General features: G+C 43.1%; 1 protein-coding gene across 1 annotated transcript; it reads left to right on the top strand.

The window, feature by feature from the left end:
- The first annotated feature begins 56,026 nt into the window (after positions 1-56,026).
- On the top strand, positions 56,027-68,773 carry LOC120046973 (complexin-1-like). Its single transcript, XM_038992524.1, has 2 exons — positions 56,027-56,245; positions 68,437-68,773. Exons 1-2 carry the CDS (start codon positions 56,027-56,029, stop codon positions 68,632-68,634), a joined length of 417 nt encoding a protein of 138 aa, XP_038848452.1. The 3' UTR covers positions 68,635-68,773.
- The last annotated feature ends 3,316 nt before the right edge of the window (positions 68,774-72,089 follow it).

The raw sequence follows: 72,089 nt of genomic DNA, 5'->3' as shown, positions 1-72,089 counted from the left end.
GAGTAAGCCTAATTACCTGGTTTTGGCAAGCCTGTTCAATCCCAACCTCATTGTTTTGCTCCTCAAAATGAAACGAGATAGAAAGCTGAAAAGGGGAGGATGAAAAATTCTCGACATGCGCCCTAATTTCAGTAAACGTGTCAATCTATTACAGTGGAATACTGGAGGACGCTCTGTTTACATTTACATATGAAAATGCGGGAGATTCAGGTCGTTAAACGTTAATGGAGGCCTCATATTCTGTAGATCCATAGAGGTCCCTAATGATGTTTAGCTTGTGAACTGCAGTACAAACGAGGTATGATGTTACAGCTTATTGTGATAGACTTGCATGGTTAGTAATTCCAACCACACAGCTTTTGACCATGATTGGGTTTGTTTGATCTTTGTAAGCCAAAGTGCTTCAATGGGCGAATGTCATGTAATGCACTGAAATTACATTTACAGTACAGTACAGTATATCCAAGGCACCCTGATCCTAATAATTACAACAACAATAGTAACAATGATCATGATGGAGCACTAACAAAGCCCATCAATTAGTTTGTTTGTTTTGTACATTACTCAGTGTGTGGGCCCATGTTGTTCATGTGGGCTCACTAAAAGCAACGGATGACTCCGTGGTGCTTGTTTTGCACTCGGTGGGTGGAGAAATATCTCCAAATTTCAGGTTTGAATTCCATAGGAATCTGTGACACCCACGTCAATCTGTAATCCTGGCTATTAGAGGGCTTTAGTTTCGATACGTGCATCATCATCACTTGGGTTGCCATGCACACACAAACGGCTGGCTTTGAAACAAGGCTTGGGAGAGTATTGCAGTACCAGGGCACTTTATAGTCATGGCACAGTGTTGATTTGTCTGTAAACAACCTGCAGGCATGCTACTGCGTTTTCTCCTATAAATGATGTACTTTAAAAGACATACAGATTGTCTACTGTGTGCATATGTGTCTGCATAGAGGTCACCAGCCAACTCAAGACGGGTACATATCTATGCCTTTTGCTAATTAAACTGTTAAACTGTGAGAGCTTTACATTAAATTGGGGATGATTTAACCCTACCCATCTCTAATCTAATTGGAGGAAAGGTTAAATCAATGTGAATCTAATAAGGCCAAGAAAACATTGCAAGCCTCCAAATGACTGCACATAGAATTCCATTCAATAATCAGTCAAAGGTTAACAGGCAAAGATGATCAGCTGAATCTGCTACTAATTCCTCCATCTTACTGGCTAAAGGTGGCCAATATTCTGCTATTAATTTTAAATTGCACTAAATGACATCATTGTCCTGTTGAAAATATGGACACATGCTGACATGATGTTGCTACAGTATATCTGCAAGGCCAATACAATGTTGGAGGACAAAGAGTTTGGGCCTAACAAAGGTTTGAACTAGGCCAGGTACCAATGATGAGCATGGGTCTGATTGTCAGATAAAAAAAATCCAGGTACGGGACCTCCTGTGTGCACCAACATTTTTTGATGGGCCTAATAGTTTAATTACATATAGAATCCCTATTAATTCAATAGGATCTCCGTGGGCCTAGTCTCTGTTGGCCTAGTCATCATTTAACTTGTAAAATGTATTACCTTTTATTGTGGCATAAAGACAACCAGTCATGACGTTTTCATCTGATTGTCAAATGATCACTTCAAAGGGTTCCTTTACTATGCTACCCGCGCACGTTCATTCACACGGTAAATATTTCCAGCTTCCAAACAGTGGCGAATGGAATACACAAAAAAACAAATCTCATATACAAAAAAACAAAATTGTTATTATATTTGGCAATTGTAATTAGGTCAGAATGTACGCGTCGACTGTTGTCCGCGCGTGTCTCGGTGTTGGCCACTCATTTCTGACTTGGCAAAATGTCAGTGTTCTCGTCGAACCACATCGCATTTTGGAGCGTAGGTTACACCACCGGTTTTCATGTCCATTCGCAAATTTTTTCATGCCTTTGACATGCGGTAATGATAAATAATGGTATATTACCCTACCGTTTTCTTGACATTTTGTTTTAATTATTGTGATAGGCTCATGTTTAACGTACCCCCACTATTTATTTTGCCAGGCCACATACCAGACGGCACCACCTTAGTTTCACCCCTGTTTAAATGGAATGTGAAACCTTTGCAATCTGATTAAGTCTGTGTCAATGATGTGATAAACCCAAAAATACCGAGGTGCTCAAAAACCCAAAAAACCGAGGTGCTCAAGAAACACCTGACAATGGATAAGTAGGCCTACACATGTTGTCCTTTGCTTTCATAACCAGCCTTGAAGCAAAATGCAATGTGTGTGTATATATATATATATATGTGTGTGTGTAGCCTAATGGAAGGCTACCCTAGATGGATGGCACCTTATTAAAAAGGATACATTCAACCACATAGATACACTAAAGCAGACGCCTGGGACAATATAATGCAGGTCAGACATGGTTAAAAGGCAACAAGGCAGGTATATAGCTGGTCATAAAAGCCGTTCACTTGGTATTCTTGTTTGTCGGCTACATACCGATAAACTACTCGAAAAGACACTATTGGACCGAAAGTGGTGGGACGCGCAAAGACTGGACCGCGTCAATAATTGATCGCTCTCTTTCGGTCAGAACGTGGGACGTTTCAGAAGGGAGCTCTACATGTGATTCAGTGAGTTGCTTCATCAGCAGCAGGCAAGGCAGCTGCAGTTCCCCTCGTAAACACACTCATATAGCCAGTGTGCAAGAAGGAGCAAGGACATACCTTTTTGCCAGGAAACAGGAGATGCTAGGCGTGTGCACTTAATATCATCGTCTGCCATTGAAAAAAAAACTTCATTTTTGAGAGTCTTATTGTCGTTTTTGATAGATTCCAATCGCCGGACAGGTAATTATTATGAGCGCTGAAGAAAACCTGGCTGTCGGGTTTAACTATGTTGAAGGTTGAGGAAGGAGCTTTCCACCAGCAATGGTGCTGAAACCTGCCTTTGATCGAAAGGAAGTGTTTCTGTATCACCGCAATCATTTCCATGTTGCTTTCACAAATGCAACGCTTTTTATTAATCAGTTTTATGTTCAAATTGACTGATCATCTAAATACATACGCTATTTTTGCAATAGGCTACATACAATAAAAAAGGCATGGTTATTGTTCATGTAACAACATCGCAGGTTATAGGAATTAGGAACATTGATCGTTTCTAGATGGGTTGACAAACATTTGGAATCGTAAAAATATAAATTTTCTGGTTTGGAAGTTTTCAATATGAGGAGTATTATTGTGTATTTTGGTCATCACCCTTCACCTCTGCTACTCCCGGGAAATGTGGAGACCTCTAAGAAATAGTTAAGTGTCGGTGACATATTTTAGACTTTGAGTAGCCTACCAATAAGAACACAAGTTTCGATATAATTCTCAATAACAAACCAGACATAATCAAATGTGATGTTTTAGGCTAAAGATTAACATACTGATAAGTGTGTAGGAAAAGTGTACAGCACCATATTGTTATTTGTGCTCGTGAAAAACGGTACATGCATGATTGTGCATGCGTCTGCGTTTAGGTTATGAGGTCTGATATATTGACGGTTGGTGTCCTTCCTATGGGCCCTAAACAGTCAGTCTACCTATGAGCTATTACCTGCTTATTTTTATTGGTGCTAAGAGGCATATTCAGTTACTTACATCAATGGATTCCTATGGAAATATGGCTGAGTAGTGTTTTAAAAGTTTCTTCCGAGTAAAGGGTTTTGGTCAGGACAAGTTACACGTTTCAGTGGGAACTCAACACCGACTGTTTTTCTTTTGACTTTAGATCTGCCAATAAAGGACTATTTCTCCTGCTGGACCTGAATGTAAGATCGCGAGGATAAAGAAGTCAGGAATCAAAAGCCATCATCATGGATTTTGTTATGAAGCAAGCGTTGGGAGGTAAGTTGCTAACCTTATCCTACCACTGCCTGATGAGATCATGCAGTCTTAGGCTGTTGTCTCTATGGGGAGATACGGGAGCGTCTGAGTGTCTTCCAGTCTTCCAGACTATAGGTCATGACGAGGTCCGTTAAGGCGACTAAAACCACTTTGTTTATATTGGTTAATGGGTTTTAGGAGATACACAACTATCATGTTATTCTGTTACATTTATAGTTATGTATATATTCTGGGAAAGTAAACTTGGAATATTAGCTATGTCAGTTCATAATTGTAGGCTATATTTTTCTTGGTGAAATTTGAACACGCATAATTTATATATTTAGAATGTTTGGATGTTTATTGATCGATTATGTCGAAAATATCATAGTATTTTGAATATCCACTGTTTTGGTTATGCGCAATTGCGCACTGCATCTCCAGCAGTTAGTCAGTCCCTTTGTTGAGAACTATTGGCAATTTTGCGCATTTCAGTATATGCACAGATGCATTGCACATGTTTTAAAGCCAGAATCCTTAAAGAGCTATTTACTCTTCCATGATGTTCATCTGGAACGTAGGGGTTGAACAATTGTCCATCCCAAAAAACGAATACAGTGTAAGCCTACCTGTAGCCTTCTAATGAGCACCATTACAAACAGTATTACTGTGCAGTAGCACATCTTGACTCTGTGTTACTGCTCCTTATCTTCCAGCTGCAAAAGCCTATCAACACTAATTTCATCTTCAACAATTTTATTAGTGCACATTAAATACGCATGATTTTATTTTCATAATTACTTGAGCTGAGATGTCCCTATGTGGGATTAGCATATAAAGTAATGCATTCTTTAATGAATGTAACAAATTGATCCTATCATCAATATGCAAATCAATCTCGTGGATGGTGAAATAAGTGTCTTATATGGAGAGGTGCTAAACCTAGAGATAGACTGTAATACAGTAAACCTTCTCAAATCCTTACACAGCCTCCTCCCTCCACACACACACACAACCTTGTCCCTTGCCATAAAACACGTGACTTGCCATGCATCCCTGTCATTGCTGGCTTTAGACAGCTGTGTGTTCTGAGACCCGATGATGGATACGCGGGAGAAGCCAACACTGACTGATTAGGGAGAGCAAGGGCTCAAAGAGGAAGAGATGGGATTCATTTCATTAAACAGCTGCTAGATAAGGCAGTTTGTCAGGGCCTGTGGTCAGCTGTACACAGCTACATCGATAAAGAAGACGAGTAGAATCCACTGAATTGTGTGCAAAGGGATTTCACACATGAGGAAATTGAGCTGTGGTGCCAAGGTCCTAACCTTCAGCAGTTTGGAGACATGTTCTTGTTTATTTCTGTCCTATTGATGTGGGAAATGTGTGTGTGGAAGAAGATTGCCTTTTGGTTAATGAAGTTTGGCTTGCTTCCCCATTGTAGCGCGTTACACTGGCGGATTTGGACACTGATACACGCCTAAATTGGAACGCAGTGGCTGTACAGTAACATGTTATACATTACGTCAGAGCTCTGACTCTGCGCTTCACAGCGATGTATGGGTTTTGACTGACAGTCGCGACAAGAAGTTGCCTCCCTCCCGCTAATTAGGCAACTTCAGAATTTTTTGTTGTTGTCTCAGTGAGGGAAATGCTGTAAAGTAAGAGGACACTATGTATTTTGAAAGATGAGAAGTTGAGGAATATAATAAATACTGCCTTGATGTCATACAAGCAAGCCAAACACCCATGAGACCAAATGTGCGCTTAACTTTTCCATTTCATAAAACGCATGTCAAATAAAATAAAATAAAATTGTATTTGTCACATGCGCCAATACAACAGGTGTAGACCTTAGAGTGAAATGCTTACTTACAAGCCCTAACCAACAATGCAGTTTAAAAAAATAAGAATAAGAAATTAAATTAACAACAAATTGAAGAGCAGCAGTAAAATAACAATAGGGAGGCTATATACAGGGGGTACCGGTACAGAGTCAATGTGCTGGGGCACCAGTTAGTCGAGGTAATTGAGGTAATATGTACATGTAGGTCGAGTTATTAAAGTGACTATTCATAGATAATAACAGAGAGTAGCAGCAGTCTAAAAGGGGGGGATGCAAATAGTCTAGGTAGCCATTTGATTAGATGTTCAGGAGTCTTATGGCTTGGGGGTAGAAGCTGTTTAGAAACCTCTTGTACCTAGACTTGGCGCCCCGGTACCGCTTGCCTGCGGTAGCAGAGAGAACAGTCCATGACTGGGGTGGCTGGAGTCTTTGACATTTTTGGGCCTTGCTCTAACACCGCCTGGTATAGAGGTCCTGGATGGCAGGCAGCTTGGCCCCAGTGATGTACTGGGCTGTACGCATTACCCTCTGTATTGCCTTGCGGTCAGAGGCCGAGCAGTGGCCATAACAGGCAGTGATGCAATCAGTCAGGATGCTCTCAATGGTGTAGCTGTTGAACCTTTTGAGGATCTGAGGACCCATGCCAAATAATTTCTCCTGAGGGGGAATAGGTTTTGTCGTGCCCTCTTCATGACTGCCTTGGTGTGCTTGGACCATGTTATTTTGTTGGTGATGTGGACACCAGTTCTTAACCTGCTCCACTACAGCCCGTCTATGACAGTTCCCGCTCAGCCCAGTCAAAACTGTTCGCTGCTCTGGCACCCCAATGGTGGAACAAACTCCCTCACGACGCCAGGTCAGCGGAGTCAATCACCACCTTCCGGAGACACCTGAAACCCCACCTCTTTAAGGAATACCTAGGATAGGATAAAGTAATCCTTCTAACCCCCCCCCCCCCCCCCCCCTTAAAAGATTTAGATGCACTATTGTAAAGTGGTTGTTCCACTGGATATCATAAGGTGAATGCACCAATTTGTAGGTCGCTCTGGATAAGAGCGTCTGCTAAATGACTTAAATGTAAATGTAAATGTATGAGAATGGGGGCGTGTTCGATCCTCCTTTTCCTGTAGTCCACAATCATCTCCTATGTCTTGATCACGTTGAGGGAGAGGTTGTTGTCCTGGCACCCCATGGCCAGGTCTCTAACTTCCTCACTATAGGCTGTCTCGTCGTTGTCTGTGATCAGGCCTACCACTGTTGTGTCATCAGCAAACTTAATGATGGTGTTGGAGTTGTGCCTGCCCGTGCAGTCATGAGTGAACAGGGAGTACAGGAGGGGACTGAGCATGCAACCCTGAAGGGCCCCCGTGTTGAGGATCAACATGGCGGATGTGCTGTTACTTACCCTTAACACCTGGGGGCGGCCAGTCAGGAAGTCCAGTATCCAGTTGCAGAGGGAGGTGTTTAGTCCCAGGGTCCTTAGGTTATTGATGAGCTTTGAGGGCACTATGGTGTTGAACACTGAGCTGTAGTCAATGAATAGCATTCTCACATAGGGGTTTCTTTTATCCCGATGGGAAGGGCTGTGTGGAGTGCAATAGAGATTGCATCATCTGTGGATCTATTAGGGCGGTATGCAAATTGAAGTGGGTCTCAGGTTTCTGGGATAATGGTGTTGAAGTGAGCCATGACCAGCCTTTCAAAGCACTTCATGGCTACAGATGTGAGTGCTATGGATCGGTAGTCTTTTAGGCAGGGCACAGGGACTATGGTGGTCTGATTGAAACATGTTGGTATTACAGAGTCAGTCAGGGAGAGGTTGAAAATGTCAGTGAAGACACTTGCCAGTTGGTCACCAATGGCATTGTGGTGTACTCCTCAATGCCATCGGAAGAATCCCAGAACGTATTCCAGTCTGTGCTAGCAAAACAGTCCTGTAGCTTAGTCATATACAGTGTCAACGTTTAGGATCACTATGTTTGATGTACAGTTACAAGATGACATGGCGTCATACCCTGGGTTGTTCTGAACAGAATGAGCCTATGTTTGTCGATTGTGAATAAAATTTGCCATGTCACATGCACAGTGGTGAAGCACAGTTTCGCGGCCCCTGCAAGGTCCGAGCAAGGCCCCCCCTCCAACCCATGTTTAATATGATACATATTTCTTGCCATGGCGCCGAGAGAAACATTTGCAGTTTTATAGCTAATCTCATGCTACTTTACATATCTTGCCATGAGGCTGTGAGAAAATGTTGCTCTTTTAGAGCCCAGCGATTCTTAAAAGACAGGACAATCTTCAATTTTTTTCTCACAAATATTTGTCTTAATATTTTGATAGATCAAAGTATCACCATGTAAAGAAACAACCTCCTATTTTTATCCATAAAATCCCACTAACTGAATTTATGTAAACTCCATTAGACACCATAAAAGGCCGTTCATTTTAAAAATTATTGTCCAACAAGTGTTAAAAGCCTTGATTGTTTAATTCTAACACTCAAATATGTTATACAAATCTCCAAATTTCTTCTTATTTTGTTTTATAGCACTGTTAAATGCTTCAGGGCTAATTCCGTTAGCATTTTGACTTGTTTTTCTAGATTTACAACATAAAACAAATTTCTAGAGCAAACATTATCCCTTAGGTGTAGCACAGCAAATACTTCAAATGTTTAAGCATATGCTGCAGAACAGTGATTCCAATATCCTAAGGGGGTTAGCCATCAGTGATGGTGTTGACAAGTCACTGACGGAGTTGACAACAGATACTCATAACAGACATATTATTGCCTCTAAAAAGTTCAATGCAAAAAACCCCCCAATAAAAACATCAGATCTTTTAGCATTCTGACGGAGTGCAAGTTGGACACAAACCTGACATTGCTGTTTTACAGAGTTGACAAAAATGATTTTAATCTGTCAGGCAGATTGAATTGTCAGTTTATGGTTGTGACCACGGTGATTCTAATATTGTTTGTTTAAATCTATCAAAAGTAGAGAACCTTACAGGCCAAGAGTGAGCTTGTTACACTACATGTAATGAGGACATGAATAAGGGGTCCTTATGGTATAGCTGACCATGCTCATTCCTGATTCATTGAGAGTTTTATACAAATCAGACGGAGTTGACCATATCTCCAGACACATATTTTAGGAATCAATGTTTTGATAGAAATATTCTTTCACAGAGGGCCATTGCAAGAAACTACATACGATCGGTTTTCTTTAATATCCATTATTGCCAGTTGTTAGAATTTTTAAAACTTTTTAGGATATTTTGAAATTGGGATCCTTTGCTCCGGACAAGGGAATTTTCAGGCATAGAGCCGACATGGAAATGAATAATATTTAAACTATTTTGAAAATTAAAAAACATATATTTCCCTTTATAAAATTCCCCTAAATGTAAACTTTAACCTAAAAAATGCAACAAAATGCTTTTCTTTTTTTCCTTGCAGGACAAGGATTATCTCGACTTTCATGAATCCCTGAGCTAATTTCCTGCTATTCTATGTATTTTGCCAAGAGGCTGAGAGAAGATGATGCAGTTGTAAAGCTAATTTCCTGTAATTCAAAAATATTTGTTCATGGTTTATGACATGTTCATATGCTATTTGGGGGCCCGACATGGGGGGGGGGGGGGGGGTCGAGCTTTTGCGAGCCCCCAAAGCGCGTGCCCCTTCCCCCATGGGGATGTGTGCTACGCCAGTGCACACGCACCTGAATGAACTCATGACATTTTTCTATGCGTGTCACGTATACTCCCTCTCCGGCGCTCGAGGTCGTCAGGCTGCTCGTTATTATGCACACCTGTCACCATCGTTACGCTCATCAGCGCCTCATCAGACTCACCTGGACTCAATCACCTGCCTGATTACCTTCCCTATAACTGTCACTCCCTTTGGTTCTGTCCCTAGGCTTTATTCACTCTCTTCGTGTTTCATGTCTGTACGCTACTCGTGTTTCTGTGTTGTTTCATATTCGTTTATTTATTAAATATTCACTCCTTGTACTTGCTTCCCGACTGCTAGCGTACATGTTACAATGCAGATCAAATTATGATCTGTTTCCCTGAATTGCATTGTGAAACACTGTAATATAACATAACTTTGCTAGTCATTTTGGCAATTAAACAGGCTTTCAAATGATGCCCACTGCGTTTTATAATGGACCGTTTTTGGATTGCGTAAGCAACAACAGTAATTGTGTGAGGGCGGGGATGCAGGGTTGTGTTCGAAAAGAAAAACAACTACAAGTGTGCTTGCTCTAGCTCCTGAACGGCACAGCTAGGAGAGATCAAAAAAGCCCCTTATAGTTGAAGACTCTTCTTTGAGTCAAAAGAAAGTGCATTGATATTACTTAGTAACTGTGCACACTTTGGAGAGGTGTACTGTATGGCCACTTGGAGACACCAGTTAGTACTCTCACTCAAACCCTTGTAATTTGTTTGTCTTATGTTGCACTTACCCCACATTTCCAGGAATATTCTTATCATGTTACTGAATGTATCCAGAGTATTTTCAGATTTCGTTATCAACAAATGCAGCGAAAAGTACAATAAATGTCAAATGCACATACAATCAACACTGTTCTGTTTGGATTCAGTCTTGTGTCAGGTGAACTGTTGTGTCCTCACCTTTGGTCAAATAATTTCCCCATGATCTCCAAACTGTTCCCTTTCAATTGTTACCATGGTTATGCATATGCTTTTCATATTTCTTCTGTAAGAAACATTTCAATTTAGGGCAGCAGGTAGCCTAATAGTGTTTAATTAGGATTAAATGCCTGAATCCCCTAGCCGACTACGTGAAAAATCTGTCAATGTGCCTTTGAGCAAGGCACTGAACCTTAAATGATCCTGTAAGTCGCTTTGGATAAGAGTGTCTGCTACATGACAGCATTTAAAAAAAATCCATATATCCATATACAGTGCCTTCGGGAAGTATTCAGACATCTTCCAATTTACCACATTGTTACGTTACAGCCTTATTCTAAAATAGATTAAATAATATTTAAATATTTTTCCTCATCAATCTACACACAATATCCCATCATGAAAAAGCAAACTTATTATTATTTTTTTTTAAATGTTTGCACATTTATCCCAAAAAATAACAGAAATACCTTATTGACATAAGTATTCAGACCCTTTGCTATGAGAATAGAAATTGAGTTCAGGTGCATCCTGTTTCCATTGATCATCCATGAGATGTTTTTACAACTTCATTGGAGTCCACCTGTGGTACATTCAAGTGATTGGACATTATTTGGAAAGGTACACACCTGTCTATATAATGTCCCTCACTTGAAAGTGCATGTCAGCACAAGAACCAAGCCATGAGGTCAAAGGAATTGTCCTTAGAGCTCCAAGACAGGATTGGATAGTGTCGAAGCACAGATCTGGGGAAGGGTACCAAAACATTTCTGCAGCATTGAAGGTCCCCAAGAACACAGTGGCTTCCATCATTCTTAAATGGAAAAAGTTTGGAACCACTGAGACTCTTCTTGGAGCTGGCCGCCCGGCCAAACTAGCAATCGGGGGAGAAGGGCCTTGGTCAGGGAGGTGACCAAGAACCTGATGGTCACTCTCACAGAGCTCCAGAGTTCCTCTGTGGAGATGGGAGAACCTTCCAGAAGGACAAACATCTCTGCAGCACTACACCAATCAGGCCTTTATGGTATAGTGGCCAGACGGAAGCCAATCCACAGTAAAAGGCACATGACAGCCCGCTTGGAGTTTGCCAAAAGGCCCCTAAAGGACTCTCAGACTATGAGAAACAAGATTGAACTCTTTTGTCTTTGAACTCTTTGGCCTAAATAAAGAACTCTCCGGGAAGAAGAAAGACGGGGGTGTATTTTTCATGATGAAAAACTCATGGTGTGATTGTGATAACAAACAGAAACTCAAGTCCTTTTGTTCACCTGACCTAGAATACCTCACAATCAAATGCCGACCGTATTCCTTTCCAAGAGAATTCTCTTCAGTATAGTCACATCCGTGTATATTCCCCCTCAAGACGATACCATGATGGCCCTCAAAGAACTTCACTGGACTACTGAATCTGGAAAAACATTGGACCACTGCTACTCAACTTTTAGAAATCCCTACAAGGCCCTCCCCCACCCACCCTTTGGCAAATCTGACCACGACTCCATTTTGCTCCTATCCTTCCTATAGGCAGAAACTCAAAAAGGAAGTGCCCGTGCTAAGGTCTAATCAACGCGGGTCTGACCAATCGGAATCCATGCTTCAAGATTGTTTTGATCACGCGGACTGGGATATGTTCCGAGTAGCCTCTGACAATAACATCGACGGATGCACAAATACGGTGACTGAGTTCATCAGGAAGTGTCTAGGAGATGTTGTACCTACTGTAACTATTAAAACCAACCCTTCTTCCAGGAGAGTTCTTTATTCCTGTCTGCGCAATGTACTGAGAACCCAGATGGCTGTATGGACAAAGACAGTATATCCTGAGAGGGCCATGTTTCAGTGAAACAGAATAGGTTACAATCCCTGATGTCTCTCTGGAAGGAGATTCTCGACCTGAGCTCGTCTACTATATTATCCAGAGACTGAACATTAGCAAGTAATATAGTCGGAAGAAGTGGATGGTGTGTGCGCCTCCTGAGTTGGACTAGAAGTCCACTCCAAATACCTCTTCTCAGCCGGCTGTGTTTTGGATCAGCCTCTGGAATCAGTTCAATTGCCCTGGGGGGTATATTCCCGGAAAATGCTGGTGAGTTACCTCCCCTCTGATATCCAAAAGTTATTTCCGGCTGTATGTAATAACACAAACAATTATTATCAAAATGATTACAAAAGGATTCCCTACTAATTATTTGCCTCCTTTTGAAAATGTCAATGTACACTACATGACCAAGAGTATGTGGACACCTTCTCGTCGAACATCTCCTTCCATGGGCATTAATATGGAGTTGGTCCCCCCTTTGCTGCTATAACAGCCTCCACTCTTCTGGGAAGGCTTTCCACTAGATGTTGGAACATTGCTGCGGGGACTTGCTTCTGTTCAGCCACAAGTACATTAGTGAGGTCGGACACTGATGTTGGGCGATTAGCCTTGGCTCGCAGTCGGCGTTCCAATTCATGACAAAGGTGTTTGATGTGGGTTGAGGTCAGGGCTCTGTGCAGGCCAGTCAAGTTCTTCCACACCGATGTTGACAAACCATTTCTGTATGGACCTCGCTTTGTGCAAGGGGGCATTGTCATGCTGAAACAGGAAAGGGCCTTCCCCAAACTGTTGCCACAAAGTTAGAAACACAGAATCGTCTAGAATGTCAATGTATGCTGTAGCATTAAGATTTCCCTTCACTGGAACAAACACCATACCCAAACCGGGTGCACGCATGCGTCCACGTGCGCCATCGTGCTCAAATTGATTTTGTCCCCCCACACGAAACGCGATCACGACACACAGGTTGAAAGATAAAAACAAACTGTGAACCAATTATATTAATTTGGGGACAGGTCGAAATGCATTAATTTGTCCTATTTAGCTAGCTTGCTGTTGCTAGCGAATTTGTCCTGGGATTGAGGCCTACCACTTCACGGCTGTTGCTCCTAGACGTTTTCACCTCACAGTAATAGCACTTACAGTTTACCGGGGCAGCTCTAGCAGGGCAGAAATTTGACAAACTGACTTGTTGGAAAGGTGGCATCCTATGACGGTGCCACGTTGAAAGTCACTGAGCTCTTCAGTAAGGCCATTCTACTGCCAATGTTTGTCTATGGAGATTGCATGGAGGTGTGCTTGATTTTTATACACCTGTCAGCAACGGGTGTAGCTGAAATAGCCGAATCCACTCATTTGAAAGGGTGTCCACATACTTTTGTATATATAGTGTAATAACAAGCCACTGTAATGCACATTTGATCAAATTTAGAACGCTCAGTCGGGCATCAGTCCTAAAACGAATATTAAAAAATATTGTGACAAAACATGCAACCCATGAATAAGAGATTGGGCGATGCATAGTCCTTAAACCCCGCCACTACAAAGGTATATCCATTACAGGAGTAATGGATTGGGTGGAAGAGAAACACTGCAATCTCTAAATGATTGATGTATTGGCATCTGCCCTCATCAATCCTGTGAGGTCTGTCTTTGGCATGTCCCCTTAAGGTCACTATGTGTTGTCCGTGCTCATGTTATAATGATGATAGATTCCTTCCACTGTAGTGGGAGAGAGGTTAGATTGACCAATGACCACTGGAGGTATAATCCCAAGAGGGGTGCGCTGCGGACTGCTGTCAATCAAAGCTCGTAATCTGGATTCCTGGTGTTAAAATCTGTTTGTTTGGTTAGTGAATATCTGAACCTCGGATTGTGCATCTATGTATAAATAAATACAATTAGGAAGTAATGTACTAAATAGATATGCAGAAACACAATAGCAGTGGCATTATTATAATTGCTGTAACCACAATCATTACCATCATCATTATTACAATAATCCCACTTCTCCGAACCCACGCTCAGCAGACCGTGGAGTCAAATAAGATTTTCTTATCCTAACTACTGTACAATAACAAAACCGCTTCCTGAGCTTCCGTGCGGCTAATTATGTTTCCAAATGGCTCTTTTCTTTTAGCGTGGAGTTGGAATCAAAACAGTCTACCTGTGACTCCGGGGAGTCGAGTGTGTGTGTGCCGCATGAGCGCTGACGCTTACTAATTTAGAAACAGCTAATAGTGTGTACTATTCAATGAGTGTGTGTTTGTGTGTGTGTTTGTGTGCGTGTATGACCAGGAAGTTAGCGGCAGTATCACAGGGGGGTGACAGAATCAATACAGCATCCATGACGAGGTAGCCAGGAGGGGATCCACATGCACTGCTGTGGGTTCAATGGAGAGATGAAATGGAGAGGTTGGGTTACTGGGAGATAATGGTGACATCCTCCTTTAATAATGAATGTTTATTCTCTTCTCTCAACAGGAGGGTTACTGATGTAGCACGTCTACTCTCTATGAGGAGTTATACAGCACCATCAGGAGGAAATAGCTGCTGAAATGAAAGGGAGATAGCCGCTAAAATGAAAAGGAGATAGCTGCTGAGATGAAAGGGAGATGGCCTCTGAAATGAAAGGGAGATGGCCGCTGAAATGAATGGGAGATAGCTGTTGTAATGGAAGGGAGATAGCGTGTGAAATGGATAAATGGTTTAATTTGCTCTGAATTTATCGTACCTTCTCGTACACTCACTCACTCCCCCCCTCTAACACACAGACCTGCAGCATATTACAGCATATTGTCTGTTTTACCATGATGCTTCCCAAGCCCTCTGTGCAGTCTGTGCAGGCAGGCGGGCCGAGGCGGATGTGTTGGGTTGAAGTTCAGACAGGCTGTGTCCAGCATGGAGAGTTCTTTAGGGGTCAGCAGCTGTACATTCTACTCCTGGCCAGCCCACTTGGCAGTGCTGGCCCTTGTTGGCTGTAGGCAGTAGGGATTACGACTGTGCTGTAGACCCGTCATGCCATCATGCCTCATACGAACATGCACGCGCGCACACACACACACACACACACACACACACACACACACACACACACACACACACACACACACACACACACACACACACACACACACACACACACACACACACACACACACACACACACACACACACACACAAACTGACAAAGCCATTATTCATAGAAATACAAAGGGAAAGTTGAACATACACAATTAAAACTAATAGCTTGACACACACACATTACTCTTGCACATATGCACGTCACAGATGGGCTAACTTTCCTCTGTTGCGTCTGAGCGTGCCGTGTTGGAGTGACTAATTTGTTTGGCCTGGATATTTGAACCTATATTACGGCAATTCAACACAAAAAGCTCACTTCAGTTTAGGTCATAAAGCTGCTTCAGTGAGAAAAGCATACAATGCTTTTTCACACAGTTCCAACAACTTCAGAGCTTGGTATAGATTCACTTAGAGTATGAACTGATCTCATACAGATGTAGGATCTTAATTTGAGCCAGTTTGCTACAGCAGGAAAATAATCCTGCAGCAACAGGAAATGTGAATTATTATGTGGATTATGATTAATGGACATTTTTGAAGGGACTGATAGATTTTTCATTTGGGCAAATCAAGTCATTGTAAATTACAAACTTAAAGTTTAAAACTCAAATACACTACAGTTTTGCAATTCCTTCTGTGCAGGAAAATTCTCAGCAACAAAATCAAATTAAGATCTTACATCTGTACACTTACTGTACATATTTCTGATTTTGGGAAGCAATTTTCCAGTTATTTTGAAGCCACGTGTTTTTGTCTCATTTGAATCTGCTTGACCTTTCATGAAGTTGAAATTATCATCATCATCAATTGCCTGGCATTGCCCATTAAGGCAACAGAGAGCCAAGTAGTACTTCAGACTATCCAAAAATAATTGTCATTTTTGGGAATGCTTTCAAGTGGGCTCCCAAGTGGCACAGCGGTCTAAGGCACTGCAGCTCAGTGCAAGAAGCGTCACTATAGTACCTGTTCGAATCCAGGCTGTATCACATCCAGCTTTGATTGGGAGTCCAATAGAGCGCTGCACAATTTGTCCAGTGTTGTCAGGGTTTGGCCAGAGTAGGCCATCATTGTAAATAACAATTTGTTCTTAGATGACTTGCCTAGTCAAATAAAAGCTCAGAATCAGCAAAGGGGAATGACTATCAATGGTTTAGAGCAGAGCACTGTAGTTTAAAATAACAAAACTGTTTTTTTTATGAATCTTAGAATTATTTATTTATTGGAATCAGTTAATCTTTGTCTTATCTCTGCTGAAATTTGGACAAAAATGTTATTTGTGGTCACGTAGCATTGAAACACTGTTTATCCTCTTGGTGATGTAAATCGTTTGACCTAATTTAGCAAAAACTTTTTTCCACTAAAATAGACACCCAGAGTAGAGTACATGCTGGGCCATTCTTCTGTTCCCAATATTGCAAAAAGTGAAAAGTTCAGTCAAGAGACTTAAAATGCTAGTATCGGGGCTGTTGATATAAAGGATCTACTTCTGTCAAAAATAGGCCTGTGACGTTGGCCATTAGATAAGCTCAAATTATCCGCTTGGGTCTCTCCGATACAGTATGCTACCCTACACCACCCATAGAGACTATGTTACTGGCTGGCAGTATGTTAAGGTCCTTTGGCCGGAGCATCGGTTATCCTCACTGTGCCTCCTTGACCACCTTCCAAAATGGCCACCTCTTTCGTATGTCATCTTGGCAGAAAATCCTGGTCTCCCTCTGCCAGGCTTTAGCCAACATCAATATAGTAAAGGTGAGACGTGGTTCCCTTAAGGTTACAGGCCATTCTGGTCTCTCCACACATTCACTTTTCCATTACCTTCCTCCCTGCTCCCTCCCTGAAACTTAGTCAAACATAATGTAGGCTCATCAATTATGTCAACCAAACTGACTTTAAGGTCTATTAAACAGCCTGGTCCTGTTTGGTGTGCTAGGTCATTTATCATGTACACTTCTGGTGTCTGGTACTTCTGGTGTGTGTGTGTGTGTGTGTGTGTGTGTGTGTGTGTGTGTGTGTGTGTGTGTGTGTGTGTGTGAGAGAGAGAAGGAGGGGCAGATAAGGAGAGTGGGTCATAACAGCCCACTCGGTACAGTATCTTTCATTCCATTAAACACAGCTTTTCACCCTCGCCACAGGATGACAAAATGAAAGGTGAAAGGTGAAATTGTGGTGTTACAGTCTAGCATACAGGTTATTATCTCAATGTATTGCTGTAACCAAATAAAATCCCTGAAATCAAGATTTACGATGGAGAGTTGGCCTCGCATTTCCCTCAAATAATTTATTCAGTGGGGAACCCAAGGTTCAGATGAAGGTCAATGAGTCAGCTAATTAATCCACCAATTACCAAAGCCTGTATAATCCAATCCACCAATTGCTCTGCTCTGCTCATTATATTGTGCAACATTCTACACGTAACTCCATATGGTGCCCTGTGTGCATTCTACTTCTAGTCAAGTAGAGCACAAGCAATGTGCCTGGTTGGTCACTTGTGTGCAGAGCAGGCCTTTGGCCCCATAGCTTTGAAGGCTTGGGGAGAGGGACATGTGGACTGGGCTGGGTTCTGCCGGTGGAGGCCAGAGCGGCCAGAGCAATGCCTTGGTCTCTGCTGATAATGTCGGAGGCTGCGTCATGCGCCATCTGTCCAAGGGAGATTCCTCTCTTTCCTTGCTCCTGAAAAGGGTCAATTGGGTTTAGGTGTAATTATTATTACTTCTTTTTTTACCGGATAGCATTTTAAATGTGGCTGGAGGAATGCTCAGTTGGCCATCAACTGTAGTGAATGGGAGGGTCAGTTTCAAATGACTTTAGGAGTTAGGTGTATAGGGAGCGGGAATCATTGAGGAAATTGGATTTTGTTATGATTAATCTGGTGTGATTAATCTGTCTCATGGTAGAGATCTGAGCGGATCACGTGCTTTCTCCAGAGTCAAAACTCGCCTGTTTCCATAACTAACTCCACTCGTCGCTTGAGAGAGGTGCTGTTGGATTGGGCATGACGGATGCATCGGCAACCTGTTTATGAGGCAGCCAGTTCCTATCATGCATAATAAGCAATTTGGAGGCCCTACTGTGTTTCTTTAACGGAATGTGGGGAAAATATGAAAATGAGCCCTTCTGCATTCTGCACTCACTATAGGCTGTCTCGTCGTTGTCTGTGATCAGGCTTACCACTGTTGTGTCATCAGCAAACTTAATGATGGTGTTGGAGTTGTGCCTGCCCGTGCAGTCATGAGTGAACAGGGAGTACAGGAGGGGACTGAGCATGCAACCCTGAAGGGCCCCCGTGTTGAGGATCAACATGGCGGATGTGCTGTTACTTACCCTTAACACCTGGGGGCGGCCAGTCAGGAAGTCCAGTATCCAGTTGCAGAGGGAGGTGTTTAGTCCCAGGGTCCTTAGGTTATTGATGAGCTTTGAGGGCACTATGGTGTTGAACACTGAGCTGTAGTCAATGAATAGCATTCTCACATAGGGGTTTCTTTTATCCCGATGGGAAGGGCTGTGTGGAGTGCAATAGAGATTGCATCATCTGTGGATCTATTAGGGCGGTATGCAAATTGAAGTGGGTCTCAGGTTTCTGGGATAATGGTGTTGAAGTGAGCCATGACCAGCCTTTCAAAGCACTTCATGGCTACAGATGTGAGTGCTATGGATCGGTAGTCTTTTAGGCAGGGCACAGGGACTATGGTGGTCTGATTGAAACATGTTGGTATTACAGAGTCAGTCAGGGAGAGGTTGAAAATGTCAGTGAAGACACTTGCCAGTTGGTCACCAATGGCATTGTGGTGTACTCCTCAATGCCATCGGAAGAATCCCAGAACGTATTCCAGTCTGTGCTAGCAAAACAGTCCTGTAGCTTAGTCATATACAGTGTCAACGTTTAGGATCACTATGTTTGATGTACAGTTACAAGATGACATGGCGTCATACCCTGGGTTGTTCTGAACAGAATGAGCCTATGTTTGTCGATTGTGAATAAAATTTGCCATGTCACATGCACAGTGGTGAAGCACAGTTTCGCGGCCCCTGCAAGGTCCGAGCAAGGCCCCCCCTCCAACCCATGTTTAATATGATACATATTTCTTGCCATGGCGCCGAGAGAAACATTTGCAGTTTTATAGCTAATCTCATGCTACTTTACATATCTTGCCATGAGGCTGTGAGAAAATGTTGCTCTTTTAGAGCCCAGCGATTCTTAAAAGACAGGACAATCTTCAATTTTTTTCTCACAAATATTTGTCTTAATATTTTGATAGATCAAAGTATCACCATGTAAAGAAACAACCTCCTATTTTTATCCATAAAATCCCACTAACTGAATTTATGTAAACTCCATTAGACACCATAAAAGGCCGTTCATTTTAAAAATTATTGTCCAACAAGTGTTAAAAGCCTTGATTGTTTAATTCTAACACTCAAATATGTTATACAAATCTCCAAATTTCTTCTTATTTTGTTTTATAGCACTGTTAAATGCTTCAGGGCTAATTCCGTTAGCATTTTGACTTGTTTTTCTAGATTTACAACATAAAACAAATTTCTAGAGCAAACATTATCCCTTAGGTGTAGCACAGCAAATACTTCAAATGTTTAAGCATATGCTGCAGAACAGTGATTCCAATATCCTAAGGGGGTTAGCCATCAGTGATGGTGTTGACAAGTCACTGACGGAGTTGACAACAGATACTCAGAACAGACATATTATTGCCTCTAAAAAGTTCAATGCAAAAAAAAACCCAATAAAAACATCAGATCTTTTAGCATTCTGACGGAGTGCAAGTTGGACACAAACCTGACATTGCTGTTTTACAGAGTTGACAAAAATGATTTTAATCTGTCAGGCAGATTGAATTGTCAGTTTATGGTTGTGACCACGGTGATTCTAATATTGTTTGTTTAAATCTATCAAAAGTAGAGAACCTTACAGGCCAAGAGTGAGCTTGTTACACTACATGTAATGAGGACATGAATAAGGGGTCCTTATGGTATAGCTGACCATGCTCATTCCTGATTCATTGAGAGTTTTATACAAATCAGACGGAGTTGACCATATCTCCAGACACATATTTTAGGAATCAATGTTTTGATAGAAATATTCTTTCACAGAGGGCCATTGCAAGAAACTACATACGATCGGTTTTCTTTAATATCCATTATTGCCAGTTGTTAGAATTTTAAAAACTTTTTAGGATATTTTGAAATTGGGATCCTTTGCTCCGGACAAGGGAATTTTCAGGCATAGAGCCGACATGGAAATGAATAATATTTAAACTATTTTGAAAATTAAAAAACATATATTTCCCTTTATAAAATTCCCCTAAATGTAAACTTTAACCTAAAAAATGCAACAAAATGCTTTTCTTTTTTTCCTTGCAGGACAAGGATTATCTCGACTTTCATGAATCCCTGAGCTAATTTCCTGCTATTCTATGTATTTTGCCAAGAGGCTGAGAGAAGATGATGCAGTTGTAAAGCTAATTTCCTGTAATTCAAAAATATTTGTTCATGGTTTATGACATGTTCATATGCTATTTGGGGGCCCGACATGGGGGGGGGGGGGGGGGGGTCGAGCTTTTGCGAGCCCCCAAAGCGCGTGCCCCTTCCCCCATGGGGATGTGTGCTACGCCAGTGCACACGCACCTGAATGAACTCATGACATTTTTCTATGCGTGTCACGTATACTCCCTCTCCGGCGCTCGAGGTCGTCAGGCTGCTCGTTGTTATGCACACCTGTCACCATCGTTACGCTCATCAGCGCCTCATCAGACTCACCTGGACTCAATCACCTGCCTGATTACCTTCCCTATAACTGTCATTCCCTTTGGTTCTATCCCTAGGCTTTATTCACTCTCTTCGTGTTTCATGTCTGTACGCTACTCGTGTTTCTGTGTTGTTTCATATTCGTTTATTTATTAAATATTCACTCCTTGTACTTGCTTCCCGACTGCTAGCGTACATGTTACAATGCAGATCAAATTATGATCTGTTTCCCTGAATTGCATTGTGAAACACTGTAATATAACATAACTTTGCTAGTCATTTTGGCAATTAAACAGGCTTTCAAATGATGCCCACTGCGTTTTATAATGGACCGTTTTTGGATTGCGTAAGCAACAACAGTAATTGTGTGAGGGCGGGGATGCAGGGTTGTGTTCGAAAAGAAAAACAACTACAAGTGTGCTTGCTCTAGCTCCTGAACGGCACAGCTAGGAGAGATCAAAAAAGCCCCTTATAGTTGAAGACTCTTCTTTGAGTCAAAAGAAAGTGCATTGATATTACTTAGTAACTGTGCACACTTTGGAGAGGTGTACTGTATGGCCACTTGGAGACACCAGTTAGTACTCTCACTCAAACCCTTGTAATTTGTTTGTCTTATGTTGCACTTACCCCACATTTCCAGGAATATTCTTATCATGTTACTGAATGTATCCAGAGTATTTTCAGATTTCGTTATCAACAAATGCAGCGAAAAGTACAATAAATGTCAAATGCACATACAATCAACACTGTTCTGTTTGGATTCAGTCTTGTGTCAGGTGAACTGTTGTGTCCTCACCTTTGGTCAAATAATTTCCCCATGATCTCCAAACTGTTCCCTTTCAATTGTTACCATGGTTATGCATATGCTTTTCATATTTCTTCTGTAAGAAACATTTCAATTTAGGGCAGCAGGTAGCCTAATAGTGTTTAATTAGGATTAAATGCCTGAATCCCCTAGCCGACTACGTGAAAAATCTGTCAATGTGCCTTTGAGCAAGGCACTGAACCTTAAATGATCCTGTAAGTCGCTTTGGATAAGAGTGTCTGCTACATGACAGCATTTAAAAAAAATCCATATATCCATATACAGTGCCTTCGGGAAGTATTCAGACATCTTCCAATTTACCACATTGTTACGTTACAGCCTTATTCTAAAATAGATTAAATAATATTTAAATATTTTTCCTCATCAATCTACACACAATATCCCATCATGAAAAAGCAAACTTATTATTTTTTTTTTTTAAATGTTTGCACATTTATCCCAAAAAATAACAGAAATACCTTATTGACATAAGTATTCAGACCCTTTGCTATGAGAATAGAAATTGAGTTCAGGTGCATCCTGTTTCCATTGATCATCCATGAGATGTTTTTACAACTTCATTGGAGTCCACCTGTGGTACATTCAAGTGATTGGACATTATTTGGAAAGGTACACACCTGTCTATATAATGTCCCTCACTTGAAAGTGCATGTCAGCACAAGAACCAAGCCATGAGGTCAAAGGAATTGTCCTTAGAGCTCCAAGACAGGATTGGATAGTGTCGAAGCACAGATCTGGGGAAGGGTACCAAAACATTTCTGCAGCATTGAAGGTCCCCAAGAACACAGTGGCTTCCATCATTCTTAAATGGAAAAAGTTTGGAACCACTGAGACTCTTCTTGGAGCTGGCCGCCCGGCCAAACTAGCAATCGGGGGAGAAGGGCCTTGGTCAGGGAGGTGACCAAGAACCTGATGGTCACTCTCACAGAGCTCCAGAGTTCCTCTGTGGAGATGGGAGAACCTTCCAGAAGGACAAACATCTCTGCAGCACTACACCAATCAGGCCTTTATGGTATAGTGGCCAGACGGAAGCCAATCCACAGTAAAAGGCACATGACAGCCCGCTTGGAGTTTGCCAAAAGGCCCCTAAAGGACTCTCAGACTATGAGAAACAAGATTGAACTCTTTTGTCTTTGAACTCTTTGGCCTAAATAAAGAACTCTCCGGGAAGAAGAAAGACGGGGGTGTATTTTTCATGATGAAAAACTCATGGTGTGATTGTGATAACAAACAGAAACTCAAGTCCTTTTGTTCACCTGACCTAGAATACCTCACAATCAAATGCCGACCGTATTCCTTTCCAAGAGAATTCTCTTCAGTATAGTCACATCCGTGTATATTCCCCCTCAAGACGATACCATGATGGCCCTCAAAGAACTTCACTGGACTACTGAATCTGGAAAAACATTGGACCACTGCTACTCAACTTTTAGAAATCCCTACAAGGCCCTCCCCCACCCACCCTTTGGCAAATCTGACCACGACTCCATTTTGCTCCTATCCTTCCTATAGGCAGAAACTCAAAAAGGAAGTGCCCGTGCTAAGGTCTAATCAACGCGGGTCTGACCAATCGGAATCCATGCTTCAAGATTGTTTTGATCACGCGGACTGGGATATGTTCCGAGTAGCCTCTGACAATAACATCGACGGATGCACAAATACGGTGACTGAGTTCATCAGGAAGTGTCTAGGAGATGTTGTACCTACTGTAACTATTAAAACCAACCCTTCTTCCAGGAGAGTTCTTTATTCCTGTCTGCGCAATGTACTGAGAACCCAGATGGCTGTATGGACAAAGACAGTATATCCTGAGAGGGCCATGTTTCAGTGAAACAGAATAGGTTACAATCCCTGATGTCTCTCTGGAAGGAGATTCTCGACCTGAGCTCGTCTACTATATTATCCAGAGACTGAACATTAGCAAGTAATATAGTCGGAAGAAGTGGATGGTGTGTGCGCCTCCTGAGTTGGACTAGAAGTCCACTCCAAATACCTCTTCTCAGCCGGCTGTGTTTTGGATCAGCCTCTGGAATCAGTTCAATTGCCCTGGGGGGTATATTCCCGGAAAATGCTGGTGAGTTACCTCCCCTCTGATATCCAAAAGTTATTTCCGGCTGTATGTAATAACACAAACAATTATTATCAAAATGATTACAAAAGGATTCCCTACTAATTATTTGCCTCCTTTTGAAAATGTCAATGTACACTACATGACCAAGAGTATGTGGACACCTTCTCGTCGAACATCTCCTTCCATGGGCATTAATATGGAGTTGGTCCCCCCTTTGCTGCTATAACAGCCTCCACTCTTCTGGGAAGGCTTTCCACTAGATGTTGGAACATTGCTGCGGGGACTTGCTTCTGTTCAGCCACAAGTACATTAGTGAGGTCGGACACTGATGTTGGGCGATTAGCCTTGGCTCGCAGTCGGCGTTCCAATTCATGACAAAGGTGTTTGATGTGGGTTGAGGTCAGGGCTCTGTGCAGGCCAGTCAAGTTCTTCCACACCGATGTTGACAAACCATTTCTGTATGGACCTCGCTTTGTGCAAGGGGGCATTGTCATGCTGAAACAGGAAAGGGCCTTCCCCAAACTGTTGCCACAAAGTTAGAAACACAGAATCGTCTAGAATGTCAATGTATGCTGTAGCATTAAGATTTCCCTTCACTGGAACAAACACCATACCCAAACCGGGTGCACGCATGCGTCCACGTGCGCCATCGTGCTCAAATTGATTTTGTCCCCCCACACGAAACGCGATCACGACACACAGGTTGAAAGATAAAAACAAACTGTGAACCAATTATATTAATTTGGGGACAGGTCGAAATGCATTAATTTGTCCTATTTAGCTAGCTTGCTGTTGCTAGCGAATTTGTCCTGGGATTGAGGCCTACCACTTCACGGCTGTTGCTCCTAGACGTTTTCACCTCACAGTAATAGCACTTACAGTTTACCGGGGCAGCTCTAGCAGGGCAGAAATTTGACAAACTGACTTGTTGGAAAGGTGGCATCCTATGACGGTGCCACGTTGAAAGTCACTGAGCTCTTCAGTAAGGCCATTCTACTGCCAATGTTTGTCTATGGAGATTGCATGGAGGTGTGCTTGATTTTTATACACCTGTCAGCAACGGGTGTAGCTGAAATAGCCGAATCCACTCATTTGAAAGGGTGTCCACATACTTTTGTATATATAGTGTAATAACAAGCCACTGTAATGCACATTTGATCAAATTTAGAACGCTCAGTCGGGCATCAGTCCTAAAACGAATATTAAAAAATATTGTGACAAAACATGCAACCCATGAATAAGAGATTGGGCGATGCATAGTCCTTAAACCCCGCCACTACAAAGGTATATCCATTACAGGAGTAATGGATTGGGTGGAAGAGAAACACTGCAATCTCTAAATGATTGATGTATTGGCATCTGCCCTCATCAATCCTGTGAGGTCTGTCTTTGGCATGTCCCCTTAAGGTCACTATGTGTTGTCCGTGCTCATGTTATAATGATGATAGATTCCTTCCACTGTAGTGGGAGAGAGGTTAGATTGACCAATGACCACTGGAGGTATAATCCCAAGAGGGGTGCGCTGCGGACTGCTGTCAATCAAAGCTCGTAATCTGGATTCCTGGTGTTAAAATCTGTTTGTTTGGTTAGTGAATATCTGAACCTCGGATTGTGCATCTATGTATAAATAAATACAATTAGGAAGTAATGTACTAAATAGATATGCAGAAACACAATAGCAGTGGCATTATTATAATTGCTGTAACCACAATCATTACCATCATCATTATTACAATAATCCCACTTCTCCGAACCCACGCTCAGCAGACCGTGGAGTCAAATAAGATTTTCTTATCCTAACTACTGTACAATAACAAAACCGCTTCCTGAGCTTCCGTGCGGCTAATTATGTTTCCAAATGGCTCTTTTCTTTTAGCGTGGAGTTGGAATCAAAACAGTCTACCTGTGACTCCGGGGAGTCGAGTGTGTGTGTGCCGCATGAGCGCTGACGCTTACTAATTTAGAAACAGCTAATAGTGTGTACTATTCAATGAGTGTGTGTTTGTGTGTGTGTTTGTGTGCGTGTATGACCAGGAAGTTAGCGGCAGTATCACAGGGGGGTGACAGAATCAATACAGCATCCATGACGAGGTAGCCAGGAGGGGATCCACATGCACTGCTGTGGGTTCAATGGAGAGATGAAATGGAGAGGTTGGGTTACTGGGAGATAATGGTGACATCCTCCTTTAATAATGAATGTTTATTCTCTTCTCTCAACAGGAGGGTTACTGATGTAGCACGTCTACTCTCTATGAGGAGTTATACAGCACCATCAGGAGGAAATAGCTGCTGAAATGAAAGGGAGATAGCCGCTAAAATGAAAAGGAGATAGCTGCTGAGATGAAAGGGAGATGGCCTCTGAAATGAAAGGGAGATGGCCGCTGAAATGAATGGGAGATAGCTGTTGTAATGGAAGGGAGATAGCGTGTGAAATGGATAAATGGTTTAATTTGCTCTGAATTTATCGTACCTTCTCGTACACTCACTCACTCCCCCCCTCTAACACACAGACCTGCAGCATATTACAGCATATTGTCTGTTTTACCATGATGCTTCCCAAGCCCTCTGTGCAGTCTGTGCAGGCAGGCGGGCCGAGGCGGATGTGTTGGGTTGAAGTTCAGACAGGCTGTGTCCAGCATGGAGAGTTCTTTAGGGGTCAGCAGCTGTACATTCTACTCCTGGCCAGCCCACTTGGCAGTGCTGGCCCTTGTTGGCTGTAGGCAGTAGGGATTACGACTGTGCTGTAGACCCGTCATGCCATCATGCCTCATACGAACATGCACGCGCGCACACACACACACACACACACACACACACACACACACACACACACACACACACACACACACACACACACACACACACACACACACACACACACACACACACACACACACACACACACACACACACACACACACACACACACAAACTGACAAAGCCATTATTCATAGAAATACAAAGGGAAAGTTGAACATACACAATTAAAACTAATAGCTTGACACACACACATTACTCTTGCACATATGCACGTCACAGATGGGCTAACTTTCCTCTGTTGCGTCTGAGCGTGCCGTGTTGGAGTGACTAATTTGTTTGGCCTGGATATTTGAACCTATATTACGGCAATTCAACACAAAAAGCTCACTTCAGTTTAGGTCATAAAGCTGCTTCAGTGAGAAAAGCATACAATGCTTTTTCACACAGTTCCAACAACTTCAGAGCTTGGTATAGATTCACTTAGAGTATGAACTGATCTCATACAGATGTAGGATCTTAATTTGAGCCAGTTTGCTACAGCAGGAAAATAATCCTGCAGCAACAGGAAATGTGAATTATTATGTGGATTATGATTAATGGACATTTTTGAAGGGACTGATAGATTTTTCATTTGGGCAAATCAAGTCATTGTAAATTACAAACTTAAAGTTTAAAACTCAAATACACTACAGTTTTGCAATTCCTTCTGTGCAGGAAAATTCTCAGCAACAAAATCAAATTAAGATCTTACATCTGTACACTTACTGTACATATTTCTGATTTTGGGAAGCAATTTTCCAGTTATTTTGAAGCCACGTGTTTTTGTCTCATTTGAATCTGCTTGACCTTTCATGAAGTTGAAATTATCATCATCATCAATTGCCTGGCATTGCCCATTAAGGCAACAGAGAGCCAAGTAGTACTTCAGACTATCCAAAAATAATTGTCATTTTTGGGAATGCTTTCAAGTGGGCTCCCAAGTGGCACAGCGGTCTAAGGCACTGCAGCTCAGTGCAAGAAGCGTCACTATAGTACCTGTTCGAATCCAGGCTGTATCACATCCAGCTTTGATTGGGAGTCCAATAGAGCGCTGCACAATTTGTCCAGTGTTGTCAGGGTTTGGCCAGAGTAGGCCATCATTGTAAATAACAATTTGTTCTTAGATGACTTGCCTAGTCAAATAAAAGCTCAGAATCAGCAAAGGGGAATGACTATCAATGGTTTAGAGCAGAGCACTGTAGTTTAAAATAACAAAACTGTTTTTTTTATGAATCTTAGAATTATTTATTTATTGGAATCAGTTAATCTTTGTCTTATCTCTGCTGAAATTTGGACAAAAATGTTATTTGTGGTCACGTAGTATTGAAACACTGTTTATCCTCTTGGTGATGTAAATCGTTTGACCTAATTTAGCAAAAACTTTTTTCCACTAAAATAGACACCCAGAGTAGAGTACATGCTGGGCCATTCTTCTGTTCCCAATATTGCAAAAAGTGAAAAGTTCAGTCAAGAGACTTAAAATGCTAGTATCGGGGCTGTTGATATAAAGGATCTACTTCTGTCAAAAATAGGCCTGTGACGTTGGCCATTAGATAAGCTCAAATTATCCGCTTGGGTCTCTCCGATACAGTATGCTACCCTACACCACCCATAGAGACTATGTTACTGGCTGGCAGTATGTTAAGGTCCTTTGGCCGGAGCATCGGTTATCCTCACTGTGCCTCCTTGACCACCTTCCAAAATGGCCACCTCTTTCGTATGTCATCTTGGCAGAAAATCCTGGTCTCCCTCTGCCAGGCTTTAGCCAACATCAATATAGTAAAGGTGAGACGTGGTTCCCTTAAGGTTACAGGCCATTCTGGTCTCTCCACACATTCACTTTTCCATTACCTTCCTCCCTGCTCCCTCCCTGAAACTTAGTCAAACATAATGTAGGCTCATCAATTATGTCAACCAAACTGACTTTAAGGTCTATTAAACAGCCTGGTCCTGTTTGGTGTGCTAGGTCATTTATCATGTACACTTCTGGTGTCTGGTACTTCTGGTGTGTGTGTGTGTGTGTGTGTGTGTGTGTGTGTGTGTGTGTGTGTGTGTGTGTGTGTGTGTGTGTGTGTGTGTGTGTGTGTGTGTGTGTGAGAGAGAGAAGGAGGGGCAGATAAGGAGAGTGGGTCATAACAGCCCACTCGGTACAGTATCTTTCATTCCATTAAACACAGCTTTTCACCCTCGCCACAGGATGACAAAATGAAAGGTGAAAGGTGAAATTGTGGTGTTACAGTCTAGCATACAGGTTATTATCTCAATGTATTGCTGTAACCAAATAAAATCCCTGAAATCAAGATTTACGATGGAGAGTTGGCCTCGCATTTCCCTCAAATAATTTATTCAGTGGGGAACCCAAGGTTCAGATGAAGGTCAATGAGTCAGCTAATTAATCCACCAATTACCAAAGCCTGTATAATCCAATCCACCAATTGCTCTGCTCTGCTCATTATATTGTGCAACATTCTACACGTAACTCCATATGGTGCCCTGTGTGCATTCTACTTCTAGTCAAGTAGAGCACAAGCAATGTGCCTGGTTGGTCACTTGTGTGCAGAGCAGGCCTTTGGCCCCATAGCTTTGAAGGCTTGGGGAGAGGGACATGTGGACTGGGCTGGGTTCTGCCGGTGGAGGCCAGAGCGGCCAGAGCAATGCCTTGGTCTCTGCTGATAATGTCGGAGGCTGCGTCATGCGCCATCTGTCCAAGGGAGATTCCTCTCTTTCCTTGCTCCTGAAAAGGGTCAATTGGGTTTAGGTGTAATTATTATTACTTCTTTTTTTACCGGATAGCATTTTAAATGTGGCTGGAGGAATGCTCAGTTGGCCATCAACTGTAGTGAATGGGAGGGTCAGTTTCAAATGACTTTAGGAGTTAGGTGTATAGGGAGCGGGAATCATTGAGGAAATTGGATTTTGTTATGATTAATCTGGTGTGATTAATCTGTCTCATGGTAGAGATCTGAGCGGATCACGTGCTTTCTCCAGAGTCAAAACTCGCCTGTTTCCATAACTAACTCCACTCGTCGCTTGAGAGAGGTGCTGTTGGATTGGGCATGACGGATGCATCGGCAACCTGTTTATGAGGCAGCCAGTTCCTATCATGCATAATAAGCAATTTGGAGGCCCTACTGTGTTTCTTTAACGGAATGTGGGGAAAATATGAAAATGAGCCCTTCTGCATTCTGTGCCTCAGCCTCACTTTGTCAAATATGCCCTTCAACAAATCTGCTCTCTGAATTGATACGCTCTCAGAGAGAGGGAGAGAGAATGTTATTTACCCTTGCTGTTTTTTAAATCAAAATTCCATTCCACCTACAGTGTCTTCTGAAAGTATTCATACCCCTTGATATATTTCATATTTTGTTGCGTTCAAAATGGATTACATTTGTTTTATTCTCACCTGTCTACACACAATACCTCATAATGACAAAGTGAAAACGTGTTTGTAGAAATTAGTAGACAACCATTTTTCAGGTCTTGACATAAATATTCAAGTAGATTTAAGTCAAAACAGTAACTCCGTCACTCAGAAACATTCACTGTCTTCTTGGTAAGTAACTTCAGTGTAGATTTGGCCTTGTGTTTTTGGTTATTGTCCTGCTGAAAGGTGAATTTATCTCCCAGTGTCCGGTGAAAAGCAGATTGAATCAGTTTTACCTCTAGGATTTTGCCTGTGCTTAATCTCCGTTTCTTTTTATTCTGAAAAACTCCCCAGTCCTTAATGAATACAAGTGTCATGACGTTGGCCTAGGGGTAGGTTTATGACAGTCATAAATACCTCTTTCCCCCTTTTCCCCTCTCCCTACTATAACTGATGTGACATAAGAAAACCCATTGGTTAACATAGAGATTCTGGGAACATCAGAAGTTGGGGGGAAATGAACTATATTCTGGTAATCCGACCAACTGAACATATGCGGTGGTACTTAAGGTATATTGTGTCAGTTCGGTTGCCCTCTGACACATTCTCATCAATGATAGAATGACATAAACTCTACTGTGGAAAGTCTAAACGTCAGAGGTATCGGATTCACATGGAATTGTTGTTTAATTCAAATGTTTGAATATGAAATTATTTGTGAAGAGATGAAATGTAATTTTAGCTTCCAAATGAGAGATTTGGGTTTTCATAAGTTTGGGCTTCTGCTCAACCAGGGGCCCGCCCCTGTGAAGAGACATGGGTTATAAACTTTTCAGACACACCCCTCTCCCTCCACTATATAAGCCATTGACAAAAATATAACTTCCTGTTCCGGGTACATTAGGATGACGATCCGATGTCAGAATGGTTCAGATAATAACTACAGAACTAAGCCAACATCAGCATGGACTTTGGTTGTAAATGGTATGAACTTTGAACTCGTATTCACTACAGAAGTGATACCTCCTTAGCCATTGAGTTAGCAACAGCTGCTACAAACGCAGGTTAGGAAGGACAGTCAGAGTATCCCGTCTACTCCACAACGACGTTACCACATATCCAGTGACCACCAGAGACATTCTTCAAAGGACAGAGGACTCGGGTTGGCGATACGGTCTTCCATCTACCACCAACCTACTGAAGCGCAGCTCAGAGTAAATATTTATTGCATTTTCCTTTTTCAAATGGGCGGTAATTTAGAATGCATAAGATACTGTATTTACGATAGCACAGCTCGCCTATGTTCCAGTCTCCCGCTCTTTCACTAAAATCCCGCCCCTTTTCTTTGTGTAACAAGCTGTCATATCTATTCCGCCCGCTAGGGACGTTTTCCTTTATGACGGCAATTTGTGATCAAGTTATGATTTAATTGTGTATGTGTGATTCTGTGTGATTAGTTAGGTATTTAGTAAATAAATAATTAAACCCAATTTTGTATTGCTGATTCAACTTGTTAGCCAGGATTCTTGCAGATAACCAAGGATTTACAACTTTCAGATGAGACTGAATAAAATGACGATTAATGTGACTGCTATGGATGTAAAATATTACTAAATCTTTAAGAGTTTATTCGGAAGATAACAGCTCTATAAATATTATTTCGTGGTGTCCCTCTCTAGTTAATAATATTTACATGATTAGTTCAATCAGGTAATATTAATTACGGAGAAATTATTTTATAGAATAGCATGTCATAGCAATTAATCTGGCATAGCCAAAGACACGACACAAGCATACCCATAACATGATAAGGTAATTGTATGTGTGGGGTACAGAGATGAGGTAGTCATTCAAAATCATGGTAAACGTTTAAATGTAACTAAATGTAATCGTAAATGTAATCTACTGTACGTAATCCCCAAAAGTCATTATTTATCATGAGAGGTCCATAAACCATAACTAGTGATGCTGCATACTCAAAGAAATGTTTAAATCTCACCTTTCTGGTAAAATAGTTATAAATTGCTGAGGTGTAGTCACTTTTGAAAACACAAGCTCAATTACACAGTACAAATATGATAAAAATATGAAAATATTAAATATTTTATATTATGTATTTCCTATTCAACAAAACTGTATGAATAAAGCTTGAATTGACTTACACTACCGTTCAAAAGCTTGGGGTCACTTAGAAATGTTCTTGTTTTTGAAAGAAAAGCTACTTTTTTGTCAATTAAAATAACATCAAATTGTTCAGAAATACAGTGTAGACATTGTTAATGTTGTAAATGACTTTTGTAGCTGGAAACGGCTGATTTTTAATGGAATATCTACATAGGCGTACAGATGCCCATTATCAGCAACCATCACTCCTGTGTTCCAATGGCACGTTGTGTTAGCTAATCCAAGTTTATCATTTTAAAAGGCTAATTGATCATTAGAAAACCCTTTTGCAATTATGTTAGCACAGCTGAAAACTGTCGTGCTGATTAAAGAAGCAATAAAACTGGCCTTCTTTAGACTAGTTGAGTATCCGGAGCATCAGCATTTGTGGGTCGATTACAGGCTCAAAATGTCCAGAAACAAATGACTTACTTCTGAAACTCGTCAGTCTGTTCTTGTTCTGAGAAATGAAGGTTATTCCATGCGAGACATTTCCAAGAAACTGAAGATCTATGTACAATGCTGTGTACTACTCCCTTCACAGAACAGCGTAAACTGGCTCTAACCAGAATAGAAAGAGGAGTGGGAGGCCCCGGTGCACAACTGAGCAAGAGATTGGTTTGTATTTGAGCTCAAATTCTAAAGGGATTGATTACCTTTCAATATTGAGATTATGATTTTATAGCATTTCAATGCTGGAACTATTCATTGTATAGGATAAGAAGTGACATTTTGGGAATGTTGATTAAAGCATGTTAATACACAACATACAATTTAGAAATAGGCTTCCTGGTTTACAGCTTCACTACTTCAGAGACTATATCTCCAGCTTCTTCTGAGATGAATAACAGCACTACATCTTTGTAGGCGAGTAAGAAAAGACTTGCCGTGGGCGAGTGTGGGGACCTCTGCTGACCTGCGGAAGGTTGATGGATTCCCGAAAGCTCTCTGGTTTACAGCAATGCCATGCATCTAAGCAAAACAGCTTGAGCCATTACTGAAGGCTGGAGAGGTCAAAGTGTGCTTACTACGTTTTCCTCACCTGTGACGCCGATTGGTTCATTTTCAAGGCTCACTTGGTATTTACTGCTGTTGTTGCTTTCGCTTCTGAAAATAGTTCCGCAAATCCCTCTTTAATGCAAGTGAAGGGAAAGGGCTCTTTGAGGCGTTGCCTTTTGATACGTGTGCTGGCTCTCACGCTTTCACAGCCAAAGAACATTTCATGAAGTCCATGTTCTCAGCTTAACGCTCACTGTGCATATAGCTCATGTGGAAAACAAATAGATTGACTATTTGGATGAGTCTGCACCATCAAAAAAGGTGGTGCAGCCATTGGACACAATAGAGTACTAATTAGTTTGCGGATGACAATTGGTAGGCAAATGCTACACCTGCTTCAATTTAGGGATTGTTAATTTTGTCAGTGGCTTGGGATGGAAAGAGGATGGAATTTACTTACATCCTGGCAATGAGTCATGGAAACCCATCCAAAATAAGGTCTGTTTTAGCACGGACTGGAGATTCTCCCCTACAAAACAACAATAGCAAATCAGATCACTTCATCAACTGGATTGACATTGCAGCCCTAACTTGTTGACAGATGTTTTAGGTTGGGGGTGCTGGGGGGGGTTAATGTATTTTTGATTCATCAGGGGGTGCTGCAGCACCCTTGCTTCCCGCGGCTATGGAAGAATCCGGAGAGGATGAAAGAACTGGGAGGTTCACATAAAAGGGAAGGAAAGAACTCGAGTTGAATGAGAGAGTTTTGCGACACAAGCCAAATCAAAGACAGCGTTCACATCCAATTGATCACAGGCCTTTGTAAATTGTATTTGTGGGACATGATAGAGGGGATGGCAGACAGCGTTGCATACAGAGCTGCTCTGCTCTGACATAGAGAGAGACAGATGACTTGATCCATTCTAGATGTGAGGGGAGACCAGCCATTGGCGTAAAGGTTATCTCCTAGACTCCACCACAGGGCAATCCACAACCGATTGCCTCAGCACTCTCACCTGACAGACAATAATGCTTATTGTTAGCTTGACCTGGCTGAATGTCACGCTCGCACATTGAATCCCGGGTCTGACAAAATTATCCAATCGATATCAGCTTTAGGGCCCAATGCCTTTGAGAATGGAACGTCTTTTGGATCAGGAAACAGCGATCATCTGGAGAGGGAATTGACAGGTTGGCTATCAGGAGGCTGCACAGGTCAGACATCAATAGCAGGCTTTGTCCTGGAGGACAACAGCACTGTGGTATCTCTCCAATCCATAACCTTCACAAAGATCCTTGGCCCTAAAGGCCACATGAGTTGGATGAAAGCCGTTTGTTGATGAGGTATTGACGAATTTGGGTTAGGGTTATGGTCTTCTGGATGTGCTGCCGACAGCACCTACGCACAGCCTGAAAGATGACGAGACGAAGCAGATCAAACTTTGTTTATGCCTTTCATACTCTGAACGTGGTCCAGCAATGGCCAGAGGAAAAGTATGTACGTTAGGCACAGGAGGCTGCTGAGGGGAGAACGGCTCATAATAATGGCTGTAACGGAGCAAATGGAATGGCATGGACCACCTGGAAACCATGCGTTTGATGTATTTGATACATTCCTCTCATTCCGCTCCACAATGAACAGTGAATTAACGGTTGGTAGTACCTAAATGTAGATTAAGCCAAATTGCAATATAGATTTGCAATACTCTGACGAATACCATGACTACGTACACTAAGAAGCAGCTGAAATATTTGAAGTGCTACATAGATATATATATTTTTTTTTTTAAACAGTAGTTGCAGTTTATAGGGATTCTCACTGAAAAGGCAACTACAACAAGTGAAATTCAGGGTGAGCTTGACTCACAAGGTTTCACTAAGGTTATCCGTTCAACACTAATGCAGACATAACAATGTCGTGAATCCAGATGAAGAGTGTCTGTTTGAGAGAGGTGAAATGAACGATTCATTAACAGTGGAGTTGGCTGTCTCAAAATATCAAAGTGCAACGACGAGCCGTTTTCAATCAAGACAGCATTGGACATCCCATTAATAAAACGTTGTGTCATTTGTAACCTTTGTCTTGTTCTTCCGCTCAGTCCATCATACTGTTGAGGTAACGACTTTCCTTAAACATGTCATGATAAATATATTTAGTGAGTGCTCAAAATGATGAATGATACAATTATAGACACAACAAGACAAGATGAATCATTCAAAAGCAGCCATGTGCTTCAAAACGAAAGGAAAACAATACAGGACAAAAAGTTGCTAAAAATGCTAAAACAACAGGACAATGTACATGATTAAGTAGTATCATTAGATGCAAAGAGTATACACAAGATACATAAATAATGAATAGAACAATACATATTTTCGAAGAAAACGGGACTAATTTGGAATGTGGCGGAATGCAGGCTAATCTTAAAGCTGCTAATTACTTATGGCTTCAAATGGGTTGCAAACAGAGAGTATGTGATGTGAGGAGTGCTGAGTAGTTAGTGTTTATTCAGTGCTGAGGCGAGAAAAACAGCACCTGGAGTGCTATGTGTTGAATAATCTTTTATGGGCAGATTCTGAGTGTAGACATGTATGTACAGTCCTAATAGATAGACTCCTCCATGAGCTTTCTGGGTACACAGCACCAGCCAGTTGGAGGGGGAGTCTTATCTCTACAGCCTGGGCTCAGATAACCCTTCTGGTGTTCCTCTTGGGGTTTTATCACCAGCGAGCTGAGCATCTAAGCAGCTTTGATACCAGATCAACTCACATCTGACACCTTCCAGTTCACACAAAAAAACCTCCAAAGGTCAACACGAACTGCCATTCCCCCAAAAGGATAAAAGGTACATTTTCTGAGCGAGTAACTCCCGTCAGATGCATTAAAATAATCATTCATAGAATGGGGCAATGTTGGCTATGAACACTCAGGGCGGCGCGTCTCTCCCGTATCGTGACTCACTGAGTCACAGACGACGCCGATGCCACCGTAGCCTTTGAGAACGCACAAGGAGGCCATAAAACTCATCCGAATGCCTGAGTGATCGCTGGCACGGACTTGCACGGTCTCGGAGAGCAGAGGGAATCAGGAGGGAGTTGAACGGTGTGGTGAGCCTCGACGATGAGTACATTGCGTGTGAGTGACTTCAACACCTGATGCTCACTCCAGCCCTGAGGCCAGTCCTCTAGGGGGACTGAGTAATCCCTCTTAATGGTCTACGAGGGGACAAGGAGAGATTTGTAATCTTCTCTGGTATTGTCCCACTTTCTCATGCTGAGGATTTGCTATTTGCTTTTGGAGATCAAATTGAGTGTCCAGTACAGAGGACGTTGTGTTTGTTAGCATGACCAGAACACAGTCAGGTACATTAGGACACAAAACAGGAAACAAAACCGAAGCTGACACACAGTAACTAGAGTTCCTTCAAAAAGAGTAACTGCCATCGGTGCACACTTCTCTGTACAAAGTGTTCTACTACTATCAATCCTCTCTCATTTTGTTCTAATTTGAGTGTATATGATATTGGGGAGAGGTATCATGCAGTCATGTGCAACCTAGGACTTCAAATGACTGCCAAAAAGCTTGATCTTGAGTGCTCATGTGAATGGCACCCATCCATTTGGGATGGGTTATCTCTGTAGGTAATATTCTGCATAACGACTAGCTTTCTTCATCATGGGCCATGTTTTGACTAATTTCCCATGCTCTAATCTAACTATCGGGTAGAAAATAAACAGTCAGGGAGCTGTAAAATCATGGAAATTGATATGCTCCACCTGGCGTTGGTTGGAAGGCGAAGATCAGTGGCTGAGGATGAGTCAACGTGCACTCTGCTCCACTCCTCTCTGCTCTGCTTCCTCTCTCCTTTCTATTGTCTCCAGTCTCCTGCTTCATCTCTCCTGTTTCCTGTCTTCTCTCTCTTTTCTCCTGTCTCTGCCCTCCTCTCTCCTCTCTCCTCTCCTCTCTCCTCTCTCCTCTCTCCTCTCTCCTGCTTCCTCTCTCCTGCTTCCTCTCTCCTCTCTCCTGTCTCCTCTTTCCTGCTTCCTATCTCCTTATTGTCTCCCGTCTCCTGCTTCATCTCTCCTGTTTCCTGTCTTCTCTCTCCTTTCTCCTGTCTCTGCCCTCCTCTCTCCTCTCTCCTCTCTCCTGCTTCCTCTCTCCTGTCTCCTGTCTCCTCTTTCCTGCTTCCTATCTCCTTTCTATTGTCTCCCGTCTCCTGCTTCATCTCTCCTGTTTCCTGTCCTCTCTCTCCTCTCTTCTGTCTCCTCTCTCCTGTCTCCTCTCTCCTGTCTCCCCTCTCCTCTCGCCTGTCTACTCTCTCCTGTCTCCTCTCTCCTGCTTCCTCTCTCCTATCTACTGCCTCCTCTCTCCTTTCTCCTTTCTCCTCTCTTCTCTCTCCTGTCTCTCTGCTTTCTCTCTCCTCTCTTATCTCTGTCTCCTCTCTCCTCTCTCTTGTCTACTTTCTTCTGTCTCATGCTTTCGCTCTCATGTCTTCTCTCCTGTTTCCCAGCTCCTCTCTTCTATCTCCTCTCTCCTGCTTCCTCTCTCCTTTCTCCTGTCTCCTGTCCCCTGCTTCCTCTCTCCTGTTTCCTGTCCTCTCTCTCCTCTCTCTTGTCTTCTCTCTCCTGTTTCCCCGCTCCTCTATCTCCTCTCTCCTGCTTCCTCTCTCCTTTCTCCTGTCTCCATGTCCCCTGCTTCCTCTCTCCGGTTTCCTGTCCTCTCTCACCTCTCTCCTGCTTCCTCTCTCCTGTCTTATCTCATGTTTCCCTGCTCCTCTATTCTTTCTCCTCTCTCCTGCTTCCTCTCCTTTCTCCTGTCTCCTATCCCCTGCTTCCTCTCTCCTGTTTCCTGTTCTCTCTCTCCTCTCTCAAGTCTCCGCTCTCCTCTCTCCTGTCCTGTCTGCTCTCTCCTGCTTCCTCGCTCCTCTGTCCTGTCTCCTATTCCATGCTTCCTCTCTCCTGTCTCCTCTCTCCTGTTACCCCTCTCCTCTCTCCTTTCTCCTCTCTCTTGCTTCCTCTCTCCTGTCTCCGCTTTTCTCTCTCCTGTCTCCTCTCTCTTGCTTCCTCTCTCATGTCTTCTTTCTCCTGTCTCCTGCATCCTCTCTCCTGTTTCCTGTCTTCTCTCTCCTCTCTCCATTCTCCTCTCTCCTGTCTCCTATCTCCTGTTTCCTCTCTCCTGTCTCCTCTCTCCTGTCTCCCCTCTCCTCTCGCCTGTCTACTCTCTCCTGTCTCCTCTCTCCTGCTTCCTCTCTCCTATCTACTGCCTCCTCTCTCCTTTCTCCTTTCTCCTCTCTTCTCTCTCCTGTCTCTCTGCTTTCTCTCTCCTCTCTTATCTCTGTCTCCTCTCTCCTCTCTCTTGTCTACTTTCTTCTGTCTCATGCTTCCTCTCTCCTGTCTCCTCTCTTCTCTCTCCTCTCTCCTGCTTCCTCTCTCATCTCTCTTCTCTCCTCTGTCTCCTCTCTCCTGCTTCCTCTCTCCCATTTCCTGTCCTCTCTCTCATCTCTCCTGTTTCCTCTCTCCTGCTTCCTCTCTCTTCTGTCCTGTCTCCTCTTCCCTGATTCCTCTCTCCAGTCTCCTGTCTCCTCTCTCCTGTATCCCCTCTCCTCTCCCCTGTCTCCTGTCTCCGCTCTCCTGTCTCTTCTCTCCTGCTTCATCTCTCCTCTCTCCTGCTTCATCTCTCCTCTCTCCTGTCTTTTCTCTCCTGTCTTCTGCTTCCTCTCTCTTGTTTCCCGTCTTCTCTCTCCTCTCTCCTGCTTTCTCTCTCCTCTCTCCTGTTTCTTATCTCCTGTCTCCGCTCTCCTGTCTCCTCTCTCCTGCGTCATCTCTCCTTTCTCCTGTCTTTTCTCTCCTGTCTTCTGCTTCCTCTCTCTTGTTTCCCGTCTTCTCTCTCCTCTCTCCTGCTTTCTCTCTTCACTCTCCTGCTTTCTCTCTCTTCTCTCCTGTTTCTTATCTCCTGTCTCCTCTCTTCTGTCTCCTCTCTCCTGTCTCCCCTCTCCTTTCTCCTGTCTCCTCTCTCCTGCTTCCTTTCTCCTATCTACTGACTCATATCTCCTGCTTCCTTTCTCCTCTTTCCTGTCCCCTCTCGACTCTCTCCTCTCTCTTGTCTCCTTTCTTCTGTCTCCTGTCTCCTGCTTCCTATCTCCTCTCTCCTGTCTCATTTCTCCGGCTTCCTCTATCCTCTCTCCTCTCTCCTGCTCCCTGTCTTTTGTTTCCTGTCTCCTCTCTCCTGTCTCCTCTCTGCTCTCTCTTGTCTCCTTTCTCCTGTCTCCTTTCCTCTGTCTTCTCTCTTCTGTCTCCTCTCTCCCAACCCCTCTCTCCTCTCTCCTGTCTCTTCTATCCTGCTCCCTCTTTCCTCTCTCCTCTCTCCTGTCTCCCCTCCCCTGTCTCCTCTCATTTCTCGCCTTCTTCCTCTCTCCTGTTTCCTCCTCGGCCAATCCTCTTTACCAGCTCCTGCTTGATATTTAGAGCAAGAAGTCCTCTCAGCTACTGCAAACTGTTACAGAAGCCAACGGTGACCTCAATTCTCAGCTCCCTCTCTCCCAGCGTGGCACTTCAAAGAAGAACTCAGCCCTGGTGGTATTCTAACGTCAGCCCTGGTGGTATTCTAACATCAGCCCTGGTGGTATGCTAACATTAGCCCTGGTGGTATGCTAACATCAGCCCTGGTGGTATGCTAACATCAGCCGTGGCATAAGAGCTTGTTATTATGACACTGACTTGAGATAATCGCATGATGGTTCGTATTGATCATTTTCAGTATATATTTTTTATTATATTAGAAGAAAAAAAATACTAGCCTCCGCATGTTCTTGAAAATGCATTTCCTTTTTCAAGTCACTATTTGTCATTTGCATCAGCAAGCATTAGTGGTTAACACAAAGCACACATGAAAACAAAGGAGATGAATTTAGCCTTAGTTTTCTCAGTATACCAAAGCAGCTGATATGTTCTATGTGATCGACTGTAAACACTCAAGAGCCTAAGAAAACAGCACATCAAATGAAGGAAACGAATTTAATCAAATGGTGTGGATTCTAGAGTCAAACGCTTGGAATGCATACATGCAACAACCTTCAGAGATCTGCAGTGACACTCGTAGTGCTCCCACATAGGTGACATGCTGTGAAAGGGATTGGCATGAATTGGATTGTCATATATCACATGCTTAACCGAAGCCATAAGAATTCAGCCCATGCATGACAGTGAGGGAAAAGTCATTTCATATTTGAACCATGGTGTTAGTTATCTAAGAGATCAGATTGCCTGCGTGATCGATGAGTGTTTCTCAGGAATGGCAGAGCGGATGGGGAGATGTGATTATGCGCAGAAGGGAGCTAATGATTCGCTGGACTAATTAGCGTCTTCCAAAGCCATGCAAGCAGGGGATAAGAAAGGATTGAATCATACCATCTGACATTAGCGTGAAGCCAGGGAGTAAGATGGGAGCTGAAGGCAAAGCCACCAGGAAGAGACTGGGGGAAGGGATTAGAGCCCCAAGGCATACAATTCAATGTGCATGAATTACACAAAAAATACTGTAAATACCAAAGTATTAGAGAGCCCTCCTAGTGCAGCAGAGATCTTAGGATAATGCCCAAGGTGATGGCAGCTTTGTAGGTCAGACCTCATTTTAAAATCTGTTATATACCAGGAATAATATGCTCATTCATCACAGGCTTTCATCCAAAGCGATTTACAGTAAACATATTCAAAAGGCATATGAGAGTTATGCGGGAATCAAACTCACAGCTCTAGTCATGTCGCAAAGAACACATTCCAACCAACAGCACATCTTTACATGTTCTTACAAGGACATGGGCTTTTCATGTTGCGTGGGTAATGGGTTTGAGATTCAGATGTTCTAACACTATTTGTTGTCTTGGTCACTGGAGCCAGTAAACACTCAGATGCTTGTAGGCCTACATTGGTCTTGCATCTCTACCTTTACACACAGTATCTTCTCGTCAAGTGAAATTTTGACTTGCATATTTCAGAAATATTTCACATGACATTAATGTGAAGACGCTGAAATCTGCAATTGTGACAAAGCTTTCAATAATTCAACGGGCCATCAGCCCTTGTAAGAAAGGAGATGTTTTATTATACAGTTTCCCACCATTACAATAGGGTTTGTTGGCGCTGTGGGAGAAAATGAGGAGAACAGGAAGGATGGTCATTATTTTAGGGCCAAGCCCTAAAAATGCCCCAAATGCTTTCAGAATATATGAATTTGTCACAAATGGTACCTCTTGAAATATTCCGTACTCCATGAAAACTATAGCAAATGGCTTTATGGATTTAACCTCCATAACAATCGAATGCTGCTAGATGAATGTTCTTGAAAATGCATTTCCTTTTTCAAGTCACTATTTGTCATTTGCATCAGTAAGCATTAGTGGTTAACACAAAGCACACATGAAGACAAAGGAGATGTAAACTCCTTTCTGTGCTTGCAAACATTGCCGCACGAAGGCAACGCACGCAAGAACACGGGGGGGGGGATTCTTACAGAATGCCAGAAAAAAAAGCCTCTGTTTACATGTTGCTTATGAGTGCATTTCACACTACTTGTGGATTACGATTGTATTTTAAGGCGTGTATGAATGTCCTGCTTAATACAATGTTTGTGTCATCAATGCAAATCAACTGCACTATACTTTTAAATTAAACACGTAAACTTCAACCAGTAAAATGGCTCTTTGGCTAGCTTTTGCTACAGCCTATGTCAATGAGCGTTAGCATTCTAGCTAACAACTGCTGCATCCAAAATAGTTATTTTGCAAAGATCACAACCAAATATAATCTTATCAACTGTTCAAGCAAAAATCAAAACATCATTGTAAGCGTATGAGAACCCATAAAGTTTATTTGGTTTCGAAGTAATAAAATGGCGATGGTTTGCTTACTGCAGCCAAGAGTCGCGTGCATCAGTGCGTGCCGTCAGTGTGTCGTTTACTGGAAAAGGGTCTATACAGAGACTCCAATAAAGACGCATACCTCACTCATATTCTGAATGTTCTTGAAAACCTATTTTCCTTTTTCAACTCAATATTTGTAATTTGCAACAGCAAGAATTAGTATTTAATTTTGAACACTAACACTAACCCAGCCCCCAATAACCAGTCTCTGGAATGATCACCACTGAGAGGACAATTGATGCTAATCTGATGCTCTAGATTCTAGGGGAATTCTTTGATGTTACCTGACACCATTGTGGCTCTAGTTGATTTAGCACGGATTGCAGTGATATGTACCCTACTGTATATCTTGCTCACGTTTCAGCTTCACATGTGACTTCCTTTCAAACAGAGAAGAATGGCATTAACAGAGAGCCGGAACCATCCCCTTAAGTAGTTTAGCGATGGCTTTGAAAATACTGAGAGAGGAATGCTACCTCAGAGGATATTGCAATTGTCCTCCGTGTGAATGGGGTAGTACAGTTGTCAAAGCAAGTAAACGGTTGTACAAAGAGATCTCATGCAGAGCTGTGCTGGACTGGGAGCAACGCCACCACTTCCACTCATGTAGAAAACATCATTACAACGAATGCCAATCTCCAAGGGAGGGCTACAGACCTGAGCTCTTGGTTGCCAAATTCACAATGCAAGCTCAAATAGATACTGTAGATATAACAGGTGAAGCTATTCTGAGTAATGAAACATAAAACCTTTATGCTAGTTAATCAAAGTAATGTGATAATTGAGACAATGACGTGTAGATGTAGAGTTGTTAATCACAGAACAGTTGTGAAATGTGTTTCACAGGTGCTAACTTCACAGGTACTGATTGGGAGGTGTCTATTCACAAGGTGTGAGGTAATAGCATATGTGCAGGTGACATGCAAGTTCTGCCTACGGTTATGGGGTTATAGTCCTAGACACAGTAGTGAATCTATACGTCTATGTAGATCTTTAAAAGCCAGACACAGTAGTGAATCTATATGTCTATGTAGATCTTTGAAAGCCATACACAGTAGTGAATCTATACGTCTATGCAGATCTTTAAAAGCACCCATCACCCTCTTTAATCTTGCAATTTAGTTCATATGGATTTGATTACCTGTCATTTTAATTAAAAAGCCTAATTCTCGTTGCCCTACTTTCCAAACGAATCAAGTCATGTTTCAGAGGCAATTATATGGAAGCCTCGAAAAGTATGAGTTGTGCAAAATATTCCCGGAGTGACATCAGCTTAATTCCTTTTAACCACCACACCTGGCAAAACAAGAGAATAGGAACACAACTACGCTTGCACAAGCAATTCATAATTAGGACCTGAATAATTTGTAAGTTGACTGCGTGACCCTGGGAATCATCTAATGCATAAACAGTTTGGCGTGGGCGTCTATAACTAGCTACATCCAGATGAACCCATCTGAATAGGTATTCTAATTGACAGCTAGATTCCCGAATTGGGGGTATGCTAATGTAGTGAGCTTGATCTAATGACAGTTACACTTATTTTACCTCCTCCATCATAGGGGGATCAGTCCTCAAAACAATATTGGTAACTTAAACATATTTGAAACCTTTTCTATTAATTATTCTACATAAATTCAGGTTGAGCAAGTTTTCAAAAAGACAGAGGCACGCAGAGGATGCTGATAACAGTGGAGAACAGCTACATATCAAAAGCATAGAAATTAGCTGAGGTGGCAGAGTCTAGGGAATTAAAAGAGCAAAAAGCAGCGGAGCAACAATTGAACCTTGGGGGATGCCATTTCTTCTTTAGTGCAAGGGCTAGGATGAAGTACCTTTAATGCCTTTCGCTAGCCCAGGCATGACGAACGCAGTTAAATACTGTGTTTGCTTTCTCTGGGTCAGGAGGAGTCCTGGCAGATCCACTGAGACAACATACAGGTCAAAAGGGGTGACTGACTCTGGAGGGGAGAATGTTCACATCAACTCAACATCCATTTCCACACTATTGTCCTCCTAAAATTCAAGTCTGGTATTGTGTCTGAAATATGCAACAGAAATGACATGCCAACTTGTCATTATGTTGATTTGATTAAAGCATAGATGATAGAAACGTCTTTCTGTATCAAAGTAGTATTGGATTATTTGATACTTGGGGCACAAGTCAGACAGGAATTGTAATTGATTTATTTTAATATAAAAGTACACAATTCTTCCTAGAAGGAAATACATTCTGCAGACCTCTATTTTAGGTTAATTAAGTCTGGTTTGTCCTTCATATATGCTTTTAATGTTTACCTATTATCTCATTGCAGCATGACATGTATTAGCAGCAGACTGGCTGATTATATCTAGACCTTGGTACCAAAATGAACGCTGAGGGATTTAAAGGTTCTAGCTGTGCCCTTTAACAACCCTGGAGCATTGGACTAAACAGATTTCTCTTTAGAATGAATACAAAGGAGAAAACTATGTTAGCACACAGCATTAGATATTAATACATTTTGTTAATGTACGCTCTAATCTGTACTATACTGCTGTTCTCTGTAGAGGGCTACTTTATGCCCCATTTGAGTTTGGAAATGTTTTGTCTAAAGGGTATAGTGCCCTTCGGCTGCATAGTGTCTCGTTCAGTTTGGCTGAACCCTCTCATCTTCCTGCATCTCCTCAGAACTGAAGGCTCTTGTTAAACACAAAGCTTGTAAAAGTCACAGAACACAGACTTTTATTCAGCATTTACTCAGCGTGGTGTTAAATTTTATCTTACATCCTGTGAAGTGGGTCCTCTTGACTCCTCAGTTACCTCAGTATCAGCGGGTTGGTGTTCTCCGCCTCGCTGCCGTCCGTGACCGTTTACCCAGTGACACGAGCATTATAACTTATGAAGGTCCGCAATGGTCTTCTGTGATCTCTGGCAGGCAACCAAGTGAACCACCCCGGACTGCCCATGGTTGCTACAGCACGCTCCACTAAAGACAGTGCTTATCTGAGGAAGCAGAGAAAATTCATCAGCCCAAAACTCTATTTAAAGGCAGCTAGTGGTACTGTAGGCCTACTCCCCCTATGATTGTGGCGAAAAGAGTATACAACTGTCCAAATGACATCATCATTGTGCGCCATATAGATTCTGTCTATATGCTCCCTTCGACAATACTAGATATATTCCCCTACACACTCATACCACTGTGGGTGAATTCTACTTTATTGCAAATGTGGCTCTTGGTTGTGGTATACAATGGACCATGGGTGATCTGCGTCCTCTGCAGGTAGATTAGTGTGAGCCTCACGGTGATACATGCGTTCGGTCCTGCTCGCTCATCTCCACGCTGAAAGTCTGTGAGCTGCAGTCCAATGATAATGACAGAGAATGGGTGATAAAACGCAGCAACGTTGAACCTCCTGCCTCCGTTTTCCATCTTCCCACGGGAGATTTACTTAGATATGGTGGCTGTGGCTCCAGCTTACCTCAGCCGCCCTATTCCTCCCCCATCCCCCTTCACCAACACATAAAACCCCCCAGTCTCATTACCGCCTGTCTGCAGGCCAAATCCCTCAGCCTTTGGGGCCCTTTTATATTGTCAACCCCCCCCCCTTCACCCACCACCGATAGATATATAATTCCAGATTATAGCTTCGCACGCTGTTATGGTTTTGGGAGCTGCATCACTGGGTGGGAAATGGTGGATGTGTGTGGGGAGGCAAACTATTCTGCTGGGGAGTAGAGATTAAATGGAGAATTGATCTCGCTCTTGCAATCCATGTGAAAAAGCAAACTACCTCCCCGTGGTCAGTGTTTTTTTATTTATTTAACCAACCAAGCTATTTCTTGGCTGTTTGAACAAACTGCTGTGTACTTTAGGTTGGTGCCTGCTATGTGTCTAGCTATGCAAAGACTGTTGCTTTCACAATAACCTACCACCTGACCCTGCTTGAGAGGTAGGTTGAAGGAACAGCACAGTATTGCTGCACCCAAAGTATGACGTTCTGTGGAAGATCCTTACCGTCATGGTGGTGTCTGTCACTATGTAACAATGAACCACCTTTTGGAAGTAGCAAGACTCTCTGCAGGATTCCTACTGTTCAAATGATAATAATAATAGATTTATACAGTTATTTTCATTACAGTACATGAAGAATCTCAAAACAAAACAAAACTGAAGTTACTAATTATTAATGAAGTTATTGATAGTTCATGTGGGGCTAGATCGAGGGTCATGTGATGGGTGACAGATGGAGGAGAAGGAACACACAGTCCTTGAGCTGGTCCCGCTGCCCCCGCAAACACCACCTGTGTCTGGGCTCGGCAGGGGCCGCCGTCACCGCCCTCGCAGTCCTTCAAAAAGGACAGCAACCTTCTTACACACACACGCGCACGCGCACGCACACGCACACGCACACGCACACGCACACACGCACACACACACACACACACACACACACACACACACACACATAAAAGAACACACAGAAATGTTTTATATTTAACCTTTATTTAACTAGGCAAGGCAGTTAAGAACAAATTCTTACAATGACGGCCTACTGACATAAAGGAACACACAGACATAAAGGAACACACAGACATAAAGGAACACACAGACATAAAGGAACACACAGACATAAAGGAACACACATACATAAAGGAACACACAGACATAAAGGAACACACAGACATAAAGGAACACACAGACATAAAGGAACACACAGACATAAAGGAACACACAGACATAAAGGAACACACAGACATACACACTTAGTGGTGCATATACAGTGCTATCGGAAAGTATTCAGACCTCTTGTATTTTTACACATTTTGTTATGTTACAGCCTTATTCCATTTTTTTTTTAAACAACCCACAGCATTCTACACACAATATCCCATAATGACAAAGCAAAAACAGGTTTGTAACGTCCTGACCAGAGTTCTTATGTGTTTTGCTTGTTTAGTGTTGGTCAGGACGTGAGCTGGGTGGGAATTCTATGTTGTGTGTCTAGTTTGTCTGTTTCTGTGTTCAGCCTAATATGGTTCTCAATCAGAGACAGCTGTCAATCGTTGTCCCTGATTGAGAATCATATATAGGTGGCTTGTTTTGTGTTGGGGATTGTGGGTGGTTGTTTCCTGTCTCTGTGTTTGTGTTCTGCACCAGCTAGGACTGTGACGGTATGTTCTTTTGTTATTTTGTATAGTGTTTTTGTTTTGTCTATTAAATTCATTATGTCAAGTTACCACGCTGCACATTGGTCCTCTGATCCTTCTCGCCTCTCCTCGTCTGAGGAGGAGGACGAAGTAGACTGCCGTTACAGAACCACCCACCAAACCCGGATCAAGCAGCGTGAGAACGGGCAGCAGCGACAGCAGCAGCGGTACCAGGAGGAATGGTCATGGGAGCAAATATTGAACGGAGAAGGACCCTGGGCTAAGGTTGGAGAATATCGCCGCTCTCGGGAAGAGATGGAGGCAGCTAAAGCCCAGGAGCGGTGGTATGAGGAGGCAGCACGGAAGCGTGGCTGGAAGCCCGTGAAGAAACCCCAAACATTTCTTTGGGGGGGGGGGGCTAAAGGGTAGTGTGGCGAAGGTAGGTAGGAAACCTGCGCCCACTTCCCATGCTTACCGTGGAGAGCGGGAGTACGGGCAGACACCGTGTTATGCGGAAGAGCGCACGGTGTCTCCTGTACGGGTGCATAGCCCGGTGTGGGTTATTCCACCTCCCCGCACTGGGCGGGCTAGAGTGAGCATTGAGCCAAGTGCCATGAAGCCGGCTCTACATATCTGGCCTCCAGTACGTCTCCTCGGGCCGGTGTACATGGCACCAGCCTTACGCATGGTGTCCCCGGTTCGCCAACACAGCCCAGTGCGGGTTATTCCACCTCCCCGCACTGGACGGGCTACGGGGAGCATGCAACCAGGTAAGGTTGGGCAGGCTCAGTGCTCAAGGGAGCCAGTACGCCTGCACGGTCCGGTATATCCGGCGCTACCTTCCCGCTCCAGCCCGGTACCACCAGGCTTCCAGTGCGTCTCCAGAGCCCTGTTCCTCCTCCACGCACTCTCCCTGTGGTGCGTGTCTCCAGCCCAGTACCTCCAGTTCCGGCACCACGCACCAAGCCTCCTGTGCGTCTCCAGAGCCCTGTACGCACTGTTCCTTCTCCCCGCACTCGCCCTGAGGTGCGTGCCCTCAGCCCGGTACCACCAGTGCCGGTACCACGCACCAGGCCTATAGTGCGCATCGAGAGTCCAGTGTGCCCTGTTCCTGCTCCCCGCACTAGCCTTGAGGTGCGTGTCTCCAGTCCGGTACCACCAGTTCCGGCACCACGCACCAGGCCTACTGTGCGCCTCAGCAGGTCAGAGTCGGCCGTCTGCCCAACGCCGCCTGCACTGCTCGTCTGTCCAGCGCCGTCTGAGCTGCCTGCCTGCCCAGCGCCGTCTGAACTGCCTGCACTGCTCGTCTGCTCAACGCCGCCTGCACTGCTCGTCTGCCCAGCGCCGTCTGAGCTGCCTGCACTGCCTGCCTGCCCAGCGCCGTCTGAGCTGCCTGCCTGCCCAGCACCATCTGAGCCATCCGTCTGCCCAGCGCCGTCTGAACTGCCTGCACTGCTCGTCTGCTCAACGCTGCCTGCACTGCTCGTCTGTCCAGCGCCGTCTGAGCTGCCTGCCTGCCCAGCGCCGTCTGAACTGCCTGCACTGCTCGTCTGCTCAACGCCGCCTGCACTGCTCGTCTGCCCAGCGCCGTCTGAGCTGCCTGCACTGCCTGCCTGCCCAGCGCCGTCTGAGCTGCCTGCCTGCCCAGCACCATCTGAGCCATCCGTCTGCCCAGCGCCGTCTGAGTCATCCGTCTGCCCAGCGCCATCTGAGCCATCCGTCTGCCCAGCGCCGTCTGAGCCATCCGTCTGCCCAGCGCCATCTGAGCCATCCGTCTGCCCAGCGCCATCTGAGCCATCCGTCTGCCACGAGCCTTCAGAGCCGCCCGTCTGTCCCGAGCCATTAGAGCCGTCCGCCAGTCAGGAGCCGCTAGAGCCGTCCGTCAGTCAGGAGCTGCCAGAACCGCCAGCCAGTCAGGAGCTGCCAGAGCCGCCAGCCAGTCAGGAGCTGCCAGAGCCGCCAGCCAGTCAGGAGCTGCCAGAGCCGCCAGCCAGTCAGGAGCTGCCAGAGCCGCCAGCCAGTCAGGAGCTGCCAGAGCCGCCAGCCAGTCAGGAGCTGTCAGAGCCGCCAGCCAGTCAGGAGCTGCCAGAGCTGCCCTCCAGTCATGAGCTGCCCTCCAGTCATGAGCTGCCCTCCAGTCATGAGCTGCCTTCCAGTCATGAGCTGCCTTCCAGTCATGAGCTGACCTACAGTCATGAGCTGCCCTACAGTCATGAGCTGCCCTACAGTCATGAGCTGCCCTCCAGTCATGAGCTGCCCTCCAGTCATGAGCTGCCCTCCAGTCATGAGCTGCCCTCCAGTCCGGAGCTGCCCTCCAGTCATGAGCTGCCCCACAGTCATGAGCTGCCCCACAGTCATGAGCTGCCCTCCAGTCATGAGCTGCCCCACAGTCATGAGCTGCCCTCCAGTCATGAGCTGCCCCACAGTCATGAGCTGCCCCACAGTCATGAGCTGCCCCACAGTCATGAGCTGCCACCCAGTCCGGAGCTGCCACCCAGTCATGAGCTGCCACCCAGTCCGGAGCTGCCACCCAGTCCGGAGCTGCCACCCAGTCCGGAGCTGCCACTCAGTCCGGAGCTGCCACTCAGTCCGGAGCTGCCATTAGTCCAGAGTTGTCCCTCTGTCCTAAGCTACCTCTCTGTCCGGAGCGATTTCTCTGTCCTGAGCTACCTCTCTGTCCGGAGCGATTTCTCTGTCCTGAGCTACCTCTCTGTCCTGAGCTACCTCTCTGTCCTGAGCTACCTCTCTGTCCTGAGCTACCTCCTAAATCATGTGGGGGCCTTGGGGAGGATTCTTAGGCCAAGGTCGTGGGCGAGGGTCGCCACTCAAAGGACGCTAAGGAGGGGGACAAAGACAGTGGTGGAGTGGTGTCCTCGTCCACCGCCGGAGCCGCCACCGCGGACAGATGCCCACCCAGACCCTCCCCTTGAGTTTTAGGGGTGCGTTCGGAGTCCGCACCTCAGGGGGGGGGGGGGGGGGTACTGTAACGTCCTGACCAGAGTTCTTATGTGTTTTGCTTGTTTAGTGTTGGTCAGGACGTGAGCTGGGTGGGAATTCTATGTTGTGTGTCTAGTTCGTCTGTTTCTGTGTTCAGCCTAATATGGTTCTCAATCAGAGACAGCTGTCAATCGTTGTCCCTGATTGAGAATCATATATAGGTGGCTTGTTTTGTGTTGGGGATTGTGGGTGGTTGTTTCCTGTCTCTGTGTTTGTGTTCTGCACCAGCTAGGACTGTGACGGTATGTTCTTTTGTTATTTTGTATAGTGTTTTTGTTTTGTCTATTAAATTCATTATGTCAAGTTACCACGCTGCACATTGGTCCTCTGATCCTTCTCGCCTCTCCTCGTCTGAGGAGGAGGACGAAGTAGACTGCCGTTACAAGGTTTCTAGAACATTTTGCAAATTTATTAAACAGAAATGCCTTATTTACATAAGTATTCAGACCGTTTGCTATGAGAACTCGAAATTGAGCTCAGGCGCATCCTGTTTCCATTGATCATCCCTGAGATGTTTCTACAACTTGGATTGGAGTCCACCTGTGGTAAATTCAATTGATTGGACATGATTTGGAAAGGCACACGCCTGTCTATATAAGGTCCCATAGTTGAAGGTGCATGTCAGAGAAAAAACCAAGCCATGAGGTCGAAGGAATTGTCCTTAGAGCTCCGAGACAGCATTGTGTCGAGGCACAGATCTGGGGAAGCGTACCAAAACATTTCTGCAGCATTGAAGGTCCCCAAGAACACAGAGGCCTCCATCATTCTTAAATTGAAGAAGTTTGGAACCACAACGATTCTTCCTATAGCTGGCCTCCCGGCCAAACTAGCAATCGGGGGAGAAGGGCCTTGGTCAGGGAGGTGACCAAGAACCTGATGGTCACGCTGACAGAGCTCCAGAGTTCCTCTGTGGAGATGGGAAAACTTTCCAGAAAGACAACCATCTCTGCAGCACTCCACAAATCAGGCCTTTAGGGTATAGTGGCCAGACGGAAGCCACTCCTAACTAAAAGGCATGACTGCCCACTTGTATTTTGCCAAAGGGCACCTAAAGACTCTCAGACCATGAGAAACGAGATTCTCTGTTCTGATAAAACCAAGATTGAACTCTTTTGCCTGGATGCCAAGCATCACATCTGGAGAAAACCTGGTACCATCCCTACGGTGAAGCATGGGGGTGGCAGGATCATGTTGTGGATGTTTTTCAGCGGCAGGGACTGGGAGATTAGTCAGGATCGAGGCAAAAGATGAATGGGGTAAAGTACAGATAGATCCTTGATGAAAACCTGCTCCAGAGCGCTCAGGTCCTCAGACATGGAGCGAAGGTTCACCTTCCAAGAGGACAACGACCCTAAGCACACAGCCAAGACAACGCAGGAGTGGCTTCGGGACAAGTCTATGAATGTCCTTGAGTTGCCCAGCCAGAGCCTGGACTTGAACCCAATCTGAAAATAGCTATGTAGCGGCACTCCCTATTCAACCTGACAGAGCTTGAGAGGATCTGCACAGAAGAATGTGAGAAACTCCCCAAATACAGGTGAGCCAAGCTTGTAGCGTCACACCCAAGAAGACTCGAGGCTGTAATCGCTGCCAAAGGTGCTTCGACCAAGTACTGAGTAAAGGGTCTGAATAGTTTTGTGAATGTAATATTTCCGTATATGATATTTTTTATAAATGAGCAAAAATGTCTAAAATCTGTTTTTTCTTTGTCATTATGGGTAGATTGATGACGGGAAAAATGGTTTAATACATTTTAGAATAAGGCTGTAACGTGACAAAATGTGATAAAAGTCAAGGGGTCAGAATACTTTCTGAATGCACTGTACATGGACAGGGGTGCCATTGGCAGGAACGGAGAATCCCACACAACCCACTCACAAACACATACATAGTCACATACTGACAAGAGTGGTACATTTTGTTCTCTGCCAGTAACACCCACACGGAGCCACCTCCAAACACCCACACACAACAGGAGGTTGGTGGTACCTTAATTGGGGAGGACGAGCTCGTGGTAATGGCTGGAGCGGAATTGGTTGAATTGTATCAAATACATCAAACGTATGGTTTCCATGTGTTTATTCCATTCCATTTGCTCCGTTCCGGTCATTATTTTGAGCCGTCATCCCCTCAGCAGCCTCCCCTGCCACACACACACACAAGCAAAAGACACCTACTGTGTACTCACATGCACACACACACACACACACACACACACACACACACACACACACACACACACACACACACACACACACACACACACACACACACACACACACACACACACACACACACCCTGTCAAGTGTGCCATTTCATCCACTCTTCCAATCACTCTCACACTCTCACACTTTCCACCAAGTCCACTGCATGCCTTTACGTAACACGGCACATTTTAGGCCAACACGTGACCTTGCTCATCCACAACTTCAAATTCTCCTGATCCCTTTCAATTTCAACTCTTTGTGCACGATGCACACTCACTCTTTTCACCGTTAAAAATTGTCCCTCTGGACTGAGCTGAGCTGAGGAGACCCTTTTAAGCTCTGTTGAGTTGGCGCCCGTTAGCGCCTGTTAGCTAGCCGCTACACAGACTCCTCTCAGTAAATGTGGCCGAAAGGCCTAAGCAACCAGACCATTTCCATTAGCACTTAGGCTACACAGCTGGTAGGGAGTGGCACCACTAAGACTAAAGGGATGGTGGCTGTCTCATGCTGTTCCGCTGCAACTTTGTCACAATCAGATGAGCTAATTGGCCTGGGGAGTTGAGATTAAGCGTACGGTGTGATGGGATAAGAGGAACAGAACAGTGTTGCCAAGAGAAAATGGTATTAATTAAAAGCAGATAACGTTCAGATGCAATCGTCAACAGTAATAAAGGCAAGCAAGGCTGAGAATATACAGTATACCTATGAAAGTTGTTTTGTCGCAAGCCAGGGTTTCCATGTAGGTTTTCTGACTTATTAACAGCCAAGGGCCAGGAAAGGGCCATATTGTGTGAAATAAATTCTAATTACAACATTGCACACACTGAGATGGTAAAACCATGACAAAATAATGTATTTAGAATTTAATTTGACTGTGTAATAGAGTTGTCTGTCACTATGTAACAATGAACCACATGTTGGAAGTAGCAAGACTCTCTGCAGGATTCCTATTTTTCAGATGATGGTAATAATAATAATAATAATAATAGTAGATTTATATAGTTATTTTCATTACAGTACATGAAGAATCTCAAAACAAATGTGTGTGCAAGTTGGAAAAATCTTCCCGGGCTTCTGGCAACCACGGAGAGTGTTCACTCAAACGTCTGTGGTTCCACACACGCTGGTGGGAAATCAGTGACAGTGGCACTTACCTTGTAGAGAAGTTCAATAAATTGTTTAGACGGGATATTCTTTATTCTGACCTTGAGTGAAAATATTAGTTAGAGTAAAATAATTGTTCCCCACGACGCCTCAATGTTTTTTTGTCCTTTGTAGAATGATCTTAGTAGAAGTCACTGCAATGAGTCTGCTCTTCAATACAGCTAATCACAGCCTTGCCTTTCATCAGTTCTCTAAAAGTATCTGTTTTCTTCAGCTGTGAATTTATTACATTATAAGGGTTTTGTAAAAAGGTCAATAGTAGTTATTGTCTCATTCAGATTTAGCTTTGTATTCAGCTTGCTTCCAAATGGCTTACATTTAAAGACACAATGTAACATCACATCCCACTCATTATACAATGAATACAGTGGACCATAATTGGAAATGGAAGCATCTAAGGGTTACAATATTATAGGTGGGGGGATTGTGCAGTTTTAAACAGATCATTTTTCATTACAAATTTATGTGGTCTCCAATACTAAGGAGAGAAACTCCATTTAATTTAATTCACCCCTATTTCACCCCTGCGTGTAACGTATCATCAAAATTGATGTTCAATGGCACGTTATGACATCCACTGTAGAATGAAACTGTTAAGACTGATGTGTAAAGCAACGAGGAGACCTCAAATGACCCTTTGTGAGATGTTGACAAAACCTAGTCGTAGTCGTTTGTTTGCTATGCTAACTCGCTAATGAAACACCAAATAGACAGTGTGTTTATGAATGAACGTTCTCTTCTCAGGACGAGGTGCTGTAGTTTTGCCTAACTCCTGCTTGCCAGCATCAGAATGCAAAGTGGAGAGTAGCCAGCGACCCCGAAGGTCATGGCGGGTGATCTCATACCAGATGGCCGTGTGTTCTCTTCCACCTCTGGAGAGCTGGGTGCAGCCTGGCTTGTCGGAACTTTGCACAGATTGGATCAAGACAGCGGGTCTAATGCTGAAAGAGTAAGCCTTTTGGACCGGGAAAGGCTCGTGAAGGATGGGGTGTGGTGGAGCCATCTCGACTGCATCTTCCTCTGTCATCAGGGAGGCCCAGTTCTCATTAAACTACATTTCCAGCGAGTTGGGGCATGAGCGGTGTGGTGTGTGAGGGTGTCTGGGTATCCATGGGCGGCCGTGAGAGAAAGAGAGAGAGAGAGCACAGGCATGCGTCCAGCTGTTGGAGGAGAGTATGTGAAGTTTCCGGACTGAATACACAATGTCTCATGCCTCGACACGCTCCGTGTCAGACCTCGATGTGAGGAGAATACACATTGGAACAGCCCTCTGCAATCTGACTCTCTCTCTAAATGTAGTATTTGACTTTTACATCTTTTAAAGTTATGTAGACATTCTTTAATCTATTATTCATGAGTGTATTTTGCTGAAGTGTGTGGTCTTGATTTTAGGAAAATACACAAGCATCCTTCTCAGGGACATCAAAAAGGTAGCAAAGTGGATTTGTTTAATTTTACAGTGTACGTGATCTGATTGTCCTAGTGTGATTTTTTGTCATAATGCTCATAGCCACTGGCATAGTGTCAGTTTTGCAGGTTAAGCAAACCGCTTAATTATGACGAGGTGAACACTTTCCAAAAAGTTGGGAAGGAAAACATGCTCACGTCCCAGATGTGATCTTTATGACCTGTCACCACTTACAACTACTTCAGCCAAATTTCTGCACTGAATAAACCATTAGATGTTAATCAACTCCCCTCTTCTCCATTTATAATAACTGCCTGTGTTTTTGTCTTCATGTTCTCTTTTCCTTCCCAATAGTCCAACATTTCGACATACAGTATGTAAATGTCCATCTGCTTGGTCAATGCAGAGTATGTATGAGCAATTGGTCTCTGAGGTAATGCCTATTCACTTGGTTTTTGGCAAGTCTGTACAGCCTCTTTTCACTTCAGAATAAAAGTGATCCAGTGACACACTCAAGGGCTACGGTATATTCCGTAATGAAATTCAGATGTCATTGAACAAGCCTTATCTTTTCTGTGCTCTTTTTTCTAGCATATCTAACAAGCCCGGCCAGAGGTAGAGACCAATGAGAGGATGTACTATTATCTGCTTATTATCAGCTATCTTCAAATCCTGCCATAGATCTCCAAGCCATAAAAAAGCCCTTTGTTCTCAAGTCTTGACCCAATGTCCAGTTGGAACATTTGTGTGTAGCTCAGCCTCTGACAGAGATAGCCATGGCCGAAGAGTCCAACACAAAGCCCATCAAAAGGAAATAATTTAGAGGGTCTTTAATTGGGTCCACGTTCGGAGTTGTTGTTTCCTCTGTTGTTCAATACTCTACTGTGGGTTCCCTCATAACAGACCCATGACTGACATTTCTTCCCCCCTTTCGTTCACCTCTAAAGGAGCTACCAAAGACATGGGGAAAATGCTGGGTGGGGAAGAGGCTGAGAAGGATCCTGATGCGGAGAAAAAGGAGGAGGAAAGACAAGAGGCACTTCGGCAACAGGAGGAGGAGAGGAAGGCAAAATATGCAAAAATGGAATCGGAGAGAGAAAACGTCCGACAGGGCATCAGGGATAAGGTAAAAATGTAATCCTGTTAAACAATGAATCTTATTTAAATATATTCAATCCCATTGCAAGTTTCATACTCACATGTGATTGCCTCCCGAAGCAAAACTCATGCATACATTATCATATGTAATGTCGCTGTGTGTGTGTGTGTTTATGTGTATGTCTGTCTGTCTGTCTGTGCATAAACAAACAATGCACTATGCTTGTTAAATTCCTATTTGATCATTATTTCCATGTCATCCAATGTTGAAAATCTGGTAGCTTGGTTCAGTAGCGGTGTCTTTTGAGCCTGGCAAGAAAAGAGTGACTTGATATAACCTCAGAGAAACATGCTTTAGAGTTGGAGAATTAGCCGTGAGCTTTAGTGAGTCATGAGAGCCCTTGCTTTGGAGAGAGACAGAAATGACAGTGCAGATTCAGCAAGTGTTGGAAACCGAAGACTGTGGAGACTGACTAAATGTCTTCTTAGCAAAGGCTAATTTCTCAAGCAAGAATTTATCTAGGACTGTCTGGGAATGGTCTGAGTGGGGAGGGGAAAACTGAAAACTAGCTGTTTTTGGCAGAGGTTTGGAACTCTTTCTTATTGGTCAACTAAAGTGGAACTGACAGCATTTTAGCAATATGAAATCTTATTCAAATCTGTTCATATAGACCCCCAGGAAGAATATGACAAGCAAGCACTCATGGTCATTTTCATTGAATGTAAAAATGTATGAATGTAAAAATTCTCTAGCAAGATAGAGTGGGAAAGCGGCCATGCGTTAAGACAGTTAATAAAACCATCGGTCTTGTCCAGGAGTCTACATGGATCGGTGCGCCATAGCCAATCAGAGCTACAGTAGACCTATATGCAAATAACCAATTTGGTACAATGGCCATTTATTTAACCAGGTAAGTCACTTATGAACAAATTCTTATTTTCAATGACAGGCTAGGAACAGTGGGTTAACTGCCTTGTTCAGGGGCAGAATGATATATTTTTTACTTGTCAGCTCGGGGATTCGATCTTGCAACCTTTCGGTTACTAGTCCAAAGCTCTAACCACTAGGCTACCTGCAGCCCCCTAACTCACTTTGAACTGGACTGTGTTTACAGGCAGTAGCAACAGGGTGACTTTAGATCATTAGAACGCATTCGCCAAAAGCCACAAAATATTTCTGCAAATATATAGACACCACGGGAGTCCTATTCATCAAACAACCAAGAAAAAGGTAGGCTCTCTGTTCCTCGGTTGCCTATGCACATCAACAATAACAACAAGATCAACAAATAATGCTAGCCAGAGCAAGATTAGCTAAAATCGAACGAGGGAACATTATTTAAACCCTCAAACCTTTTTTTTATCTAGTTGGCCTTCAAAATTGCACAGATAACCAATGGGGAATAGTAGACTGCTCGTCCTTCTGCAGCTTGTCTGCCAAGGCATGCTTGTCTCAACCCACCTTTTGACAACTGAATGGGAACTTGACTGCCCATTTGATCAATGTCAAATACATTTGATTGACAACAAAGAGATATGCTAACTGTGGATATCATTCAAGTTCAGCATAGCAAGCTGCATAGCAATGACACCTGCATCTCTAGCTGTAGCAACTGAAAAATGATGACATCCTCCCAGCAGCTAGCTAAGTAATGTTATGCCTGGTGTTTTTAGCTTGCTAAATAAATAGATATGCTATTCCAGGAGTGTCAAACTCAATCAGCGCAAGGGCCATGTTGAAAAAAACTCAACGAAATTGCAGGCCAGACATAACCTATTTGATTTATAATGTCCACTTATGTACATAGGATGCTGTATATAGCATTTTAACATTAAAATAAAAGATAACTTATATTTGTCCAGCCTTTGCTGCTATGCTTGCAGATGTGCATAATATGCTGCAACTCTAATCAAAAAGTATTTAATAACTCCAAATAACAAAAACTTAGCAAGATTGTTGCAACATTTAAACTTAAAACTAGTTTTATTTTTTTGCACTGCTCCGGTGCGGCCAGCCTAGGCTACTGATCAAATGTTGCTGTAATAGGCCTCCGTGTTTCTCCTTTGCATGGTGTTTTGTTGCAGGTTTAGTTTTTAGATGATTCATTGTCAAGCTTTAAAATATGAAGACAGACTGCAACATTTTAGTAGCCTAGCTAGGACTGTGGCATGTGTCTGTACACTTTCCCTCCGCTGCGCGCTGTAAACGGGACACATGGAAGCAGTGCAATTGAAGTTGAATTCACCAATGTGAGCGCATCAGGCTGTAATTTAATAAAGTACATGACTCAACCATTGACTCATTTATACTCGCTTGTGTGTCCTATTCAGCCCACTGGCCTTGTTTGACACATGTGCATTAGCTTATTAGCCACGTTATGACTGACTTGTGTTCATTGCCCTTGCTAGTTTGATTGTATTGACATTTCCAGCCTTAGTCGTCCATTTTTGTTAAAAAAAATTAGTCAATAAAACTGAAACAGTGCATGCCAAATGGGTGGAGGCAGCAAGCAATGTACCAGGCCAGCTGTGATTTACAACCTGATAGCAATATTTCTTGGACTACCAATAAATGTATTGTGGTGAATTATAGTAATCATGCAGTTAACTGAATCCATCTATTCTGCCAACAATGCCTTAATGTACATCATGGACTTTTGAGTCAAATATAACCTATATTTAAACCTCTTATAAAGTTGGTTTTGAAGCATAAACTGGGAATTTGATATTTTGGACTGATATGATTGTCTATTTGTTTCATACCTCCAAAGTAGTTGAAACGCTGTCACCAGGCAGGCCAAAATTCCATCCCACCAAAACAGGCATCACTTTCAGGCATTTATTTTAACAATTTCACAGTATTATTACAACCTCATAGTGTGAAAATATACACTGAATGTACAAAACATTAAGGACACCTTCCTAATATTGAGTTGCACCCCCACTTTTGCCCTCAGAACAGCCTCGATTTGTCGTGGCATGGACTACAAGGTGTCAAAAGCGTTCCACAGGAATGCTGGCCCATGTTGACTCCAATGGTTCCCACATTTGTGTCAAGTTGGCTGGATGTCTGATACATTATTGATACACACGGGAAACTATTGAGCATGAATAACCCAGCAGTATTGCAGTTCTTGACACAAACCGGTGCGTCCAGTACCTACCCAATTCAAAAGCACTTAAATCTTTAGTCTTGCCCATTGTTACGAACCGGCTCGTAGCCCATAACAAAGAGGGAGAAAACACGGAGATTAATAAATAACCTAAATATATTTATTACACAAAGTAAACTATATACAAGTAACAGTGGTGTGTGTAGTGGATGCATGCACAGATGGTGATAATGAGGGGTGTTGAGAGGTGCCAAAATAAATGAACACAAAGAAGCCCCAAAATGTCACAACAAAAACAACAGTGTGTCTGCATGGAGAGAGTCTCCTTGATGTATGGGGGGAAAAACAAGAGCAGAGAGAAAGAATACGGCAGACAGAGTGGGAGAGTCGTCAACCCCCCCCCCCCCCCCCCCCCCAAAACCGGTGACCACCAAGGACCCCGGACCACCACACAAACATACTGCCCTGGTTAAAACTGCCCCAGCCAACCTCGTCCTCCCCAGACCTCAGCAACCTTTGTGCACAGGAAGCAACCTTTAAGAGGAAAGAAGAAAACTAGGACAGCAAGGAACAGATGACAGGAGCGATAGGACAACACAAAATAAACTGTGGCTGGTCACATGGATGACAAGCATACGTCACAACACTCGGGGAAAGCGCGCATGAGAAAACGCTTGTCCACCTGTATCTGCATAAACCATTACCCAGTCCAAATAAACAGAGCACCCGACCGGAGACGACCCTATTCATAAGGCTCTGAAAAGTGACAGGTGCTTTACGTAGGTCGAAACTCATAACTGAATATGAGTACAGACCGAAGGGTGTAATAAAGGCAGAGGTTTTGTGTGCCCTACACATAAGTGGCACCTGCCAATAGCTCTTTAACAGGTCAAACTTGCTCACAAACTTTGCTAATCCGAACTGATCAACGCAGTCCTCCATCCGAGGAAGAGGAAATGAATCTGGCTTAGTGACACTGTTTGCCTTACGGTAGTCTGTACAAAATCTGTTTGTCCCATCCGGTTTACTGCCAAAGATACATGGAGAAGCCCTGCTGGAGAAAGAAGGCTCAGCAATATTCATCTCAGCATCCAGACAACTGCGTTTCTCTGAAGAAACTCTATACAGTGCATTCGGAAAGTATGTAGACCTCTTGACATGTTCCACATTGTTACGTTACAGCCTTATTCTAAAATGGATTAAATAAAATACAAATCTACACACAATACCCCATAATGACAAAGTGAAAACAGGTTTAGAAATGTTTGCTAATTTATTAAAAATAAACAGAAATACCTTATTTACATAAGTATTCACAGCCTTTGCTATGAGACTGGACATTGAGCTCAGGTGCATCCTGTTTCCATTGATCCTTGAGCTGTTTTTACAACTTGATTTTAGTCTACCTGTGGTAAATTCAATTGATTGGACATGATTTGGATAGGCAGTTGGTCCCACAGTTGACAGAAAAACCAAGGCCATGAGGTCGAAGGAATGGTCCGTAGAGCTCCGAGACAGGATTATGTTGAAGCACAGATCTGGGGAAAGGTTCAAAAACATTTCTCCAGTATTGAAGGTCCCCAAAAACACAGTGGCCTCCATTCTTAAATGGAAAAAGTTTTGAACCACCAAGACTCTTCCTAGAGCTGGCCACTTGGGGGAGAAGGGCCTTGGTCAGGGAGGTGACCAAGAACCCGATGGTCACTGACAGAGCTCTAGAGTTCCTCTGTGGAGATGGGAGAACCTTCCAGAAGAACAACCATCTCTGCAGCACTCCACCAATCAGGCCTTTAGAGAGTGGCCAGACTGAAGACACTCGTTAGTAAAAGGCACATGACAGCCCGCTTGGAGTTTGCCAAAAGGCACCTAAAGACTCTCAGACCATGAGAAACAAGATCCTCTGTTCTGATGAAACCAAGATTGAACTATTTGGCATGAATGCCAAGCGTCACGTCTGGATGAAACCCTACGGTGAAGCATGGTGGTGTCAGCATCATGCTGTGGGGATGTTTTCCAGCAGCAGTGACTGGGAGACTAGTCAGGATCGAGGCAAAGAGGAACGGAGCAAAGTACAGAGAGATCCTTGATGAAAACCTGCTCCAGAGCGCCCAGGACCTCAGACTGGGGCAAAGTTTCACCTTCCAACGAGACAAAAAAACAAAATATTCCTTTCATCCTCGCCTGTGAAGATGACAGCCCCTCTTCAGCCATCCCACTAGCGGTGCACAGGCACTGCCGGAAACCACACACACATAAGACAACAGGGACTGAGGTGGCCTGGAAGACCCCCAGTCATCACAGAGCACTGCCAGAAGTCCGTGCACACCATGTCCAAACACTAGGTCATTTGGAATGAAACCTGTGAAACCTAACCATGGCAACCCCTCCTCCCAATCCTTATGCATTTCTGTACAATAAGCTTTCAAAGACTTAAGGGCGCTCCAGCGCTCCTTGACTCTGCGTGTGATAGGCCCTAACCAAATTGTGTTTAATATGGAGCTGTTGGAGAACCTGACCAAACAGACCATCTGAATATAAACTGAGTCAAAGCTTTTAGCATGAACTTAGTCGTGATAGACCGGAGACGATAGGCAGCAGGAAACCTAGTGGTCTAACACGTCACAGTGAACAGGTAACTACTACCATTCTTAGAGCGAGGCAGAGGGCCAGCACAGTGAACAATCAGATACTCAAAAGGCCGGCTGACTATGGGAATAGGAAACAGCAGTACCGGCTTAATATCTTGATTAGTTTACCCGTTAATTGACAGGTTGATGAATGTAGAAACATCCCTCTTTCACTTAGGCCAAAATAAATGTCTAAGTATGCAATTGTAGGTTTTCCTCATGCCCAGATGTCCAGGAGCATTGTCCTCACGAACACCAACTCACGAAACCTAACTGGTACAGCAACCTGACTAATAGCCTCCCCCACGAAACTACTATGAGGCACCCATTCTCTCATCAGGACATCATCCTGGAGAAAATAGCCATGGGTGACATCTCCTAACTGTTTCACGGGCACAATTTGGTCACACAACTCTGTTCAACCCGATTCCCCAAATTAAAACACTATTCCCTGAATCAGTCTCAGCAGAGAAGGGTAACACAGACTAACACAAACAACCCAGAGGCACCTGTGTCCCTCAGGATCTTCACTGGCACTGGGTTGTTACTTCCTAACAGAGACACAAAACCCTCCCTAATGAAATGTAAATCATCTGGGTCAATTGGGACTTTCACATGTACCTGAGCATGAGACCGAGTGAGAGGAGTGAATGGATGTCGGACAGGCGCTGCTAACGCCGTAGGCTTAGGTTTAATATTAGCATGAGTACTACATTTACCCTTAGCCCTGAGAACAGGACATTTGTTTTCCAATGACCTAGATGAATGAAGCACTGCCCGTGAACCACAGTGTCTCAGTGGCCCCCACTCACTCGGAATACGGGGCTCTGCAAAGCCACTATTGTGAGTCCAAACAAACTCGTCCGCCAAAACTGCAGCTTCAGAGACACTCTTTTCGTTCATGTACGTGGCTATTCGATCAGGGATCATGTCCTTAAATTGCTCTAGCATAATCAGATTACACAGCCCCTGGAAATTCTTAACCGCAGAGACGGAGATTAAACTGTAAAGAACTCTCGCCTAAAATCAACATGAGTCTGTTTATCAACCCTTTTTAAAGTTCTAAATCGTTGTCGGTATGCCTCAAGGACCAATTAGTAAATCTGTAACAGCGATTTTAACCTTAGCATAGCTGACACTGTCGGTTACACCAAAAGCTGAATATGCTTCCTGCACTTTACCAGTCAACACAATGCAAGTGCGATCAAAAATCAGGCCAACTCCTACCATCAGCAACGCGCTCAAACGAAAAAACCATCTCAGATTCCTTATCATTACATTTTGGCAACAGCAGTAAGTTTCAAACGTGCCCGGGGCACGTCCGAGAGAGGAGTGACCCGTAGGTAAATCAGGGTCACCTAAGCAAACTCTCCCAAGCGCTTTCCTTTCCTTCCCTAACCAGTTCCAGCCACTCTTGTTGCAGCTTGATTTTTTGCGCACTCCAATTGATGTTTAAATTCCAGTTCCTTATCATGCTTAACACGATCAGCACGCTCCAATTCCAATTCCTTATCACGCTTAACACAATCAGCACGCTCCAATTCCTGTTTAAATTCCAGTTCCTTATCATGCTTAAACACGATCAGCACGCTCCAAATCCAATTCCTTATCACGCTTAACACAATCAGCACGCTCCAAATCCTGTTTAAATTCCAATTCCTTATCATGCTTAACACGATCAGCACGCTCCAATTCCAATTCCTTATCACGCTTAACACAATCAGCACGCTCCAAATCCTGTATAAATTCCAATTCCTTATCATGCTTAACACGATCAGCACGATCCAATTCCAATTCCTTATCACGCTTAACACGATCAGCACGCTCCAAATTCTGTTTAAATTCCAATTCCTTATCACGCTTAACACGATCAGCACGCTCCAAATCCTGTTTAAATTCCAATTCCTTATCACGCTTAACACGATCAGCACGCTCCAAATCCTGTTTAAATTCCAATTCCTTATCACGCTTAACACAATCAGCACGCTCCAAATCTTTAAATTCCAATTCCTTATCATGCTTAACACAATCAGCACGCTCCAAATCCTGTTTAAATTCCTGTTCCTTATCATGCTTAACACAATCAGCACGCTCCAAATCCTGTTTAAATTCCTGTTCCTTATCATGCTTAACACAATCAGCACGCTCCAAATCCTGTTTAAATTCCAATTCCTTATCACGCTTAACGCGATCAGCACGCTCCAAATCCTGTTTAAATTCCAATTCCTTATCACGCTTAACGCGATCAGCACGGTCCAAATCCTGTTTAAATTCCAATTCCTTATCATGCTTAACACGATCAGCACGCTCCAAATCCTGTTTAAATTCCAATTCCTTATCATGCTTAACACAATCAACACGCTCCAAATCCTGTTTAAATTCCAATTACTTATCATGCTTAACACAATCAGCACGCTCCAAATCCAAATTAGCCTTCAATATCAACCTAACAATTTTTTGGGGCGGTTATCACTAATTAAATCTAATTTTATTTCTCACTTGCGCTGAATATAATAGGATGCTTACTTACAATGAAATGCTTACTTACAAGGCCTTAACCAACAATGCAGCTCAAGAAATAGAGTTAATAAAATATTTACTAAATAAACTAAAGTAAAGAAAATCTAATCAATCAATAAGGTAACACAATACATTTACATAACAATGAGGCTATATACAGGGGGTTCAATGTAAATCATCTGGGTGGCCATTTGATTAGTTTAGTTGTTAAGCAGTCTTATGGATTGGGGTTAGAAGCTGCGCCGCCAATAAGACTGGTACCACTTGCCATGCGGTAGAAGAGAGAACACTATGACTTGGGTGACTGGAGTCTTTGACAATGTTTTGGGCCTTCCTCTGACACCGCCTATTATATAGGTCCTGGATGTCAGGAAGCTTAGCCCTAATGATGTACTGGGCCGTATGCACTACACTCTGTAGCGCCTTACGGTCAGAGGCAGAGCAGTTGCCATACCAGGCGGTAATGCAACCGGTCAGGATGCTCTCGAAGGTGCAGCTGTAGAACTTTGAGGATCTGGGGAGCCATGCCAAATCTTTTCAGTCGCCTGAGGAGGAAAATGTATTGTCGTGCCCTCTTCACAACTGTCTTGGTGTGTTTGGACTATGATAGTTTGTTGGTGATGTGGACACCAAGTGACTTGAAACTCTCGACCCGCTCCACTTCAGTCCTGTCGATGTTAATGGGGGCTTGTACGGCCTTCCTTTTCCTATAGTCCACGATCAGCTCCTTTGTCTTTCTCACATTGAGAGAGGTTGTTGTCCTAGGTTTCTGACCTCCTCCCTATAGGCTGTCTCATCGATGTCAGTGATCAGGCCTACCACTGTTGTGTCGTCAGCAAACTTGATGGTGTTGGAGTCGTGCTTGGCCACACAGTTGTGGGTGAACAGGGAGTACAGGAGGGAACTAAGCACACACCCCTGAGGGGCCCCAGTGTTGATGATCAGCGTGGCAGACGTGTTGTTCCTTACCCTTACCACCTGGGTGCGGCCCACATCCGATCCCAGGTGTGTCCCATTTCACTGACGACCCTCCCAGCGCCGCCCACCGACATCTTATTAAGGAAAACTAGAGCAGAGAGAAAGAATACAGCAGACAAAGTGGGAGGGTCATCACACCATACACCCTCTTAATGGCGCACATACACAATCTATGTCTCAATTGTCTCAAAGCTTAAAAATCCTTCTTTAACCAGTTTTCTCCCCTTCATCTACACTGATTGAAGTGGATTTAACAAGTGACATCAAAAAGGGATCATAGCTTTCACCTGGATTCACCTGGTCAGTCTATGTCATGGAAAGAGCAGGTGTCCTTATTGTTTTGTAAACTCCCGTTTTTTGACTGCACTGGGCCTTTAACATCCAACACAATAGGTGCGATCAGTCTTTAAACCAGACTTAAAGGTTTCCTCGCTGTTTGTAATCTGTAGACGTTACTGTTAGTAAGCGTGGAGTAATGTGTGGAATCATCGCCGTCTGTGAGATAACCAACTTCCTATTTAATGCCAATCAATTGCTATGCAAAGAGAGGGGCTAAAGACGCAGCGTCTTATTGGCGGCGCTGGCGCCTAGCTGATCTCACCAGGATTAAGACTTCATCTCCATGTTTCACTCAAGATGTGACTGAGATGCACTAACATCTCTGTTGATCTTCTCCAACATGCACAACCACACTATTGGCATCAGCAAAATGCTACGGCTCTTCCAGTAACTTCTAGCAAACTTGCGCCGCCTCTATTGTGCCGTTGTGTAAAGCAGTCAGGAATTGTCTTGGAAAATCGAGTGAGTCAGCTTATTTCATTGTTTAAGCCTCGAAGATGAAAGAACGCTTTTTCTAGCAGGCCTACCATGAAAGAATCATGAACAATTAGCAAATTCACATTGGAACATGAAATATGACCAGTGTGTTAGAAAAATGATGTATTTACCTGATTTATTTGATATTAATAGTTAACAATTATACACTTAACAGAAAGTAGGACATTTCTGTTCTGTTTAATTCTGTGTTCCTATAAAGAGATGGTTTCCACTCTAGCTTCCTGCAGTTAGTCTGGGCGTATGGTCAAATAAATGGGTTTTGCTAGAGATAGCTTGAGCTGACAATGACTGGGTGCTAAAAACCTAAAGCTGGCATTCCATACACAATATGTGGTGTGTGTGACCTGAGATAGAGAGAGCCTGGAAGAGTTTAGAACAATCCCTCATTGTCTCATCTTCCTGGCATCTGGGAAACTAAGCCAGGTTGTGGGTAAAACAACATCCCATGCAGATAACCAGGAGATAGACCAAGGTGGCTTATGGGAGGGGTGGAACCAGCCCTGACGAAGCATTTTTAGGTCCTATATATGATCTCTATTTTTTCATTATGAGTTAGGCTGCTCGGCCAGTTGACTAGTCTCATTATTGCATTAATTAATCGATATTGAATAAAGATGATTGTTTGAAGAAATAACAAAGTCTCTCACTTGATTAGAATATTCCACGATACCAGTCTAATGCATTTTAATGAATGTCTTACACACTTTTGATTTGCGTTATCGTGACAAAATTAGCGTTAGCATTTCTATACGCCTCAGATAGTACTGAGAGCACTCCCTGCATTGCCCTCTTCTGAGTCCCTTTTCACAAACTATATCCTCTCTGTGCTAAAGCCACGAGATCCATCCTCCTTTAAGATGTTTACTGGCTGAGAATCACATTAATTTCTGCTTGGGAGAGCAGCAAAGTGTCACAAGAGAGTCCGACTCATTTTCCGCTTCCGTGCCCCAGGATGGTCCATCAGTCAGGTAGGCTGTCGGCCCTCACTGTGGCCCTACTCCCCTCCTCAGCATCTGACAGTAACTCACCAGAAGCTCTCTCAGCCAGAGGTCTAATAGAGGCCCAATCCTCCCTCGCATAGTGGGAAGCTCACCTGGCTGATCTCAGAGAAAGTAGTCCTGTTTTGGTCCTACTGTGCAGTATAATGGGCACTATTGTTGTAGATCATGTTATACTGAAAATCACGGGGCGGCTGGAAGCTTAGTGGTTTAAGAGCATTGGGCCAGTAACTGAAAGGTTGCTGGTTCAAGTCCCTGAGCCGACTACGTGAAACATCTGTCGATGTGCCCTTGTGTAAGGCACTTAACCCTAATTGCTCTGATAAGAGCGTCTGCTAAATTATTTAAATGCATGGTGATTGATTGGTTAATATATTGATTAATTGTTATTTATTGTCCGGCAAGAGGAAATGATTTCCACTTTCCGTAATGTGTTTTACACTGCTTGATCAAAGACAGAAGAAGGTTGAGATGTTGTAACGATAATGGGTACATACACAACCATTGAGATATGTCTCCAGAGGAACACAAAATTCCCCCCCAAAAATGTATCACTTGAAGTATGAAGTGATCCATTATTTCAACCTGAATTGAATGTGGAGGAAAGACAAGTGAAGTTGTTGAAATGATTTTACACTAAAAGGATTTTCCGGCCAATATTCAGCTTAGTATTAAAATAATGACTTTAATTCAAGAACAAATCCACTTGATTTGAATGGAGAGGTGCACAAGGTCTCTATATTACTATGCAAATTGTTGGTATTCAAGGAGGAAGATTGAGTGCCAGATGGCACAATGCCAAGTAACTGGCACAATGCATCTTGGCAGGTCATATCGAGACAAGTTCATTGCAAGCTCAAGATCTTGGTTGTGCATTCAAAAAAGCCCTCTATACTTTGTTTATTCCAGGGGAGGCTATTGCAAGGAGAAAAGGGAGACTAACCCCACCCCCTTTAATTATCATAAAATCAACCATAACTACCATCTTGTACTGTTATGTGTATTATATTGTCACATTGAGGTGCACAAAACTCTATAAAGACTGAAGAGCGCCACAAAATTGATAGAAAGTACAAAAGTGCATGTGTGATGTGAAATTTATATTTGTTCCCTAAAATGGCTGCCTTTGTTTGTTTTCTGTTCCAGTACGGCATCAAGAAGAAGGAGGAGAAGGAAGCCGAGGCCCAGGCTGCTTTGGATCAGGCAGCAGAAGGGAGTCTCACCCGCCCAAAGAAGGCTGTCCCACCCGGCTGCGGAGACGAGGAGGAGGAGGAGGAAAGTATCATGGACACGGTCATGAAATTCCTTCCCGGTCCACTTATGGATATGTTCAATAAAAAGTAACAGTGTTGGCGATATTAGATTGTTAACCTTCCAACACACATAACCAAGACCACCATCCTAACCAACCCTTCTCCTTCACCCATACATCCCTGTTCTAAGAGCCCTGGATGAATCAACGTGCCATAATATTTGTCCTTAACTTAAATTATCTGTGTTACATTGTCTTATTTGGAAGGAAGACCACTGATTGGTGATACTATGAACCTATGTAGCATCTGCATAGATCCAAAACATTAACTTAAAGACAAATTTGATGTCAGGTTTTCAAGGTGTCCAGGCCTTAGAATGTGATCTGAGATCAACCATAATCCAACCTTTTTGTTTGTAAATAGCCTCTGGTTTAAAATAAATATATGTGATTACCAGAAAATATATTAAGAGTCTAAGCCATAATTTAAACTTTTGAGAAATTCTCCAAATCATATCAAATTTGATAGAATTTTGCTGTTTATTGCTTCTCCATTGAGACTTCATCCATATACTGTTCTCTGTCCCAAGACATTCATAGGTTTTAATGTAAAAATAATAATAATAATGGTAATAGTAACATTGTGATGAACCAGAAAGAAAATGGGTAACTAATTCAACAAGAAATGCTTTTCAAGCATGCAGTTGATATATTTTGTGGAGTACAGTACATGTACAAATTCCATTTAGTTATGATTAAGTGAAATACATTAATATTGAGGCAATAACTCTGGTTTTCAATTTTGTTTCAATGACACCACGACTACTATGTACAGTAGGCTATACATACACATCCTAACTGTTCTTCCTTGAGATGTCCACGATAAAAATGAAAATGCTCAACAATGAACCAAACAACATTGGCAACATTCCTGATGTACCTGTGCTTAGTACAAACCAATAGAGTTGTATGTCTTGTTGCTTCATCTGCTTCGCTCCTATATAGTAGGACTTGTGGGAATCAAATCCGGCAATTGGACGTAGATGCTTACTCTTCTTATTTCCATGTTTGTAAATATAGATTTACGAGATGTACTCATCATTTTCTCAAGCACAACTATTGTTGTGAACACACTTTATGTGAACAGACAGTGACAATGGTGCAATATACAGTATTGTTCAAGGTTTTCCTGTTAACTAAATGGAGTGCAGTCCTGAATCGTCAAAAACAGACACTCTTCATTGTTATGTGTTGAGCTTAATACGTTTTGTGTGTCAGTGTACAGACACATAAAGCGTTGTCTGACTAGTAACGGCAAAGCATACGAACTCAGTCTGAAGTGTGATGTGGGGAAAGAGGTTGGAGGATTGGCTTAATGTAGGGGGTTTGATCGGACAGCATTTGAACTGGTGAGGGTCCTTGTCTCTCAGTGGGATTTGGTTTGTGGTTCTAACATACTAGTAGATTGTGTTCTAAACTTTGCCGAGAATGCAGGACAAGACAGGTATTAGTAATAACTTAAGAGGCATGTATACACCATAGGAAAGAGTTGTCCTCCCCTGAGTTTGTATATATGTTGTCCATTTTGATCCCAGAGGTCAATATTTACATTTCCCCAGAAGTTGCTGTGCTTTAGTTCTACCACAGAATTATTTGTTGAAAGTTATTCAAAGTTTATTCTAACTTTATTGAAAGTTATTTCATAATTTTCAATCAATTTCTTAATTTAAAATGAATTAAGCTGGACTGTCTGTTTCAAACATTCCAAATATTTAACACATTCCATAAGGCCACTGGCTTCATAGGATCATGGACATCCATATGGCCACTGGCTTCAAAGGATCATGGACATCAAATGACAAATTTGTCGCTAGTATGTGTAAAGAATGCCTTTGATGTTCTTATCTTACTGTAAGGAATTGTTGCTCGAAAATCCTTTTTAAGTGTTGAGGTAGATAAAGATTCAACACATGACCAAGTAAATGTCAATAGCTATCTAGCCTGCCATGTACAGAAAAAAAGTCCAACATGTAATCAAAGGGAAAAATGAAATGCATTATAGCAGCTAGATTGCTAACTTATAGATTGCTAGGTAACAGATAGCTTGTTAAGCCTTTATTTTGGAGTGAACAAGCTAGTTAGCTAGCTATCGAGCATTTGTCAATAATGCACAATCTGGGATAATAATATTTGCTTGCAAACCAATAAATGTTGAGTACACTAGACAAGTGCCAAGCAGTTAGGCGATGGTATTTGTGAAACTGCCACTGTTTATATCGGCCCAGTGTTGATGCTAGTTAGATTCAAGATTAGCTGTTAGAAACCTGCCAGGTGTGATTCTGGGGCCTTACTAATGTAGTAGCAGTGAAATAGAGAAGAAAAATTAGCATGACGTAAAACCTAGCTACATAGTACGCTCTCAAACTTTCCTGCCAATTGCCTACAATGTTTAAAGCTAGACATATGAAAGCCACAACATTGAGGTCATTTATAGAGCACATTTATTGAACTTCCTGTGATGTTTATGTACTTGTGAACTGCCTTCAGCCACTTATTTATCAATGTGCTAAAACTTAGCTGAAATGAACGACCAATACTTGTTGGTATTATACAATTACTGTATACTACTTTTCTATTTATTAGTTGTTGGCACATGCATTCATCGACAGCATTCAATTCATCATTGACATGTTTTATTCTATTAAAAACCAAAGAATAGTCTTGTTAGTGATAGAATGTCTCATATTTTCAATTTCTTTATCTCATGTTTTTTCTTTATTTCAAATTCTCAGGTATTTTAGCTTTTCGTTTGTACGTTTTTATTCATATTTTGTAGTGATCATGTAATGACCACGACTTAGTTTGAAAATGCAGTATTTTGTTGTTAGGGACCAAGCACGCCAGATCATTCATTGACGAGGATGATGGATAGATGGCATGGATCTGCTTTTCCCCTTATACATTTTTTTATAGAACCAACCTGACAAGGTTTTCCAGCAACTTACAGTTGTCTGAAATCCTGTCAAAGTTCCAGATTTCCTACTTGGAACACATTGTAGAATACTAAACAGTCATGAAAGTGCTCAGAAAGAAAAACAATCACCTTCACCTTTCATCTACAAAATGGCATCTCTGCCTATTTGTCATCATCACCTAATCGCAAACAAATGCCACTTATTGACGAAATGGCTGAAAAACAAGTCACAAGTCTAATGGTTCTTTGTTTGCTATTCTAGTAGACACCATGCCAGATTACTGTTGATCCACTCTTTCTCACTCTTCAAGTTAAACCATTCTTTCATTTCACCCCTCAATTAACCATCGATATGATAAAAACTGCCTGACAAAAATCCCACTTAAAACATTCCTATGTTGTGACTTGAATGTAACTGTCTGATGTTTCTATCTTTGCATTGTCTTCGACTGTTTCCTCTGTGTTGAGAAGATGCTTATTCTGGTGCAGTTTTCTGTCTGTATCGTTCCTGTTTACGTCCACTGGTGGTTGTACTTCGAGAAATCTGTCTCTTTAGTATTTTTTCTATTGTAA

This window comes from Salvelinus namaycush, chromosome 5 (genome assembly GCF_016432855.1).
Source record: "Salvelinus namaycush isolate Seneca chromosome 5, SaNama_1.0, whole genome shotgun sequence".
Taxonomy (NCBI): domain Eukaryota; kingdom Metazoa; phylum Chordata; class Actinopteri; order Salmoniformes; family Salmonidae; genus Salvelinus; species Salvelinus namaycush.
Note: the sequence above shows the minus strand (reverse complement) of the source record. Positions and strands in the feature narration are given on the sequence as shown.

What these genes read in the sequence shown, in the direction of transcription:
- LOC120046973 (XM_038992524.1), top strand. Translation starts at nt 56,027, where the DNA reads ATGACTGACATTTCTTCCCCCCTTTCGTTCACCTCTAAAGGAGCTACC. An exon ending in GACAGGGCATCAGGGATAAG is followed by an intron (nt 56,246 to 68,436) that starts GTAAAAATGTAA and finishes TTTCTGTTCCAG; the next exon opens with TACGGCATCAAGAAGAAGGA.